Raw genomic sequence first — 60,948 nt, forward strand, 5'->3', positions numbered from 1 at the left:
GGTCAACCCTAAACAAAGTCAACGATACGGATTTTGAGGTATCCGACACGCGGATACGCGTGTCGTATCCGTATCCGTGTCGTATCCGTATCCGATACTTCAAAAAAAAAAATTTAAGGTATCCGTGCTACATAGCCAAAAAGTTGAAAGGTATCTTTGTGATCAAGTGACTGCTAGGGAATAGGGTCAGAAATACATCTAAAGGACTCTTGAACTTAAGAACATGAGAGGGAAGGCGATTGATTAAATATGTGGCGGTAAAAACAGCTTCACCCCAAAATTTTTTAGGTACATTAGATTGAAAGAGGAGAGAACGAGACATGTCAAGGATGTGGCGATTCTTTCTTTCAGCGACACCGTTCTGTTGTGGAGTATCCACACATGAACTCTGTTGCACGATACCGCGGGATTGAAAGAAAGGGCTGAGAGATGTGTTAAAAAATTCCCTAGCATTATCAGTTTTTACCACTTGTATATTTGTTTGAAATTGTGTTTGAATCATGGCATAAAAGTTTTTGAAGATCTCTATCGTTTCAGACTTATCTTTCATGAGGAAGGTCCAACTTAAACGAGTATGGTCATCAACAAGCAAAAGAAACCATCTAGCCCCAGTGATATTTGGAAGCCGATTTGGACCCCAAATGTCACCATGAATGAGGGAGAAGGGTGAGCTTGGTTTATATGGTACCGGAGAATATATGCCACGGGTGTGTTTGGAAAGTTGACAAATATCACAATGAAATAAGTTAGGATTTTTATTGATGAACAGAGAAGGATACAATATCTTTAGATATGAAAAATTTGGATGGCCAAGACGATAGTGCCACAACATGATTGCACTATCTTTATTAGACTGACTCCCTAAATGGCTTTCTAATTTATTGATAGACCAACACTGAGAATTGTCACAGGTTCTCAGTTTAGGTGTGATTTGTAGGAGATAGATGCCGGAACAAAGTCTAGCACTGCCAATCGTCCTCCCCGAGCTCATATCCTGAAACACACAACAATTCGAATGGAATGTGGTCACACATTTAAGGTCACAATTGAGTTTGCTCACAGAAATAAGATTACAGTCAATGTTGGGAACAAAAAACACAGATTGAAGGAGAATGGATTCAGAGATACGAATTTGGCCTTCTCCATGTACTCGGGTGCGTGTGCCATCTGCTATACGAACTGTTTGGTAGTTGGTGCATGGGGAATAAGTTGAAAATAGGGATCTGTCACCTGTCATATGATCCGAAGCTCCGGAGTCGACAATCCATGGAGTAGAGGATGACTGAGACACATGAAGGCCAACACCAGGGCTGTTGCTAGCACCAGTGGATTGATTTCCCACCTGAGAGAACATTTTCTGTAGGGCATCCATTTGATCTTTGGTGAAGGGAGTGGGTGTATGAGGAACAGGTTGTGAGACTGTGTTTGCACGTGCCTCTTGGTTCCTATTTGGCTTCCAATCAAGAGGCTTGCCATGAATTTTCCAACACGTTTCTTTTGTATGACCTGGCCTCTTGCAATGATCACACCAAGGTCGGCCTTTGGGATGATTGTTGCGGGAAGCAAGACCTGTGAGGTCAGCTGGTGTATCACCAGTAGAGATGAAGGCAGAGGCTTCGATGGTTAGTTGACTGTCTGATTGGCCAAGCATGACACGTTTACAGCTCTCTTCTCGACGGACTTCAGAGAATACTTCACGAAGGGCTGGTAAAGGTCTAGTCCCGAGGATACGTCCTCGCACATCATCAATAGTCTTGTTTAGACCCATAAGGAATTTGAATATGCGCTTGGTCTCAATAATTTGACGGAAGAAGACACTGTCTTCAGCACACTTCCAATGATATGGCTGGAAGAGATCTAGTTGTTGCCAATATCGGGTAAGAGTGGTGAAGTACAATGTGACAGATTGCTCACCTTGACGTAGATCTTGAAGAGTACTCTCAATGTGAAAAAGTTCAATAGCGTTTTCGCTGCTGGAGAAAGTATCACGAGCTGCATCCCAGATTTCCTTCGCTGTAGTGTACAACAGGAAGTTCTCGCCAATGTCTATGGTCATTGAGTTGATTAACCAAGACATGACAAGATTGTTTTCAGTACGCCAAGCTTTGAAAGTCGGGTCACTGTGGCTAGGCTGAACCGCAACACCAGTGAGGTAATCATCTCGCCCTCGTCCACTGATGAACATCATCATGGATTGAGACCATTGGAGATAGTTTTTATCAGTCAATTTGTGACTAGTGAGAACATTAGTTACAGAACTGTTTTCAGGAGGATTGGGAGAGGTTGAGGGAAATTGAACCGATCCCTTTGGAGATTTCTCGGATTGATCACTCATGGCTCTGATACCATGAAGTTTTGAGGAGAAAAAATCATACTTTATTGCTACCGAAAGGTGTACATAAATACACAAAAGATACAGCTAAAGACCTAACAAAAAGGAAAAGAAATAACAAGATCCCCAAAAAATAGGAACAACCAAAACAACCTAAGCTACAAGTAACAACCTATGCTACAACGAAAATCAAATCGTTATTTGTTTACTACTCAAACATACTATAAAGTAACTCCACATACCATGGTATTCTAATGGTGACAATGGAATCTAAACCTTACAAGTTTCGTAATTACAAAATAAAAATTGCTATTGTACATAAGGATGTAGTTGATGGTAACTGCATAATTTAAATCCTTATGAATGTATGGTAACTTAAATGTCAACAAACAAATACTACATTGCTGCCAGAAAGAAAAAAAAAGCAACATCCATATAAGACCAACAATTCCGTCCTAATGTTTACTCTAAACTGCACTTCACTAATTATAGAATTTGAGTGCTTGATAATACATAAAAAAATAACTGATGTTTTAAACATTAAAGACTCAACTCTTTGAAACAGCACCACTGAACCAACAATTCTAATAATTCGATTAGATTAAGGTAAGCAACAATTGTCACCAACTAATTCTACCCAAGATATCAATGAAGAAAAAAATAAAAAAGGCAATAGTAAAAAATATGAGAAAATATGATCATACAAATTCCATCGAATATATAATGGAAATCAACTAACTATTTAAGGTGTTCAGAATTATTAGACCATCATGGAGGAGATCAAATGGATATATAAGGTGATTATTCCGTAAAATAATTACTTAGCAATATTAAAGGCAAAATAAAATGAAAATTTTAAAAAGTAGCATATAGGAAGGCCGATAGTAAGGCTTCTATAATTCCATGTCACACAAGATATTAGGAGTTGCAATTTATTTTGAAAGGTGTGTGCACTTAATACACTAGTCTGCCAAGTTGTCCTCTCTTACTCCGCTTAAGAGACGTCATATGATTAATATTTGGTTAGTGCTGATATAAAATAACCAATGGTCACATTTAAGACATATATTAAGGTGAATTAAATGCTGTCAAGAATTATGAAATATGCCTTTGGCTTAACCTGATAAATGCAATGTTAGAATAATTCATTTTTTATAAACTGGAGTGGCCGACGCATCTAATAAACAGACCTTTAGGGTTGTTTCTCATTAGACTCCACTCCTACATCCTTTTAATTTGTAGTTTCGTCCCAATGGCGAGAAATATCGACATCAGAATTCTAGATTGAACATGTTCTCTTTTTCACGTCGAATGATTGTCCCGATATTTCCAGATAGAGATGAACTTCAAATCCTTGTGGTTATTATTTCTCAACCAAATATACATCTATAGATACAAATAGTGGGTAGTGTTACAAATAGTGGGTAGTGTACACAAACTTTAAAAGGTATGCTAATGTATGCCAATTTTACACCAAGTACTATGCATTTCTCCCGTTTCATATTTTCTCTTGGGCATCGGAGGATTTTTGCCGAAATATGGATGGTGACCCTAAAGCATCTTTTTGCATGACTTATTTTAGTGGCAACCTAGGTCATATATCTTCATTGGACCCAAATAGCGAACACTTTACCATCTCAAGAGAAATTAATTGAACTAGAAATTACAAGTAGCTAGAGGTTTCCAAAAAAGCTGAACGAACCATCCCATAGTACCACGGGTCATATTCAAGAGAGTAAAAGAACAAAAATATATATAACATACATCTCTCCAGAACAAAAAAAGAATATCAGACAAGTATTCAGTGGATTTTAGGGTAAAGATGAGATCGACAATGTCATACAACGAAAGATTTATACTCTAAAGCAACATGAACGACAAAAAGTTTGCAAAGGTGAATCACTCACGTTGAAAGTGTGTGTTTAAATAGCCGAAGATCCCATATCTCGAGAGAACAAGACATGAATCTTTTGTATACTAGGTAAATGCCAAGCAAAGAAGTTATTATACTGAAATCATGGAGAAGCAAGCATTTTACTAGCAAGGAAACAATCAAATCAAAATAAGAGAAGCAAACAGTTATCTATAATCTTACGCTCAACATTATGCTACAAAGCAGCAGCATCCACCTGCAAAGACGAGAGCACAATTAACCCTGTAATACTGAATTTAGAGCTTGAAAAGTTGCTTTCAGAATTGTATAAATACTTGAACATCCAATCATAATTACAAATAGAAGAACATTATACAATAATGGAAACAGGAAGAAACTGGTGTTAAGACAGCGTTAAGCTATCCTTAACCTTCAATTTAGGAGTCACCCATAACCAAAGTGAGGTAGTTTTTTTCTCTCCTAACTTAAGTGCATAATCAATGCCATATTAAAAACACATTCATTTTAAACACGCATTTATCAAAATGAGATTGAGATTTCGTGAGAGGGAATCTAACTGTACCTACTTTTTCCTACAATATGAAATGCAAAGTAGATGAATTATACATAACAATTCACCATAACAGGAAAGGAAGCATTTCAAAGATCTATCTACACCATGCCTTGATGGGAATTTTACACAAATGGATGCTTACAATTGAGGTGAGATTGCAAAATGTTGGCAAACTCCGCATAAGGCAGTTCCATATCACATGCCAATCTTTGCCAACCTGCAGAATTTTTACAAAAATAAAACCAAAATATGCACAAGGATTAAAAGAAAAAAGAATATCAAGCAGGTCCCGGCATTAGACATCCTACAAACGCGATACCTCATATAATGGTCCAGAATGTTCATGGAGTTTATTTTCATTATCCTTAGTAAGCCCCACACGCCAACCAAACACAAACAATTTAATCAGAGCCATTTTTCTTCAAAAAAGACGTTGATAGAAAGAGCCAGAAAAAAATTATTAATAAGAGTAAGAGATAGGGAATGGAAAGGGAGAGAAGTAGGAAGGTAAGATGTTCGCAATTATTGATGAGCAACTATCCAGTCCATCCACAATATATGATTGCTATTGGTCATGATAAAGAAAAGTGAACAAAGATAAGAGAATTGTGCCCCTGCAAGACCCTAACAAGAAAAAAAATAATTCCCTACTGGTACCAAAAGAATAAGTTCGAAATGAAGGCAAAAAGCAAAACAGACAGCTCTCCTCTCCCTCAACGAAGAGGTATAGATATTAACCAAATTAAAATATCAAGAAAATGTGAATGCATCTCCACTCTCCAGCACACAGGAAGGAGACAAATAGACTACAGGAGCACAAATGTTTTGTCACTGGAGGATGAAATATAAACCAGTCAATAAAGCTACAGGTAACAGTCAAGATTTCACAATAACATCAATGAATTTAACCTTCCAAAATTTGCAGATATGCTGTCAAACCAAAACAATAAGTGATCTTTACGGATGCGAGTATGCAGATGAGACAAACAAGTGCAGCATGCCTGCCACGAATATTAGCTCGTTTTAACTCAAGATGGTGGATAATAAGTAGCAACATGAATGCAAATGTGAACAATAGAAAAACAAATTTGGAAATTATTGTGTTGGATTTGCCATTGAATGTGTGATCCATGAACAAGGAAAAAACATGTATCACACCATCCACAAGGCCAAAGGATACTGTTAAGTATTGAGATATTTGATGTTTATACTTTTTTATCCACGCAAAAGAACAAGTTCTGTTGAAACCTACCATGGCTATTTGCCCTCCACGACTCTATCTTTTATCAGGACAACCACATGGCTCCCTCCGGGCTCGTTTTTCAGTAACTGGGCTTTTATACGTATTAGCGCACACCTGGAAAGTGAACATTGCCTTGTAACCTTTGACCATAAATATGGAAAACTGTTTTTCTCAAGATTGAAATAAAGAGGAATACTTCAAGTCATACCAAATACATGGAAGCAACTAAAAAGATCTCAAACTATTTCAAAAAGTAAAAGAATTAGAAATCAAATTTTGATTAATATTTACTTATGTTCTCTTAGTTTATTTACTTATGTTTTCTCAGTTGTCCTTCCCTCTCATTATGTTTTAAAAATTTTGCATCATATCACAGCTGAAAAGCCTTCAACAGTTTTATACCGTATTTATTTCTGCTCAATATGATATAAGTGGATTCTACATATTGAAGTCCAAAATTCTATTAAGTCCTTTTAGTTCATTTAAAAGCTTAAATTCATGTTAATTGTTGAATCAAAAAGGGGTCAGAACTCAATTTCTCATTTGATAGAATCTCACTTGGTATCGTCAATATTGAAATCAATTTGTAATTTGATTGAAGTTGTTTACTCCACCATTAATATCCCAAGATATCCTCTTACGAGCATGAAGTGGTGACAATTATATAAAATCAAGAAGAAAAAAAATTAAGTTGTGGCACGTCGTTTATGGCGACAACACTTATGACCAGACTTTTCACTTTTTTCTGTTGTTTTTCCCATCTTCCTATTATTCAAAATTTAACGGAGTAAGCTGCTACAATTTTAGCAACAATGGAACATAAAATAAGGTTGAAAATAACCACCAGAAGATAAAACCGAGCCCATAACCAATGAAATACAAAAGAGCCATATCGTGGCTGGTAAGCACACAACCACAAATATGTAATGGACTATCAACTTTAAAAGGCACGACAATTAAGTTGCTGCAATAAGTACCCGGCAAAAAAAAAGGGCAGCAAGCTCCCCACCTTGAACTGTGAGCTTGTCATAATCCCACATTTTTCATCCCTAATTGAGTCACTCATAATAAAAATAATAATAATAAAAAATAAATAAATAAAATACAAACAAGAACAGAGAAGTAGCATGTCAAAAACCCACCAAAAATTAAGCACGTTGTAATTCTAACCTGAATTGGTGCTGGAAGTACTCATTTGATCAAGCTCCTTGCTCATCACATCCAAAAGTTCTAGTAAAATAGAAGCGTCATCCACACCTCTAGTTAAACTTACTTGCAATTTTGCATAGCAAATAAGAGAATCCTACTGAAAGATAAGGAGAAATTTGAAGGCTGCGTCAACCCCTTTAGTGCAACATTTCAAAAAGATACTAATAACTAGATACAAAAGCAAAGGACTCCTTCACTTCAGCGCCATCTAGATTGTCTTCTTTTTCACTAAATTTAAGTGATGAAATGTTGGTGGTAATTCAACACAAGACCTTTCGAAGTGAGGAGGATAATGTTTTTACACATGATTGACAAGATGAAATGAGAACAGACCTTTACGGCAAGTTAAAGCCGGCCGACAAGCAACATCACTCTTGGAAGACTCTCTAAGATAAAGTCACAGATAGTTGCATACATCAAAATTCATTCAAATTAAAAAGGTATCTAAGATATTCACCACACGAAATTCTGCGAACAAACACAACATTATCAGATTGCTTTCATGTTCCATATGAGACAAAAACTTCAAACACTAACCTGAACACCCATCATCCTGGGCTCGTTGCACAATAATCCGAAGAGTCTTCGCAAAAATTGACTTCGGTAATCTCTTCTTGCTGGATGAGATCTCGGAAGATGCACGTTGCATTAAAATTTTGACAAGAAAAGGCCAAGTCTCAGATGCACAAAAAAGTAGTAAGCAACTGCACACCATCAATTCATCCAAAACAATAAAAATAAAACGAAATCTTTCAGATGGTTAAACATAGACGGTAATATATGCTTACAATGTGGAACTTCGTTAGGCTTAAGCACTGAAGTTTTATCAGACAAATATCTACAGAATCCAATGGATCTATCGGTTTCTAACCATGTATTCAACAACTTAACCCCTTCCTGTATTCATAAACCAAAAGATAAAAAACATTAATACACTACATGAGCAAAATATTATCCACGAAAAAATTATCTCAGAATATTAATCACTTGTAGAATTGAAGAGGCGGATATGAAATTCCCTAAACTTAATTACGGAAAAAGCCAATTATAAGTATTTCCAATAATTCTCGCAAAAGATTCGAAGTTCATAACACATGTAGCGAATGAGACTCCCTGCTTGAATAATTTAAAATCAAATAAAAGAAAGTAAATTACCTTTATGTTCATCTGACTGGCCCATTTCAGGGGGAAAATAAATTAATAAAACAAGGTAATGACAAACATCAAAAACTATCATCATGTACCGGTCAAACTTCACAAAATAATACAAAGAAAATGAATAAAAGTTTCCTTCATTTTTAAATAGATATGAAATATAAATTTTGACTGTAATAGAAATGATCACCATCCCAAGCTAAAGTCTAATGCTCTAGCGGCGGCCTCACGTTGGATAATCTCTTTGGAGAATGGAATTACCCATTGAGCTACCAGCGTAATTCCAATTTTACCTTTTTGTGACTCCTGCATGCATTTCATCAATTAATTAATTTTCAAAACAATAGGGAACATGATTCAGTATACATTTCGACAATAACTCTAAAGATCATGTGACGATAATACTACTTGGTATTTCTCTTTGTATTTCATTACGGCTGCGGCATGAGACAAAAGCTGGTGGTGTGCCACCAAGTACGGCTCCACCCCCGAATCTCCGGCGGTGCAATTCAGATTTTGCCAAGAAGAGCACCTTCCAGGAGCCATCTCACCTCTAACATAGCCACCGGTTACATATGTATAGGGTTCATTAAAGGTGATCCAATTTTTGACCCGATCACCACATCTCTGAAAACAAAGTTCTGTCCATATTGAAAACCGATATGCGGATGAATTCACAGTCATATAGATAGTGTATTAGCCAAGTTACTGGAGGTACACTCACTGGAGTAAACTCGTTTCCGCATGTGAAACCGATAATATGTAACTTCCAAAAGATAGCGAAGGATAACACCATACTCGTTTCCATCTTTGAGGACATCCCACACATGATTGAAAAGTGATTTAGCCACATGTAGAAGAAGATTTTTTTTGCCTGAAAAACAGAAGAAATCAAATGAAACAGAAAAAACTACATCAATGATAAATCTTACATTGATGACCTACGACTACAATTCTTTGATACAGAAACATGTGGATCCCCTCACCAATCTGGAGTTCTTAATAATCCTTCATTTTTAAATAGATACAAAAGGAATGGCAATGAGCTCTACATATTGTTCAATGCCTATTAAACAATAGGACTCAATGCCATCCTAAGATAAGAAATATGAATCGGAAATGTTTCAGCAAAACAAACGAACTGTGTGAAAGTATACAAGTATGAATTCTACTTATTGCTCGATCCTATTAAACAAAATCATGAAAATTATGTAAAAAGATGATTTCATATACAAGAAACTCAACTCGTTACCCTCCAAGAAACTATATCTTCTTGATTACTTCTCGAGCTTTGTCCTTGTCGGATGATAGCTTGGAGACGATCTCTTGAATATCTCTGGAAGTGAGTTTCAAGGACATTTTTAGCGTATCCAATATCACTCCTTCGGAGTAGAGCGCTAGGGTTTCTTTAGAGAGAAAAGGCGGGAGAATCAGGAGATGGATCGGGGAAGAAGAACCCCCTATTACGGGGTATTTGATAACTCCACAATGGGAGCGGAGGGGAGCGGGGCCAATTCAGATATGGAAACCGACAAAACGCGTTTTTTATTTTCCAGCCGTTAAACATTGCATTTGGTAACATTTGGGATATATTTAAAATATAAATTTTAGGTAATAATTTATTTTGCCCCGTTTTTAATTTATTTTACTAAAATAATTTTGTACAATATTTTATATTTGAAATAACTTGATAAACTTATTAATTATAATTTAATATCTCAAAATGCAAAATTTTTATTTTTATATTTTACATATTTTTAAAAGTGACAATTATATAAATTTATTAAATTAACAAAACAAGAAGAATAAAAAAACATGTGTCATTTAATTTGAGTAGGCTTCAGTTTTTTTTTAAATTTTTATTACTCTTTTTTTATTTAAAAAACTCGATCTTCTTTCTTTCATTTTTAATAATATATTCTTGCAGTTATGACAGTCGATTGATTTTCTATTTGACTTGTGTTTAGTCTTGAGTTTGAGTTTTGAGGATTTTTTAAAAAATTAATATTAATGAAAAACTATTTAATAAAATATTGTAAAAATGATATGTTTGTAAAAACAGTTCAATCCGTAGAAATTTATAGCGGATTCTAAATACTTTTTAAAAGAAAAATTAAAGAAAAAGAGCATGTCACGGATTCGCTATTTAACTCGTGTTTACTCTTGAGTTTGAGTTTTAGGCTTTTTTAAAAAAATAATATTAATTAAAAAACTATTAGTAAAATATTGTAAAAATGATATGTTTGTAAATATATTGTAATCCGTAGAAATTTATAGTGGATTCTAAATTTTTTAAAAAAATGAAGAAAAAGAGTCTGTCACGGATTCTAGGGAATCCGTCACTCTTCCTCTTTAAATTGCGCGCATTTTCTCCTTTTCATCTACCCAAAATGCTTCTTTTCTCCGGTTCATTCTCGCAAAATATTTCTTTCCTCCGATTCATTTGCGTAAAATTCTTCTTTTCTCCTTCGGCCTTGTATTAATATTATTTGTTGATTTTGTCATCCATTCCATTCGAAGAGGTGTGAGGAGGTAATGTTTAATTTCGTTGATAATATTATAATTATATATTAAAAAGTAATATTTTGTTTTGTGTAAATTTCCATTAATGTTTGTCATTTATTTCAGATATTAACATTATCCGTTGATTTTATTATAAATTTCGTATAACCACGTTTGAGAAGGTAATTTAAGCGATTTTTTATTATTTTATTTGTATTATTTATATGCTATTAATGTATTTATAATTTTGTTCACTAGCATTATACGAATAAGTATGATTTTGTTAAATAGTATATTTTTTATATTAATCATGATATAAATATAATAATGTGGATATTAAAAAAATAATAAATATAATTTTGTGCTTTTTGAAAATATTTCAAGGTTATTATTTTTGCGTAGTCGGAACACAACCGGAAACAAGAATTTCTTAACAGCCTTCAAGTATTTTGCGCAAAGAAATCGAGGAAATGCAAAGAAGTCGGAGGAATTGCACAAAGAAGTAAGAGGAACTGCACACAATTTAAATGATGGTAGTCATGGATTCCTAGAACCCATGACTGCATGTCACGGATTCAGAATCCATGACAATCTGGCACGGATTCTACGCCTCTGTTTCTTTATTTTTTTAAAAAAATATTAAGAATCATGTAAAATTTTCTATGGATTGCATTATTTTTACAAGACTCGCACTTTTGCAATATTTTGCTAAATAGTTTTTAAATTAATATTATTTTTTTTAAAAAAAGCCCTTGAGTTTTTAGGGTACGAGGATGGATCATGTGCTTTTTACTTTTTTTTTTTAAAATAACTTTTTGTTGTTTATTTTGACAATATATATTAATTCATAAAACTTACGTGAAACAGTCTTATAGGTCAATTGTGTGAGCTTGATCTACAACTCGATCTATTTCATTTAAAAAAAATTAATTTTTATAATACAAGTATTGTATTCCACATTTATTAGTATGAATCAGGTTAATACATCTCATGGAAATATATGTAATATCTTCTCAAGTGATACATAATGTTAATTTTTATCCTTAACTCTAAATCACATGCAATGGAGGATAGCTTGGCTCGTTGTTTAATTGTCTTGAGAATGGGAAAGCCAAAGTAAATTTCGTAAAAGTTGGGTTTTAAAAAATGGTAGAAAATGGATGGTTGTTATCCGAGTAAGTGCTTAATTATCTAAAATAAATTGATGTACATTATGTTATATATGTTACTTGTGGAATTTTATTATGAATACCCGTTACAATTCCATCCAAAGAAAAAAGTTTATTCAAATTGAAGATAATATAAGAATGTCTCCAATCATCTATGTCACGTGAAAGATTGAACGGATTTGCTATGTTATCGATTGAGAAAAAATATTTGAACATGTAGAGTATGAAAATTTTATCAATATTTGTGCGGCCAAAACTACAGTACATGTAATATTTAAGTGATTATTTAAACAAAATTGTAAACTTTATTTCCTTATATTAAACAAGTTTTGAATGTGTTCTATATTATTTGATTGTTTGATCTTTTAATTATATTCTCTTTTACACATGTCTTGTTTTACAAAAAAACGCATTAATAAAAAAAATCACATTTTTAGTCCATTTTTTCAATTTGTATCAAACCTATAAAATATCATATATATGACCAACTCAAAATTAGTTCCTTGCTCAATGGTGGCAAGATGTCAGCAACATGATTGGCTTCATGGTTACAATGACTAACTTTTGACTCGGAGTTTGTTTCATGACATTTTGAATTTCAGTGTAATATAAACAACGATTTGCAGAATAGTCTAATTTTATAAATATCTGTGATAATCAACATAACATGCCTTCATAAATATGGATAAGGTTGAATGAAAAGCATCAAATGAACATCCCCGACTTGCCACCATCGTTTAAAAATACGACGGTCGAAACGACTCGTGCTACTAAAATACCGCTAGGAAAAAAATATTTCAAGCTAATTTTGAAAATGCTCACACACATGCATGCGAATGAAAACAGTCCACCATACGTATTAAAAAGTTATTCAATTACTGAATAAAAATAACTGCAATTAAATAAATATTAAATATCATCAATATCACTATCACTATTCAAGAATTATACAGTATCACACCTTTTAGGAGGGATATTTAATCACACAAATAACTTAAATAGTGAGGGCTTTCAATCATAACAAGGGCCTCCATGCTAAATTAAAAATGAACCAAACATGAGATAAGAGATGATTATTTAATAATCATTCCCTTATCATGACTATCAAACATAGCCCAAGGGCAGTCCCAAAGTTGGGGTCTCAAGTATTTGATCAGAAGGTGGCAATTTATTTTTAAATTCAAATTTGAATAGGGTCCTGAACCCATATGCCCTCATTTAGCAAGCTGACAAATCTTTATTTTTCTTGATGTTTCAGAATATCTTTAAAATGTAATGCTTATATTTTTATCACATTAATCCAATCATAAATCAATACTCAAAGCACAAATTGCAGGTTGTCTAGCACCTCTACCTTCGAGCTTTCACGCTTTTGAGGAACAACAGAAGATTTTCTTTCCGTTACATGACACAGTCGAAGCTCATTTAGAGCATGCAAGAATATCTGAATTGATTTGATCGAGGCATTGGACTCGATAAATATATTTTCATGCACCTGTATAAAATGAGATAATAAATTACAAATCAACAAAGATCAAGATTTGTTTTTTGGTTATCTGCAATTATTCCTCTAATAGATCTTAATAAAATTATGAAACTGAACAAATTTATCTTCTTATGCAAATTATTGAACAAAAATTTGTCATGATATGCCGATATAATTTCCAATTACAAGAATAAGCAAGCAATCTCAATTCAAATTTCAAGGAGACCCTTGTGCTATAAGGAACAATCATGTCTTTTGTGGACACCTTCCCACAATAAAGCAAGCAGAAAAGAAATCTAGTGAATGTATTTTTCTCAAACACTGTTTGTATTAAGTTGTTGAGAACAAATGATACCATGATGTAAAGACCGGTGTGCATAAAACAGAGTAAGTAACCTTCAAAGAGATTAGTTTGCAAGATCCACATCTAAATCCATTCTCCCAGCAACATTGACAATGACATATGGAAACAGAAATTCTGCAACTTCTGATTTAACCAGCACAATGTCCAAACATTGTGCTGCCACAAGCCTACAAGCACTTCATCAAGAGCTGCCACGTCATCGTCGGGGACGGCGACGTCGGCACCCTCCGAGAGATCCACGTCATATCCGGGCTCCCCGCCGTGAGCAGCACCGAGCGTTTAGAGATCTTGGACGACGAGCGGCACGTCATCAGCTTCAGCGTCGTCAGTAAAGAAGAAACCTGTTTTTTTGTTGACACCATTGTGAAATGCAATCTTCAGTCCTTGGCGAATACTGCGGAGGCTTCAGCTAGGCGTAACGCTTCTCCGTGAATAAATAATTTAAATTTTCTCGATTTTTGCATAAAGCCATGCATCAGATAATTTCATCCACAAATCAAAATTATTGCCTGTGATGAAATTTGTATAATGTATATCAGGTTCATGTTTGGAAATGTGATTGTTTTTCCAATTTTTTTGAATCCAAACAATTTCACTAGCCTTTCAGGTTTTTTTTAAAAATTCTCTCTCTTTAATTAGATTGTTGAACGATCAATATCCATAGTATTCAATATCCTCGACCTCCAACAATAATTTCTACTGTAATTTCATAGATATGCAAAAATAAAAAAACAGAATGTTTGATTATATATATATATATATATATATATATATATATATATATATATATATATATATATATATATATATATATATATATATATATATATTGAAAGGTCCACATCTAAATCCATTCTCCCAGCAACATTGACAATGACATATGGAAACAGAAATTCTGCAACTTCTGATTTAACCAGCACAATGTCTTGACATAAACTGAAGCAACCAGTAATATAGATCAGCCGCATGATTGATTTACGGAAAATTCCAATGGAAAAAAATAGTAATGCAGGAATTGAGCAACTATCTCAAATACTAGTATAAAACCCTTAACATGAGATCGTTGCAATAACCTATAACTGCATATACAAGTGGACAGATACACGCTTCAAATGTTTTATCCAAAGTTGTCCACATTTGAATCCTCCATAGAAATTGATTCAGCTGAAAAATTAGGAAATAAAATCAGGATGTAAGTAAGAGAATATCTGTGTTGTCTGTCTAAGTGTATGCATGCCTTCATTAATTTCTTCGAGGTCATTCGAATTTCAGTTCATACATAAAATTGTTGAGACTACTTTTTATTAGTCGAATTGGTGGTCACATTTACTCTATTGCTAGTTGTTACTACTCACCAGTGTCATCATGAGATGTACACAGAAAAGGCATTGCCTTCCCAGCAGGCATAAATACAGACCTAGATAATCGGGGATCCATGTCACTTCCATATCCATTGCTATCGCTAAGGTTTCCTCTCTTTATCAGTTTATGTTCTATGAAATTTATATGGACCCAGGAAACTCCTAAATTTCCACCAGAAGTTTGTTACAAAGTTTCTGTAATGAATTTATTTAAAAAAAAAAACGAGTACAGCTGGTCAAAAGTATCACCCAGCAGCAAGATTTGCTTAATGTGCTAGCATATAGATGAAGGAAAAACACATGGCACATTACCACTAGTGATATTTTTGAAGGAGAAATCTCACGGGGAAAATATGAGCTAACAATCTTTCTCGGTAACAACTTACCTGTCAACTTTCTTTGTAGATTAGAAATAAGTCTCCGCACAAGCTCCAAATTAACACCTTTTGAGTGGACCTAGAATGATTATATAAATTGGAAAACATAATTAAATCTATTTATCACAAAAAATACACAAACAGCGAAATTGTTAAGTTTGGACGTATTGCGGTGGCAGCACGTGTCTACAACATTTGGAATGCACGCAATCGAGCTATTTTTGAAGAAGAAATGCCGTGTCCCAAGGATATCATTAGGAAATCAAGATCCTTATCCTTTGATATTTGCCAATTCACATGGATACAGACTCTCGATTATATTAATTATTTTTTCCTATGATGTATGTGGATATGATCATCTTTGCTTGTAGGTATGCCCCGTGTAGTTGGTGATGGCATCGTTGGTTCTATTGGTTCCATATTTGCCATCTCCTCGGGATGCATAGTGTATATGAACAAAACAATTTTTTAACTTATTTTAATGGATGTTATTCATTAAAAAAAAGAAGAGAAACTCGAAGCATTAAAAAACACACTTTTGGAGAAAATATTTATTAAAAATCAGATATCACCACAATTTCAGTCACTCAGGTATATTAGGCCGCTTGAACATTTGTCGATGACCGTCTCAAAAAAATACCGATGCTACCACTTTAGAAAATCTATAACATGTAATTAAGGAAAAAAACCAACCGCACTCACTTTGACTAAGAAGTTGTGTCAATTATACTCTTCACTAAATTCTTTAAGCCAAAGAAATATTACATTTACAGAGCAAAATAAAAGGAGAAATAAGATGTTGTGTTTATACCATATTTCACCATATTGTTTCAGCAGTAGAAATATTATGAAACAAAAAAATGTGAACTGGGAGAGTAAAGGACATACCCGCAAAGAAGTAATCTTGGAGGGACATAGTGAGGTCTCTTTACAACCTGTAAAGATTAAAAACACTCTCATAACAAAGTAAGATATGAATGAAGAACACAAACGGCTTGAACATTAAGGTCCAGTGGCAATAAACATGAGGAAGGTATCACTTGCTTACATTCAGTAAGTGAACCCTCGGTGAGTAGGTTTGACGTATTTTCTGGTGGAAATCTCGTATTTCATTAAATATATCGAAATCAGGGAATGCCACGAGTTCCTGATTGAAGATATTGACCAACAATAATGAGCAATTGCAATTAAAAGCTGTGAAAGTGATTGTGGTAAAGAAATAATTTACAGCATTAAAATTTTACGTATATATTCTGAAATCTATCATTGCAATCAAGGATACATAGATCATACTTTTATGTATTCAACCATAGATGAATCAGCACCAATGGTAAGTTTTTGGAGAAGTAATACAGCTCGGGATGATGTAGTTACGGATAGCTTCTTATTAGATCCACAAGGGATGCAACATGCGACCAACTCTGACACTAAAAAACTATCAAGTGAAACAACTAAGTCAGCATAAATCATAAAACATTATCAGCATAAATATAATATAAAACATTAAATGAACAAAAGAGATTAAAATATGTTGTTGCCTGAAGTAGTTCACCAAGCACTCTGATAGTTTCTCCTGATGGGTAATCTCTTGATATATTGAGCAGCGTAGAAATTATACAACAACATTGATCAAGTAAACAGTCGCAAGCAATGAATTGACCAATCAAATTCCGAAGGTAACTCTTCAGAAAAGTAACAGAAAATTAACACCAACCATTGCAAGATCACAAGATATAAGAATCCCCTGGAGAGTTCATGTAACTTGAAGATGTTTGTCGAAAAAGATTTTGGCGACTGAAACTGCGGTGTAAGGATGGGCTAAGCCAATGAAGTGAGCATATTTAGAAAAGCGGTCGACAACCACGAAAATTACAGTCTTCCCTTGTGAGGTAGGCAACCCTTCAATGAAATCCATTGAGATGTCGGCCCAAATGTGGTAAGGGATGGGCAGAGGTTGTAGGAGTCCGGCTGGCTTCATTGCTTCCGTTTTGTTGTGTTGGCATGTGGAACAATTGGACACTACTGCTTGAACTTGACGTTTCATCCCTGGCCAATAAAAATCTCGTCCTATGTGGTGGAGAGTGCGCTGGTAGCCTTCAAGACAGCCTTCATGTACCATTGCAATAATAGGAGCAGTTAATGGTGATCGTGGAGGAAGGTAGATTTTGGATTTAAACCATAAAATGTCGTTTTTAACTTCCCATGGTCCGAAAGCCTCTCCATCGTGAACCTCTCGAATTTTGCGTTGTACTTCTGGTGTATTAGAGTGCGCTTCTCTGATGGCTGCAAGAAAATCCCACTGTGGTTTCGAAATGGCCATCAAACAGCCCTCCTCCTCGCCTAGGCGTGAAAGTGCGTCCGCCACGACATTTGATTTTCCTGCCCGATATTCTACCTTAAAGTCATAACCCAATAATTTGCTTATCCCTTGTTGTTGTGGAGAGGTTGAAATACGTTGTTCGAGCAAAAATTCGAGACTATAATGATCCTTACGAACGATGAAGGAGTTTCCCCAAAAGTAAGAGTGCCAGAGACGCACGGCTTTGATTAGTCCAATGAGTTCCTTTTCACAGGCGGGTAGTTTCCTATGACGGAGGGCGACAATGGGGCGCCCTTGCGGTTGAAGTACAGCCCCTATTGATGTTTCTGATGCATCACACTCCACGATGAAAGGTATGGAAAAATCGGGAAAAGCAAGGACGGGTGTAGAAGTGAGCACTTTCTTCAATTTTCAAAGGCATGCAGGCTATCAGCTGTCCATGAAAAGCCTTGTTTTGCAGCATATTGGTTAAAGGGGCAGCAATAACTCCATAGTTTTGCACAAATTTGCGGTAGTACCCTGTTAGTCCGAGGAAGCCTCGGAGTGCCTTTAGAGTCGTGGGTTGTGGCCAGTGTTGAATGGCTGTTATTTTATTTTCATCCACACTCACCCCCTTCCTTGAAACCACATGTCCTAAGTAAGCAACCTATCTTTGAGCAATGTAACATTTGGATTTCTTAAGGAATAAGTGCTGTTGTTGCAGGATTGTGAAGACAGTACGAAGATGGAAATTGTGATCTTCCCAGGTTGCGCTGTAAACGAGGATGTCATCAAAGAAAACCAAAACAAATTTCCGTAAAATGCCACCGAAAATTGAATTCATTAAAGCTTGAAAAGTAGAAGGCGCATTAGTGAGGCCAAAAGGCATCACCATAAACTCTAAGTGGCCATGGTGGGTGCGAAAGGCCGTCATGTGGATGGTACCGGGGTCCATCAAAATTTGATGGTAGCCGAATCGCAAGTCTAATTTTGAGAAATATTCAGCGCCGTGTAATTCCTCCAATAATTCGTCGATCACCGGAATGGGGAACTTGTCCTCTACTGTTTTTGCATTCAAGGCACGATAGTCGATACAAAAGCACCAAGTGTCATCTGCTTTTTTGACAAACAATACTGATGAGGAGAAAGGGGATGAGCTAGGTCTAATAATCCCTCTTTGTAGCATCTCATCACATTGCTTCTCAATTTCATCTTTCTGCATATGAGGGTATCGATAAGGTCTAACAAGAATGGAGTTGGTACCTTGTTCCAGTAGGATTTTATGGCTGAATCCTCTTGAGGGTGGGAGTCCTTGAGGTTCCTCGAACAGGCTGTTGTAGGTTTCCAAAAGGTGTTGTAGCTGTGTAAGGGGTGCCTCCTCTGGTATAGTTGCCGAGAGGTTTCGGTATGACGGAATGTAGGATGAGTCTCCGTGCCACGTAACCAGCACGCCTTCTCCTACAAACTGTATCTGCATTTTTTCAAAATCCCACGTGATACTTCCTAAAGAGCGGAGCCAATTTACTCCCATGACAGCGCCAAATTCTCCTAGTATGAGGACGTAAAAATCGACATGGAATATATGATTTTCCAGTTGAGTCTGAACAGCCGAACACATCCCCGAACATGGTAGACTCTTCCCATTTGCGACGTTCACATATATGTCTCCTCTTTGCGATATTTCAAGGTTCAATTGTGAGATCAAATTGGAGTCTAAGAAACAGTGCGTGCTGTCGGAATCAATAAGAACACGGAGAGGTATCGAATGGATGTATCCTATTATTTGCATAGTCTGGGCGTTACTAATTCCCGTGATGGCGTGAAGATAGATGCCTGGATCGTCTGGATTAATCGTGTCAACTTCATCTTCTGGGTCGCTGTTCTCGACCACTTCTAGACGAAACAACTGTTTGCAACGATGTCCTGGAACGAACAGTTTATCACAGTTAAAGCACAACCCTCTTGAGCGCCGTTCCTCCATCTCTGATCTGCTCAATTGTCTCGTGATCGATGGTCGTGTGTTTGTTGGGATGGTACGTCTTTTTGGATAATTGGGTTCTTGTCGTAGGCTTCCCGTGCGTCTTTCGTACAAATGGGCCAGGCCCGTAGCAGTTGTTAAATCTTTTGGGTGGTGAATGTCTACCTCAATCGCGATGTGTTCTTGTAGGCCGCTAATGAAAATTTCCACTTCTTGCTCGCTTGTGAGGGAGGAAGCTCGTGCAGAAAGTTGTTCAAATTGACATTGGTATTCTCCCACCGTGCCTATTTGTCGCAATTTCGATCGTTCTCCCAGTTTGTTGGTGCGAATTGGAAGTCCAAACCTCACGTGGCAGTACTGTGCGAAAAAATCCCATGTAAGATCGGGTCGATCTCGCTCAAGTTTTTTAAGAACCACAGTTGAGCGTCTCCTTCAAGATGAAAAGACGCAAGCCCCACACGCTGATCTTCGGGTGTGCGTTGATGGGGGAAAAATGTTCACATCGGCTTATCCAACTAATGGGGTCGGTTGACCCGTCATATGTCCGGAAATCCATCCTAGAATATTTGGGAATGAATTGATTCAGGTTCCCCAACTCATTGGCTTTGCGCTGATCTCTTGTCTGTGAATCAGATGCTCCGCTGCTATCCTCGCTGTCCTTGCTGGTTTTTGACACTTGAGCAGCCAATTCTTCAAGCCTTTTGTGTAGATCTTGCTGGCTGCGTTCTTTTGTTCATCTTGTCTGCGTGCTTGGTCTTCTCTTTCGGATTTGAACAGGTTGAAGAGGGTCGTAAGTTGCTCTTGGATTGCTTGCAAATCGCCCATAACTACTGGCTCTGATACCAACTTGTTATGAGCACGAGTAAAGGATCGGGTTATGGGTCGGTGAAGAGATTGATCGTTTAACTCTGATATTTTGTTTGTGGCTTTTTCTAGCTTGTCTACCTACTTTTTTGGATGTTCGAGGCTAGTTTGAGAGAACCTCGCGATCTCAATATTAGCTATATTTTTTTGAGAAAAGCTGAATGTTTATTTCTTTCATCAGCAACCCTTTAAATACTATAAGCATTAAACTGGCATCCAAGAAAAACATGGAACGTAAAGGTATGAGACTAAGATACTTGTGGGTCGTTCTCTTTTTCCCTAAGATTGAACACGATTTCCCACGTCAACAATGATAAAATTGGGAAAAAACTTGAAATGATTGACAGGAAATTCAATTTCTGATTCACTAAAGAAACGGAAGACCCAGTTGTCAGACTACCGTCAATACCTAACCTATCTACATCAATCGACCGACCGTTCATATCCATCTCCACATCCAAAATCAATTTTTCCCTGCTATTTAGCGGCAAAGGATCATGAATGGAGTGGGTGTCTGATAAGTCGGGGAAGTCTGGCTTTGCTTGAGAATTCCTTCTGTACTCTGAACATCCTTCATATAGTTTTGCACTCAGAAGATTGAACAATTCCAAAATAAAATCAAGAACTTGCAATAGTTTTCTCTTGGCAATTGCTAAGAAAAGGCGAGCTAGTGAAACTTTTAAAAGAAGTCGCAGTCGAGTCAATGTTATTAATGGAGTTCCACTCCAAACATCCAGACAAACCATCATCGTAATATTTCTCCACAATTGAAATGGCATGATTTAGATATCCTAACAACGATTCACCCAGTTTAGAAAATATATGAGGAATTTCTCAGATCCTGAGAGTGAAAGAAAAAACGTGAAACACTCTGAGAATACAACAGAATATTGAAAACCATATCCATAAAAATTTATAGTCGTTTGAGAAAAATGAAGGAAATAATAAAATATGCAAACTAGTGCAAAAGAGAAACGCGTCAATAAATTTATAACAAAAACATTATATTTGACGAAACAAATGACTAAGATTAGATTGAAACAAAAAGCCTATAAATAGTTAGTGAAAGCCAAAAAAATAATTGAATGGATAAAATCGGCATCCCCAATCAAGTGATCGAGAAAATATGGATCATCTAATCAAACAAGAACAAGAGTGTGATAGGTAACCATGCAGGCAATGAACAATGTCACACCGTCATGTGCAGGTTTGTCTCAAGCCCCAATTACTTGGAGCTTATTAAAAGTTTACAGAAGAGCATACAACACAGTTCAAAAGCTTTTAAGTGAAGTCATGGGACATATAAAAGGACTACTGCCGCAACGGAGAATGGGAAGGATCAATGAAAGTGAATATTGACCTTGTTGAATACGAGCAGAACATGAAATTAGCTAAGAGAGCGCATGTGTAGATAACTTCTGAGAGTAGCATTTTGTCAATTTCTACTTCCTTTATGCATTCAAGAACGTGATTTTCCATTTCATGAAACAGCTGATCTCTTAGATTCAATGGCAATCGTACATTTTGGCAGTAATTGGAAAAATTCACCTACAAATTTATCATAACTGACAGTGAAAATCCATCAGTTATTAAAATTTCAAAAGTAACAAAAAATAGAAGTATGTGACACCGGCTTTGGACCAGAATCAATATCAATCTTCGCAAGAACTTCAACTGAGCATTCCAAAAAATCACTTGGACTTTCCTCTATCTACCACACATCGGATACAACTTTTTAAGATAAGCCATTATACGTGAGTCAAAAGGTTTATAAGGATGGATTTGCAAGAATAATACCTTGGCCAATTCCTCCACAAGCTCAGTAGCATAGAGCAATGGCAGAAGTCCTGAAGCGTCATACAGAAGAGGGGTAGAACCAATAGAAAGGGCAAATGCAGTTGCCGGCAGCAACACAACGAACCGCTCATTCAGTGTCGTGAATTCCTATGTAATTAGGAGGTCAATCAAAAATATTAAATAATGTCAACATCCTGCACCACCTATACATGTATAAAAGAAAAGCAAAGAAGTAAAGAGATACAAAAAAGGATGTAGTACTAGGGATTAGAAAATTGATGGACAGAATCGAATATGTTCATCATATATTGTCTCTCAATCTATACGTAGATGGGATTCATTTCTTTTGCAGATAGACTGGAATTTCAGAGAGAACCATTTGAAGATCGTAAAAAAATTCCTTGGTTATTAAAAGTTATGATCAATCTCATCAAATCACTTCAAAATATCAAAGCCACTGTACCAAGTTTGGAATGTACCTTCAAGTTAAGTATAGCTAAAACAGCTGGTAACACATTCTGCCGAAGGTCCAAAAGATATTGCAGATCACCCTGCAGCAAGAAAACGAATACATTTAAGATACGATCTGGATCCTTCCAATAAATTGAAAACACGTGAAAACACCCTTTTAAAATGTAATCCATTCAAATTGAATTCAAAAGCTAAAATAAAGAAAAGCTGTTAAGATGAAGGAAAATCTTTTTTGGATCCCAAGACTTTCATTCAAACTAACAAATTTGAAGGCTTAGATACATGAGGAAGAATAACTAACACAGTCATCCAGTATGACATATAGCAACGGGAAACAAGCACAAAATAACAAGCTTTGCATCTCAGGGAATGACGCAAAAATCAAATACACCATTTTATTTGCAGCTTATGATAATGGGATGGCAACCCTTTCCTTTCCACCGACTTTGTGAAATTATTAAAGCACCAATCAATTATTACCAAGTCTATAAACATGGCCATAAATATTAGAGTAAGAAATTCCAACTTCCAAAACTACAAATTTGGAACCGCAACAAGATGCCTACCTGTATGCTTCTCATGGTCATCATACTCTTGACTATATCAACAGTAGAGTGAGCACCATTAGATATTTTCCAACCACCATAACAGCTTTGAAATAACAAAAGAAATCAAAAGAAAAATACAACGTGAACTTTAATAGCCATGTTTCAACACAGTTGAGTTATTCTGTTTTGAGTTGTTGATGAGAAAAGACTCTCATATATGCTTCTACACAGCAGAGTTGTTATGTTTCGGGTTGGATATAAGAGAAGAAACTAAGAGAGAAATATCAAATACACACGTTTGAAAAGAACTCTTGCAGTTATTATAGGAATACAAAAATGAGAAGTATAATGATTCTTACCAGCAAGGTTCTCCAGGAGAAGTAGCATGAGCTGAAGCACAAAGCAAACCTGAAGTATATTTCCCAACATCAGGACACTAGATAGAATCATCGGAAAGAATTACGACAGCTAAAGCAAAATTATACTCTTGCATTCTGAACTCTGAATCAAAGATTAATGTTCATATTCTGAGAGAACATACAGCAAGTTACTTTGACATACACCAATAAAATATGGTGGAAAACTAATCTCAAACACAAATCTTTTGTAGGGTATCCATACACAACAATTTCAAGCCAGTGAATTGAATACTGGTTGTGCAAGGGTTTTATTTTCACCAAAACTACACTTAACTAGAATTTTCCCCTTAAAACAAAAAGTTTGCATGATAACACGAATATCTTATCACATAAAAGCATTCTAAAACTTGATCCCGGAAGAAAGGAAGTATTCGACTAAATTGCATTCGTGCATCAACCATCTCATGATAAGACTAGAAAAATCTACTTCTTTACAACCCCACAGTTTGCATTCTTATTTTAAAAAAGTCAGTGAAAAACACTTCCTCTGAAACATAAGCGAAAATCAAATCGTTATTAGTTTATCACTCAAACATACTATAAAGTAACTCCACATACCATGGTATTCTAATGGCGACAATGGAATCTAAACCTTACAAGTTTCGTAATTATAAAATAAAAATTGCTATTGTAGACAAGGATGCAGTTGATGGCAACTGCATAATTTAAATCCTTATGAATGTATAGTAACTTAAATGTCAACAAAGAAATACTACATTGCTGCTAGAAAGAAAAAAAAAAGCAACATACATATAAGACCAACAATTCCGTCCTAAAGTTTACTCTAAACTGGACTTCACTAATTATAGAATTTAAGTGCTTGATAATAATTAATACATAAAAAAAGAACTGATGTTTTAAACATTAAAGACTCAACTCTTTGAAACAGCACCATTGAATGAACAATTCTAATAATTTGATTGGATTAAGGTAAGCAACAATTGTCACCAACTAATTCTACCCAAGATATCAATGAAGAAAAAAATAAAAAAGGCAATAGTAAAAAATATGAGAAAATATGATCATACAAATTCCATCGAAGATATCATGGAAATCAAATAACTATATAAGGTGTTCAGAATTATTAGACCATCACGGAGGAGATCAAATGGATATATAAGGTGATTATTCCGTAAAATATTTACTTAGCAATATTAAAAGCAGAATAAAATGAAAATTTTAAAAAGTAGCATATATGAAGGCCGATAGTAAGGCTTCTATAATTCCATATCACACAAGATATTAGGAGTTGCAATTTATTTTGAAAGGTGTATGCACTTAATACACTAGTCTGCCAAGTTGTCCTCTCTTACTCTGCTTAAGAGACAACATATGATTAATATTTGGTTGGTGCTGATATAATATAACCAATGGTCACATTTAAGATATATATTAAGGTGAATTAAATGCTGTCAAGAATTATGAAATATGCCTTGGCTTGACATGATATATGCAATGTTATAATAATTCATTTTTTATAAGCTGGAGTGGCTGACGCAACTAATAAACAGACCTTTAGGGTTGTTTCTCATTGGACTCCACTCCTACAAACTTTTAATTTGTAGTTTCGTCCCAATGGCGAGAAATATCGACATCAGAATTCTAGGTTGAACATGTTCTCTTTTTCACGTCGAATGATTGTCCCGATATTTCCGGATAGAGATGAACTTCAAGTCCTAGAGAGTATTATTTCTCAACCAATTATACCTCTATAGCTACAAATAGTGGGTAGTGTACACAAACTTTAAAAGGTATGCTAATGTATGCCAATTTTACACCAAGTACTATGCATTCAAATATTCTCCCGTTTCATATTTTCTCTTGGGCATCGGAGGATTTTTGCCGGAATATGGCTGGTGACACTAAAGCATCTTTTTGCATTACATATTTTAGTGGCAACCTAGGTCATATATTCTTCGTTGGACCCAAATAGCGAACACTTTACCATCTCAAGAGAAATTAATTGAACTAGAAATTACAAGTAGCTAGAGGTTTCCAAAAAAGCTGAACGAACCATCTCACAGTACCACGGGTCATATTCAAAAGAGAGAAAGAACAAAAATATATATAACATGTATCTCTCCGGAACAAAGAAAGAATATCAAACAACTATTCAGTGGATTTTAGGGTAAAGATTAGATCGACAATGACATACAACGAAAGATTTATACTCTAAAGCAACATGAACGACAAAAAGTTTGCAAAGGTGAATGACTCACGTTGAAAGTGTGCGTTTAAATAGCCGAAGATCCCATATCAAGAGAGGAAAAAGATATGAATCTTTTGTATCCTTGGTAAATGCCAAGCAAAGAAGTTATTATACTGAAATCATGGAGAAGCAACCATTTTACTAGCAAAGAAACAATCAAAACAAAATAAGAGAAGCAAACAGTTATCTATAATCTTACGCTCAACATTATGTTACAAAGCAGCATAAAAGCAGCAGCATCCACCTGCAAAGACGAGAGCACAACTAACCCTGTAATACTGAATTTATAAATACGTGAACATCCAATCATAATTAAAAATAGAAGAACATTATACAATAATGGAAACAAGAAGAAACTGGTGTTAAGACAGCGTTAAGCTTTCCTTAACCTTCAATTTAGGAGTCACCCATAACAAAAGTGAGGTAGCTTTTTTTCGCTCCTAACTTAAGTGCATAATCAATGCCATATTAAAAACACGTTCATTTTAAACACGCATTTATCAAAATGAGATTGAGATTTCGTGAGAGGGAATCTAACTGTACCTACTTTTTCCCACAAAATGAAATGCAAAGTAGATGAATTATACTTAACAATTCACCATAAGAGGAAAGGAAGCATTTCAAAGATCTATCTACACCATGTCTTGATGGGAATTTTACACAAATGGATGCTTATAATTGAGGTGAGATTGCAAAATTTTGGCAAACTCCGCATAAGGCAGTTCCATATCACATGCCAACCTTTGCCAACCTGCAAAATTTTTACAAAAATAAAACCAAAATATGCAAAAGGATTAAAAGAAAAAAGAATATCAAGCAAGTCCCTGCATTAGACATCCTACAAACGCGATGCCTCATAAAATGGTCCAGAAAGTTCATGGAGTTTATCCTTATTAAGCCCCAGACGCCAACCAAACACAAACAATTTAATCAGAGTCATTTTTCTTCAAAAAGGACGTTGATAGAAAGAGCCAGTAGAAAATTATTAATAAGAGTAAGAGATAGGGAAAGGAAAGGGAGAGAAGTAGCAAGGTAAGATGTTCGCAATAATTGATGAGCAACAATCCAGTCCATCCACAATATATGATAGCTATTAGCCATGATAAAGAAAAGTGAACAAATAAACCTAGACTGCATCCTTCCCCACATATGATACAACCAAAGCTTGCATTAAAAACTATCCTTCTTAATTAGCATATGACTATAAATGACAAGTCCAAGGAACAAAATTATTTCAAGAAACCAGGAGGACACACTGAATAAAACTATATCTTTTCGTCCATACATATAATGTGATATACCTCATTCTAGGGAAAAGCTAGCTTCTGCAATGATTTCTCATTTGGAGCAGCAAAAAGCATCGATAAAGAAAGTCTAAGCAGACTCCTCAAATAAAATAAAAAACTGGTGAGAAGAATCTTAAGAAGACTCGTACAAAATTGGTCAGAAGTTAAAATGAATAACAAAGAATGCTGAGACAAGATTAAACTTAGGGTTCCATGCGGGATTACAAATAATGTGGAGTTTAAAATGTTTTCGCTGTCAGATTTGTTTAAGGATCGGAGTCTCATATTGTGTTAATATGATTCCAGTTCTTACTTTGTTATGCCTTCTAGTTTAAATCTTTTATTAAAATAAAATTGTTTCTTATCAGAGAAAAAGAAACCAGAAGGCATTTCTGCACATAAGAAATAAGTTATATCACATAAAAAGTAAGATATCATAGTGTTTGTTTAAGCATCAAATTATTACAGTTGCAAACCATATCACACTGATTTCTTAGGCTCAATTATACAGAGTGAAATGAAGTTTTTGCATGTAAAGGAACAACTTACTGCAACGTGCAGAACAGATCGTCATAAGAATGCTCTAAAGTTTCAGCGTTAATAATTCTGCAATCGAGAACAAGCGAATTCCGGAAATCAAAATTTGACTGCGGACTCCAGAAAGGGCAAATGTGATATCAGAAGTATGAAAAACAGAAACATTAGAAACAAGTCTGAATGGCGGTATCACTTGAGTAAGGCAACTGATGAATTAACATTTTGTACTGAAAAGCAAAAGGAAAAAGAGAACCTACAAAGCACATGACAAACCAACAAAGATAAGAGAATTGTGCCCCTGCAAGACCCTAACAAGAAAAAAAATAGTTCCCTACTGGTGCCAAAAGAATAAGTTTGAAATTAAGGCAAAAAGAAAAACAGACAACAGCTCTCCTCTCCCTCAACGAAGAGGTATAGATATTAACCAAATTAAAATATCAAGAAAATGTGAATGCATATCCAGCACACAGGAAGGAGACAAATAGACTACAGGAGCACAAATTTTTTGTCACCGGAGGATGAAATATAAACCAGTCAATAAAGCTACAGGTAACAGTCAAGATTTCACAATAAAATCAATAAGTGATCTTTACGGATGCGAGTAGAATAATTGCGGATGAGACAAACAATTGCAGCATGCCTGCCACGAATATTAGCTCGTTTTAACTCAAGATGGTGGATAATAAGTAGCAACATGAATGCAAATGTGAACAATAGATTCTCATTCTTTTGAACGTAAAAACAAATTTGGAATTATTGAAAAATATTGTGTCGGATATGCCATCGAATGTGTGATCCATGAACAAGGAAAAAACATGATATCACACCATCCACCAGCCCTAAGGATACTGTTAAGTATTGAGATATTTGATGTTTATATTTTTTTATCTACTCAAAAGAACAAGTTCTGTTGAAACCTACCGTGGCCATTTGCCCCCCATGACTCTCTCTTTTAACAGGACAACCACATGCTCCCTCCGAGCTCGTTTTTCAGTAACTGGGCTTTTATATGTATTAGCGCACACCTGGAAAGTGAACATTGCCTTGTAACCTTTGACCATAAATATGGAAATGTCCATTACCGTCTACACTGATTGATTTCTGGGTTATGATTGTTCATTGCGTCTTTTGGTCCTTATGGTTGGAGAGGAATAGAAGAATTTTTGAAGATGAAACCGACTCGATTGAACAAGTATGGGACAAAGTCAAATTCAGGATTGCAATATGGACGACGAGATTGAAAGAATTTAGTCATTTATGTATAAATGATTTAGTCCGAGATTGGAAGTTTGTAATGCCACGGCAATAGTGTCAAACTCGGTTCATTTAGGTTAAGTTAGTAAGGGAGTCAGCTCAACGAGGATTACTTATCCTCGTTTTATCGTTTTATTGTAACTAAAGCTTATTATTTTAATAAAATAGTTTTCTATCAAAAAAAATAAATAAATATGGAAAACTGTTTTTCTCAAGATTGAAATAAAGAGGAATGCTTCATGTCATACCAAATACACGGAAGCATCTCAAACTATTTCAAAAAGTAAAAGAATTAGAAATCAAATTTTGATTCATTAAAATCACACTTAATATTTACTTTTGTTCTCTCAGTTTATTCACTTATGTTCTCTCAGTTGTCCTTCCCTCTCACTATGTTTTAAAATGTTTGCATCATATCACAGCTGAAAAGTCTCAACAGTTTTATACCGTATTTATTTCTGCTCAATATGATATAAATGGAATTCTACATATTGAAGTACAAAATTCTATTAAGCCCTTTTGGTTCATTTAAAAGCTTAAATTCATGTTAATTGTTGAATCAAAAAGGGGTCAGAACTCAATTTTTCATTTGATAGAATCTCACTTGGTATCGTCAATATTGAAATCAATTTGTCATTTGATTGAAGTGGTTTACTCCACCATTAATATCCCAAGATATGCTCTTACGTGCATGAAGTGGTGACAATTATATAAAATCAAGAAGAAGAAAAATTAAGTTGTGGCACGTCGTTTATGGCGACAACACTTATGACCAGACTTTTCACTTTTTTCTGTTGTTTTTCCCATCTTCCTATTATTCAAAATTTAACGGAGTAAGCTGCTACAATTTTAGCAACAATGGAACATAAAATAAGGTTGAAAATAACCACCAGAAGATAAAACCGAGCCCATAACCAATGAAATACAAAAGAGCCATATCGTGGCTGGTAAGCACACAACCACAAATATGTAATGGACTATCAACTTTAAAAGGCACGACAATTAAGTTGCTGCAATAAGTACCCGGCAAAAAAAAAAGGGCAGCAAGCTCCGCCACCTTGAACTGTGAGCTTGTCATAATCCCACATTTTTTCACCCCTAATTGAGTCACTCAAAATAAAAATAATAATAATAATAAATAAATAAATAAAATACAAACAAGAACAGAGAAGTAGCATGTCAAAAACCCACCAAAAATTAAGCACGTTGTAATTCTAACCAGGGTGAATTGGTGCTGGAAGTACTCATTTGATCAAGCTCCTTGCTCATCACATCCAAAAGTTCTAGTAAAATAGAAGCGTCATCCACACCTCTAGTTAAACTTACTTGCCGTTTTGCATAGCAAATAAGAGAATCCTACTGAAAGATAAGGAGAAATTTGAAGGCTGCGTCAACCCCTTTAGTGCAACATTTCAAAAAGATACTAATAACTAGATACAAAAGCAAAGGACTCCTTCACTTCAGCGCCATCTAGATTGTCTTCTTTTTCACTAAATTTAAGTGATGAAATGTTGGTGGTAATTCAACACAAGACCTTTCGAAGTGAGGAGGATAATGTTTTTACACATGATTGACAAGATGAAATGAGAACAGACCTTTACGGCAAGTTAAAGCCGGCCGACAAGCAACATCACTCTTGGAAGACTCTCTAAGATAAAGTCACAGATAGTTGCATACATCAAAATTCATTCAAATTAAAAAGGTATCTAAGATATTCACCACACGAAATTCTGCGAACAAACACAACATTATCAGATTGCTTTCATGTTCCATATGAGACAAAAACTTCAAACACTAACCTGAACACCCATCATCCTGGGCTCGTTGCGCAATAATCCGAAGAGTCTTCGCAAAAATTGACTTCGGTAATCTCTTCTTGGTGGATGAGATCTCGGAAGATGCACGTTGCATTAAAATTTTGACAAGAAAAGGCCAAGTCTCAGATGCACAAAACAGTAGTAAGCAACTGCACACCATCAATTCATCCAAAACAATAAAAATAAAACGAAATCTTTCAGATGGTTAAACATAGATGGTAATATATGCTTACAATGTGGAACTTCGTTAGGCTTAAGCACTGAAGTTTTATCAGACAAATATCTACAGAATCCAATGGATCTATCGGTTTCTAACCATGTATTCAACAACTTAACCCCTTCCTGTATTCATAAACCAAAAGATAAAAAACATTAATACACTACATGAGCAAAATATTATCCACGAAAAAATTATCTCAGAATATTAATCACTTGTAGAATTGAAGAGGCGGATATGAAATTCCCTAAACTTAATTACGGAAAAAGCCAATTATAAGTATTTCCAATAATTCTCGCAAAAGATTCGAAGTTCATAACACATGTAGCGAATGAGACTCCCTGCTTGAATAATTTAAAATCAAATAAAAGAAAGTAAATTACCTTTATGTTTATCTGACTGGCCCATTTCAGGGGGAAAATAAATTAATAAAACAAGGTAATGACAAACATCAAAAACTATCATCATGTACCGGTCAAACTTCACCAAATAATACAAAGAAAATGAATAAAAGTTTCCTTCATTTTTAAATAGATATGAAATATAAATTTTGACTGTAATAGAAATGATCACCATCCCAAGCTAAAGTCTAATGCTCTAGCGGCGGCCTCACGTTGGATAATCTCTTTGGAGAATGGAATTACCCATTGAGCTACCAGCGTAATTCCAATTTTACTTTTTTGTGACTCCTGCATGCATTTCATCAATTAATTAATTTTCAAAACAATAGGGAACATGATTCAGTATACATTTCGACAATAACTCTAAAGATCATGTGACGATAATACTACTTGGTATTTCTCTTTGTATTTCATTACGGCTGCGGCATGAGACAAAAGCTGGTGGTGTGCCACCAAGTACGGCTCCACCCCCGAATCTCCGGCGGTGCAATTCAGATTTTGCCAAGAAGAGCACCTTCCAGGAGCCATCTCACCTCTAACATAGCCACCGGTTACATATGTATAGGGTTCATTAAAGGTGATCCAATTTTTGACCCGATCACCACATCTCTTAAAACAAAGTTCTGTCCATATTGAAAACCGATATGCGGATGAATTCACAGTCATATAGTTAGTGTATTAGCCAAGTTACTGGAGGTACACTCACCGGAGTAAACTCGTTTCCGTATGTGAAACCGATAATATGTAACTTCCAAAAGATAGCGAAGGATAACACCATACTCAGATTGGAAACTTGGAACGTCTTTGAGGACATCCCACACATGATTGAAAAGTGATTTAGGCACATGTAGAAGAAGATTTTTTTTGCCTGAAAAACAGAAGAAATCAAATGAAACAGAAAAAACTACATCAATGATAAATCTTACATTGATGACCTACGACTACAATTCTTTGATACAGAAACATGTGGATCCCCTCACCAATCTGCAGTTCTTAATAATCCTTCATTTTTAAATAGATACAAAAGGAATGGCAATGAGCTCTACATATTGTTCAATGCCTATTAAACAATAGGACTCAATGCCATCCTAAGATAAGAAATATGAATCGGAAATGTTTCAGCAAAACAAACGAACTGTGTGAAAGTATACAAGTATGAATTCTACTTATTGCTCGATCCTATTAAACAAAATCATTGAAAATTATGTAAAAAGATGATTTCATATACAAGAAACTCAACTCGTTACCCTCCAAGAAACTATATCTTCTTGATTACTTCTCGAGCTTTGTCCTTGTCGGATGATAGCTTGGAGACGATATCTTGAATATCTCTGGAAGTGAGTTTCAAGGCCATTTTTAGCGTATCCCATATCACTCCTTCGGAGTAGAGCGCTAGGGTTTCTTTAGAGAGAAAAGGCGGGAGAATCAGGAGATGGATCGGGGAAGAAGAACCCCCTATTACGGGGTATTTGATAACTCCACAATGGGAGCGGAGGGGAGCGGGGCCAATTCAGATATGGAAACCGACAAAACGCGTTTTTATTTTTCAGCCGTTAACATTTTTGGGGATATATTTAACATTTTTGGGGATATATTTAAAATATAAATAAATTTTAGGTAATAATTTATAAACATAGTTTGCCCCGTTTTTAATTTATTTTACTAAAATAATTTTGTACAATGTTTTATATTTGAAATAACTTGACAAACTTATTAATTATAATTTAATATCTCAAAATGTAAAATTTTTATTTTTATATTTTACATATTTTTAAAAGTGACAATTATATAAATTTATTAAATTAACAAAACAAGAAGAATAAAAAAACATGTGTCATTTAATTTGAGTAGGCTTCAGTTTTTTTTTAAATTTTTATTACTCTTTTTTTATTTAAAAAACTCGATCTTCTTTCTTTCATTTTTAATAATATATTCTTGCAGTTATGACAGTCGATTGATTTTCTATTTGACTTGTGTTTAGTCTTGAGTTTGAGTTTTGGGGATTTTTTAAAAAAATTAATATTAATGAAAAACTATTTAATAAAATATTGTAAAAATGATATGTTTGTAAACATAATGCAATCCGTAGAAATTTATAACGGATTCTAAATACTTTTTAAAAGAAAAATTAAAGAAAAAGATCATGTCACGGATTCCCTATTTGACTTGTGTTTAGTCTTAAGTTTTAGTTTTAGGCTTGTTTTAAAAAATAATGTTAATTAAAAAACAATTTGTCGTTTTTCCTCCTTATTTTGTTCGCCCCAGAAAATTTTCCTGAATTATGAAATTTATATGCTTTTTGGGGAAAATTTTGAAAATTAACACGATCAAATTGTTTGTTGTGTTATTTTTTTTTTGGAAAAATAATGCTCCCGACTGTCCCAACATTAGTTTACCTTCGAAAACTACAGAAAAAGGGCGGCAAAATTTAACTTATAAATTTTAAATATTTTTACTTCTCGCTATTAATTTATTGCTAAAAACTAACTAAAGATAATCAAAACTGTTTTGATCACAAACAATTGGGATCACAAGTCACAATATTTAATGAGTGTCACGGATCCTAATCTGTGAGACGGTTCAACCATACCCATATTCATAATAAAAAATAATACTTTTAGCATAAAAAATAATACTTTTTATTTAAAAAACTCGATCTTCTTTCTTTCATTTTTAATAATATATTCTTGCAGTTATGACAGTCGATTGATTTTCTATTTGACTTGTGTTTAGTCTTGAGTTTGAGTTTTGGGGATTTTTTAAAAAAATTAATATTAATGAAAAACTATTTAATAAAATATTGTAAAAATGATATGTTTGTAAAAATAATGCAATCCGTATAAATTTATAACGGATTCTAAATACTTTTTAAAAGAAAAATTAAAGAAAAAGATCATGTCACGGATTCCCTATTTGACTTGTGTTTAGTCTTAAGTTTGAGTTTTAGGCTTTTTAAAAAAATAATATTAATTAAAAAACTATTAGTAAAATATTGTAAAAATGATATGTTTGTAAAAATAGTGTAATCCGTAGAAATTTTGAGCGGATTTTAATTTTTTTAAAAAAAGTTAAAGAAAAAACAGCTGTCCCTATTTGACTTGTGTTTAGTCTTGAGTTTGAGTTTTGGAGCTTTTTTTAAAATTAATATTAATTAAAAAACCTATTTAGTAAAATATTGTAAAAATGAGATGTTTGTAAAAATATTGCAATCCATAGAAATTTATAGTGGATTCTAAATCCATGATAGCCTGTCACGATTCCCAATTTGACTTGTGTTTAGTCTTGAGTTTGAGTTTTGAGGCTTTTTAAAAAAGTAATATTAATTAAAAAATTAATTAAAAGTATGACTTGTATTATTTATATTGTATTTATATTTTTATTCAGTAGCATTATACGAATAAGTATAATTTTGTTAAATAGTATATTTTTAATATTAATCACATATAAATATAATAATGGGGATATAAAAAATAATGAATATAATTTTGTGCTTTTTGAAAATATTTCAAGGTTATTATTTTTGCGTAGTCGGAACACAACCGGAAACAAGAATTCCTTAACAGCCTTCCAGTATTTTCCGCAAAGAAGTCGAGGAAATGCAAAGAAGTCGGAGGAATTGCATAAAGAAGTCGAAGAATTGCGCACAATTTAAACGATGGTAGTCATGGATTCCTAGAACCCGTGAATGCGTGTCACGGATTCAGAATCAATGACAGTCTGTCACGGATTCTACGCCTCCGTTTCCTTTATTTTTTTTAAAAAAATTAAGAATCTTGTAAATATCTACAGATTGCATTATTTTTACAAGGCTCACACTTTTGCAAAATTTTGCTAAATAGTTTTAAAATTAATATTATTTTTTTAAAAAAAGCCCTTGAGTTTTGTAGGGTACGAGGATGGATCATATGCTTTTTACTTTTTTTCTTTAAAATAACTTTTTGTTGTTTATTTCGACAATATATATTAATTCACAAAACTTACGTGAAACGGTCTTATAGGTCACATAACTTTTTGCCCTATTTGACTTGTGTTTAGTCTTAAGTTTGAGTTTTAGGCTTTTTTTTAAAAAAATATTAATTAAAAAACTATTAGTAAAATATTGTAAAAATGACATGTTTGTAAAAATAGTGTAATCCGTAGAAATTTAGAGCGGATTCTAAATTTTTTAAAAAAAGTTAAAGAAAAAGCAGCTGTCACGGATTCCCTATTTGACTTGTGTTTATTTTTGAGTTTGAGTTTTGGAGCTTTTTTTAAAATTAATATTAATTAAAAAACTATTTAGTAAAATATTGTAAAAATGAGATGTTTGTAAAAATAGTGCAATCCATAGAAATTTATAGTGGATTCTAAATCCATGACAGCCTGTCATGGACTCTCAATTTGACTTGTGTTTAGTCTTGAGTTTGAGTTTTGAGGTTTTTTAAAAAGTAATATTAATTAAAAAAAACTATTTAGTAAAATATTGTAAAAATTAGATATTTGCAAAAATATGGCAATCCGTAGAAATTTATAGTGGATTCTAAATTTTTTTTAAAAAATGAAGAAAAAGAGTCTGTCACGGATTCTAGGGAATCCGTCACTCTTCCTCTTTAAATTGCGCGCATTTTCTCCGTTTCATCTGCCCAAAATGCTTCTTTACTCCGGTTCATTCTCGCAAAATATTTCTTTCCTCCGACTCATTTGCGTAAAATTCTTCTTTTCTCCTTCGGCCTTGTATTAATATTATTTGTTGATTTTGTCATCCATTCCATTCAAAGAGGTGTGAGGAGGTAATGTTTAATTTCGTTGATAATATTATAATTATATATTAAAAAGTAATATTTTGTTTTGTGTAAATTTCCATTAATGTTTGTCATTTATTTCAGATATTAACATTATCCGTTGATTTTATTATAAATTTCGTATAACCACGTTTGAGAAGGTAATTTAAGCGATTTTTTATTATTTTATTTGTATTATTTATATGGTATTAATGTATTTATAATTTTGTTCACTAGCATTATACGAATAAGTATGATTTTGTTAAATAGTATATTTTTTATATTAATCATGATATAAATATAATAATGTGGATATTAAAAAATAATAAATATAATTTTGTGCTTTTTGAAAATATTTCAAGGTTATTATTTTTACGTAGTCGGAACACAACCGAAAACAAGAATTTCTTAACAGCCTTCAAGTATTTTGCGCAAAGAAATCGAGGAAATGCAAAGAAGTCGGAGGAATTGCACAAAGAAGTAAGAGGAACTGCACACAATTTAAATGATGGGAGTCATGGATTCCTAGAAGCCATGACTGCATGTCACGGATTCAGAATCCATGACAATCTGGCACGGATTCTACGCCTCTGTTTCTTTATTTTTTTAAAAAAAATATTAAGAATCCTGTAAAATTTTCTATGGATTGCATTATTTTTACAAGACTCGCACTTTTGCAATATTTTGCTAAATAGTTTTTAAATTAATATTATTTTTTAAAAAAAAACCCTTGAGTTTTTAGGGTACGAGGATGGATCATGTGCTTTTTACTTTTTTTTAAAATAACTTTTTGTTGTTTACTTCGACAATATATATTAATTCACAAAACTTACGTGAAACGGTCTTATAGGTCAATTGTGTGAGCTTGATCTACAACTCGATCCATTTCATTTAAAAAATTTAATTTTTATAATAAAAGTATTTTATTCCACTTTAAGTATGAATCAGGTAATAATTTATAAACATAGTTTGCCCCGTTTTTAATTTATTTTACTAAAATAATTTTGTACAATGTTTTATATTTGAAATAACTTGATTTATTCATTATAATTTAATATCTCAAAATGCAAATTTGTTTTATATATTTTACATATTTTTAAAAGTGACAATTACATAAATTTATTAAATTAACAAAACAAGAAGAAGAAAAAAACATGTCTCATTTAATTTGAGTAGGCTTCCATTTGTTATAAAGTTTTTATTACTATTTTTTTATTTAGAAAACTCGATCTTCTTTATTTCATTTTTAATAATATATTCTTGCAGTTATGACAGTCGATTGATTTTTTATTTGACTTGTGTTTAGTCTTAAATTTGAGTTTTGGGCTTTTTTTAAAATTAATATTAATTAAAAACTATTTAATAAAATATTGTAAAAATTAGATATTTGAAAAAATAGTGCAATCCGTAGAAATTTATAACGGATTCTAAATTTTAAGAAAAAGCGGTTGTCACGGATTCCTTATTAAATAGTATATTTTTAATCCTAATCCTGATATAAATATAATAATAGGGATATTAAAAAAATAATAAAAATAACATGATTGGCTTCAGGGTTACAATGGCAAACTTTTGACTCGGATTTTGTTGCATAACATTTTGAATTTCAGTGTAATACAAACAATGATTTGCATAATAGTCTAATTTTATGAATAGCTGTGATAATCAACATAACATGCCTTCATAACATAGCGTAAGATGTAAAAATCAAATACACCATTTTATTCGCAGCTTATGATAACCCTTTCCTTTTCACCTACTTTGTGAAATTATTAAAGCACCAATCAATTATTACCAAGTCTATAAACATGGCCATAAATATTAGAGTAAGAAATTCCAACTTAGGATGCCTACCTGTATGCTTCTCACGGTCATCATGCTCTTGACTATATCAACAGAAGAGTGAGCACCATTTAGATATTTTCCAACCACCATAACAGCTTTGAAATAACAAAAGAAATCAAAAGAAAGATACAACGTGAACTTTAATAGTTACAAATAGTGGGTAGTGTTACAAATAGTGGGTAGTGTACACAAACTTTAAAAGGTATGCTAATGTATGCCAATTTTACACCAAGTACTATGCATTCAAATATTCTCCCGTTTCATATTTTATCTTGGGCATCGAAGGATTTTTGCCGAAATATGGCTGGTGACCCTAAAGCATCTTTTTGCATGACATATTTTAGTGGCAACCTAGGTCATATATTCTTCGTTGGACCCAAATAGCTAATTGAACTAAAAATTACAAGTAGCTAGAGGTTTCCAAAAAAGCTAGACGAACCATCTCACAGTACCACGGGTCATATTCAAGAGAGTAAATGAACAAAAATATATATAACATGTATCTGTCCGGAACAAAGAAAGAATATCATACAACTATTCAGTGGATTTTAGGGTAAAGATGAGATCGACAATGACATACAACGAAAGATTTATACTCTAAAGCAACATGAACGACAAAAAGTTTGCAAAGGTGAATCACTCACGTTGAAAATGTGCGTTTAAATAGCCGAAGATCCCATATCTCGAGAGGAACAAGATATGAATCTTTTGTATCCTGGGTAAATGCCAAGCAAAGAAGTTATTATACTGAAATCATGGAGAAGCAAGCATTTTACTAGCAAAGAAACAATCAAATCAAAATAAGAGAAGCAAACAATTATCAATAATCTTACGCTCAACATTATGCTACAAAGCAGCATCCACCTGCAAAGACGAGAGCACAACTAACCCTGTAATACTGTAATACCGAATTTAGAGCTTGAAAAATTTCTTTCAGAATTGTATAAACACTTGAACATCCAATCATAATTACAAATAGAAGAACATTATACAATATGAAATGCAAAGTAGATGAATTGTACTTAACAATTCACCATAAGAGGGAAGGAAGCATTTCAAAGACCTATCTACACCATGCCTTGATGGGAATTTTACACAAATGGATGCTTACAATAGAGGTGAGATTGCAAAATGTTGGCAAACTCCGCATAAGGCAGTTCCATATCACATGCCAACCTGCAGAATTTTTACAAAAATAAAACCAAAATATGCACAAGGATTAAAAGAAAAAAGAATATCAAGCAGGTCCCTGCATTAGACGTCCTACAAACGTGATACCTCATATAATGGTCCAGAAAGTTCATGGAGTTTATTTTCATTATCCTTAGTAAGCCCCAGACGCCAACCAAACACAAACAATTTAATCAGAGCCATTTTTCTTCAAAACGGACGTTGGTAGAAAGAGGCAGAAAAAATTTATTAATAAGAAAGGAAAGGGAGAGAAGTAGGAAGGTAAGATGTTCGCAATAATTGATGAGCAACAATCCAGTCCATCCACAATATATGATTGCTATTGGCCATGAAAAGAAAAGTGAACAAAGAAACCTAGACTACAGCCTTCCCCACGTATGATACAACCAAAGCTTGCATTAAAAACGATCCTTCTTAATTAGCATATGACTGACTATAAATGACAAGTCCAAGGAACAAAATTATTTCAAGAAACCAGGAGGACACACTGAATAAAACTACATCTTTTCCTTCATACATATAATGTGATATACCTCATTCAAGGGAAAAGCTAGCTTCTGCGATGATTTCTCATTTGGAGCAGCAAAAAACATCGATAAAGAAAGTCTAAGCAGACTCCTTCAAATAAAATAAAAAACTGGTGAGAAGAATCTTAAGAAGACTCATTCAAATGAAATACAAAATTGGTCAGAAGTTAAAATGAATAACAAAGAGTGCTGAGACAAGATTAAACTTAGGGTTCCATGCTGGATTACAAATAATGTGGAGTTTAAAATGTTTTCACTGTCAGATTTGTTTAGGGATTGGAGTCTCATATGGTGTTAATATGATTCCAGTTCTTACTTTGTTACGTGATGACCTCTGGTCTCTTTTTTGTAATTAAAATCTTTTATTAAAATAATATTGTTTCTTATCAGAAAAAAAGAAACTAGAAGGCGTTTCTGCACATAAGAAATAAGTTATATCACATAAAAAGTAAGATATCATAGTGTTTGTTTAAGCATCAAATTATTGAAGTTGCAAACCATATCACACTGATTTCTTAGGCTCAATTATACAGAGTGAAATGAAGTTTTTGCATGTAAAGGAACAACTTACTGGAACATCCAGAACAGATCGTCATAAGAATGCTCTAAAGTTGCAGCGTTAATAATTCTGCAATCGAGAACAAGCGAATTCCGGAAATCAAAATTTGACTGCGGACTCTAGAAAAGGCAAATGTGATCAGAAGTACGAAAAACAGAAACATTAGAAACCAAGTCTGAATGGCGGTATCACTTGAGTAAGGCAACTGATGAATTAACATTTGTACTGAAAAGCGAAAGGAAAAAGAGAACATACAAAGCACATGACCAAACCAACAAAGATAAGAGAATTGTGCCCCTGCAAGACCCTAACAAGAAAAAAAATAATTCCCTACTGGTACCAAAAGAATAAGTTCGAAATGAAGGCAAAAAGCAAAACAGACAACAGCTCTCCTCTCCCTCAACGAAGAGGTATAGATATTAACCAAATTAAAATATCTAGAAAATATGAATGCATCTCCAGCACACATGAAGGAGACAAATAGACTACAGGAGCACAAATTTTTTGTCACCGGAGGATGAAATATAACCAGTCAATAAAGCTACAGGTAACAGTCGAGATTTCACAATAAAATCAATGAATTTTAACTTTCAAAGTTTGCAGATATGCTGTCAAACCAAAACAATAAGTGATCTTTACGGATGCGAGTAGAATAATTGTGGATGAGACAAACAAGTGCAGCATGCCTGCCACGAATATTAGCTCGTTTTAACTCAAGATGGTGGATAATAAGTAGCAACATGAATGCAAATGTGAACAATAGAAAAACAAATTTGGAAATTATTGAAAAATATTGTGACGGATTTGCCATTGAATGCGTGATCCATGAACAAGGAAAAAATCCACCAGCCCAAAGGATACTGTTAAGTATTGAGATATTTGATGTTTATATTTTTTTATCTACGCAAAAGAACAAGTTCTGTTGAAACCTACCATGGCCATTAGCCCTCCACGGCTCTCTCTTTTATCAGGACAACCACATGCTCCCTCCGAGCTCTTTTTTCAGTAACTGGGCTTTTATATGTATTAGCGCACACCTGGAAAGTGAACATTGCCTTGTAACCTTTGACCATAAATATGGAAAACTTTTTTTCTCAAGATTGAAATAAAGAGGAATACTTCAAGTCATACCAAATACATGGAAGCAACTAAAAAGATCTCAAACTATTTCAAAAAGTAAAAGCATTAGAAATCAAATTTTGATTAATATTTACTTATGTTCTCTCAGTTTATTTACTTATGTTTTCTCAGTTGTCCTTCCCTCTCATTATGTTTTAAAAATTTTGCATCATATCACAGCTGAAAAGCCTTCAACAGTTTTATACCGTATTTATTTCTGCTCAATATGATATAAGTGGATTCTACATATTTAAGTCCAAAATTCTATTAAGCCCTTTTAGTTCATTTAAAAGCTTAAATTCATGTTAATTGTTGAATCAAAAAGGGGTCAGAACTCAATTTTTCATTTGATTTTTTATTAATTTTTTATTTTAATAGAAAATTTCGAATTTTAAATTTGATTTTTAATTATGAGTTATGCAAAATTAATATAATATTTAATAATAATAAAAGATGATAAATAAATATTGTTTAATTCTTAATAGTTAAATAACCTTGCAACAATTATGATTTTTAAATTTTTTAATATTTTCAATTAATATATAAATATAATATTTTTGTACAAAATTATATATTTATAATAATAAATAATATTCTTTTCATATATATATATATATATATATATATTTATTATCGTACCAGTTGAAAATCACAGTATCTAACACAATAAATATTACACAGGGGTTATGTGCTCTGGAGTCTGGAAGAATCGGACTCATTCCTAGTCCCTATACTGAGAGATCTCTCCGATCACTTCAAATTTTGGTAAAAAGAAGTTCACCACAATGTCGTCTTTGGGAACTTCAAAGGGAATTTTAGAAATAGCGAAATTCGCAGTATATGTCACTGTTCCGATTGGGCTAATGTATTTCTACGCCAACAACGCCAAGAATCTCCAGAAATTCATGGGAAAGGTAAGATTTTTTTGTTTTATTGCTTTTTAAAGATCTTTTTTCTTGCTTAATTGGAGAGTTCAATAAATTGTTGGAGGTAAGTGGGAACTTTTGTTTTCTGAAACGGGTTGTGAGGGTATTCGTTCTGGTTATTCAAGTTAATACTTTAAGGTGACCCATGTGTTATGTTATGGTTTTTTAGCTTCAGTTTGTGATTGGTATTTAAATTACCTCAGTTTCTACTCGTAGTGTACGAGATCATGAACAAAGTCATACCTGCTGTGTAGGTTGAAATTTCATGTAAGTTGATTTGACAAAATTCCATTTCATGTTCTTAAATAGAACTACGAGAGAAGGGATTTTTTTTTAATGCTGTTATTTGTTGGGACTTGAATCAGCCTTTTGAAAATTGTATCAGGTTCGTGAGGTTTATAAATAAGGGCCTAAAAATGCATAGAAGTTTTAGATTATAAAGTTTTAGGGGTGGGAATGGGGCAAAATTTGTTTCTTTTTTTAAAAAATATTACCATGGAAGTTGAGAGGATAGGCATCTGTGTTGCCTGCTGCAAGTTTACCTTTTTCAGTTTCTAGGTTCTTGGTGTTTCTTTGGGTATTGACTTGCATTGCTTGCAAAAGTGTGTGTATCGAGATAACAATAACTATTTCTCAAATGACAAATGTAACATATGAATTTTTGGTTATTATGGTATTGACAATGATAATGCAATTTGATGAAATGAGTATGATTAGTAGTTTGTTAGGAGTCCTTAATAGCGATATATGCATGTAATGTTTGTTATATTTGGAACGAATAGAGATAAGAATTATTAGTTTGTTTCTTTCTCTTGGCTCCTCTCCTGTCTCTTGGTTCTCCGTGTTCTTCCTCCCTTTTCCCCCCTTCTCTGCTATTTTTCTTCTTACTTGAATTCTTGGAGTCAAACACTACTCGAAGCAGCATATTCAAATTTTATCAGAATTGAACAAAAATTGTAGCTTTAGCATAAATGAGGCTACTTGCTCTATATTTAAAGAGCAAAACTGTCAGATGGTTCATGGTGGTTGAATTTCAGATAAAATATGACTAATGTTTTACTTGGCTTCTGAAAAGTTTGTAACAAATGTGGTAGGAAGATTTTTATGGTTTCTAGCATAAATGATTTAGCTTCCTCTGTATAAAGAGTACAAAATAGATTGAATACATGGAACATTTTTCATCCGATTGGGAAGAGTACTGGATAGAAATAGTTTGGTGCTTTTTAGCAAACCAAAAATAGCTTTCTGTATCTGGAAAACATGATGGTGTTGCCCACTATAACAATCTGAAGATAATCAAATATAGTTTTCAATTTGAGGAAATAATCTTCGTGCCACCTTTTTTGAGTTATTATTATTCTTTACCATGTAGTTTTGGTGAAGGTTATATTGTTGTATATATATAAGCAAAAGTGGGAGAAAGGTGTTTTGCATTTTTGCTATGAGTGTCAATAGGCCACAGAACCAACTCGGAGAAGTGTTTTTATCCATAAATGATGTAAAAATGTAAAACAATCCACATTTATGGTGATTTCTGAATTCATATGCAAAATCAAATGAGAAGTTAGTAGGGGAAGGCAAACAATTGTTTGCAGCGAATTTTTTTTATTCTACTTTAATTTGGCTAAACTCAGCCATTATCTCAACATATATAGCAGCTAAAGCTATACTGATTTGGTGTAGAATCCTGAAATTCGGTTTGTTTAAAAAACAATTATGCCGTGGCGGATTGAGACATTGTTGGCTAATACTTGTATATGTTTTTCGTGCATTGTTATTTTACGTGACACAAAATTGCTTGAACCTGGTTCTATTTTGGATAAAGCCTTTTTAAGATATTGATGTAAGGGAGTCAATTAAGTCAATGAAAAGTAATTCAGTAATCGAGCTCAAGTCCAGTATTTTCAAATAACTCAAGCTTGTTCGAGAATCAATCTAGTTTGAGTTTTGGCAGCATATTGTTGAAATATCCATTGGTTTTTATCAACTTAGTTACCAATACCCTCAATCATGTCAATTTTGGGTAAAATGATTATTTTAAAAGAGTATCTTGATTCTTGAGTTCAAGTTCTCGACAAGTACTCGAGCTTGACGTCAACTGAGCTCAGTTTAAACTGTCTTAGCCAGTGCTTCAATGTGTTTGCAGGCTTAATTTTGTCAAGCATGTAATGTAAGTCACATAATTATTTAGCATTTGTCTTGCTATGATTTTATTTTCTCATCTAGCTATATGAAGTTCAACACACATTATTCTTTGTTAAGCTTTCTAAATCATGTTGTTGATTTATTGTGAAGCGTCAATATGTCGTGTACCCTCCTGAAGCGCCACGGCCTCCATCACCGGAGGAAATGAGAGAAATGGCTCGAGAATTAGCAAGAAAAAGAGATCAGAAGTGATTATACACTTGACCAACGTGATGAGTGATCTTCAAGAATAAACCAAAACACATGAAGGGTACCATTTCATGTACGGGTATTGAATGTATACAATACCGTTTGTTCTTACTCTTGCTTGTTCATTTGTATGACAATGTTTCGGTAAGGATATGAACTCGTTTTATCTTACAAGCCTTTGTAAAGTTGGGAAGTTTTAATTAAATGTGTACATATCTTTCTTACCGGAAAAAACTTCGAATAACTCGTGCTCTGAATAACTCGAGCATGGTTAAATTTTATACATTCACTATCTTCATATGAAATGTAACTTTTGTGGGTGGCTTAGAATGTATTTAACACCAAAGTTTCAACAATTTTAAATGTGGGACGAGGTTAGAAATTCAATTTTAACAACATTAAATATTGTAATTATTGTAGGTATAATAGTATATCACGTAAATTAAATATAATTATTGTAATTATTGTAGATATAATATTGTATCAAGTAAATATAATTATTTTAATTAAATTAAGTATAGTTATTAAATATTGTAATTATTGTAGATATAATTCACCATTTATATATAAAAACATGACAAGTTTTTGTATAGGTTATAATATTAAATTTGGGAGTTTAAGAGAATTACATGCTATTTTTTTCACCATTTATATATAAAAACATAATATTTTTTTTCGTATATGAAAAAGTTTTTGCCGAAAGTGTTTTTTTTTTTTCTCAATCCAGTGCAATCAAAAAACAATTTCAAATATATGGTTGTGTTTAGATTTGATGAAGTATTTGAGGAGAGTATTTGAAATGATTTCATATTTGAATCCAATGTATTTGAAATCTTCAGCTTTCAATCCATAAATTCAAATGCATCGTAAAGTGAGATTGGATTGACTAGAGACCTAAAAATAATTATATATTTTTCACTTTACCCTTCATATTTATTTTGATAATGCCGATTTATGGTAATGTATTGATACCTTATTCACCCCTTCCCCACTTCTGCGACTGAGTAGGTTTTGTGTATTTTCAAGCAGGAGTATTGAATTCAACAATTTTTATAGTTTTAGAAGTTCAAGTCACCGATACTACTCTGATCTTAAATTTAAATACGTATGTTTTCTCACATCAACACTATCAATATTAATATTACTCGTGTGTTGAGATATCGACTCTTGGATACATAAAAGAGTAATATATAGATTATTTCACACTTTTCGTCCATTGATATAAAGCATGAATCCTAAACTGTATAGGTCACCATGTTAGCCCAAGAAACGAGAAGCGGAAGCCATTCTGGAAAGAAGGGAAAAAGTCAAGATACAAGAATACCAGAATAACAAGATAAAATGATAAAGATTTATGCTAAAATAAACATCATTTGAATTGAACCATTTAGGCATCTCCGATGAAACGTAAAAAACATTCAACTGCATAAAGATACATCAAGAGGACCGAGATGCGGATATTTTGAGACATTCGCTCTGACACCTTCGGAGGCAAACATCATTCCAATTAGGCACTTGGTGTTGGTTGATGCAGACAGTTCGAGCACAAGCATCGGAGCAAGCATCCAGCTCAGAAACACCACATACCGTGACACAAGTATCGGGGATTGGATCCTTGGAGAATGCTCCAACTTTATTCAGCATTCTCTTTGAAGTGCAAACTCTCTCACACACAAAAATGTCATCCGCGGTCTTCTCCCTGCCTCGAGCACTTTTGATTCTTTGCTCCTCAGCATGTTTTGCCTTCATTCTAAATGCTTGACCTGCAATCAAGACCGGAACAGCTGCTCCGACCAGGGACCACCATACCTCAACCATTGCTGCTAAGCTCTGTCGGCCCTTTCTTTGCTCCTTAATTCCCAATGAGGTTCTTGAATCAAAAGAAACGGATTATTTCCAGCTCTACAAGTTCCTGTCGAGGTCAAAGAGCATAGTATATCGAAAATGAATCATGACAGAAGCATTCCAAAGAGAAAGGGAGGGGGTGGGGTTGAGGTGAGACAATATTTACATCCTAGAAGCCGCGGAACACCAGCAAGAAATATAAAATCAAATTAAGCTTGCTGAAATATCATAACATCTCGTATTCTGGTAAATTGCTCAAAGAACAATCCAAAATGTATAGTAACTGCCTAATTGGGTAACGTAAAAACAAAACAAACTGTAGACACTTTAGAATCATGCTCGAGCTAACTTATGTACTACCACTACCAATCCTAAACATCTACTTCATCCACATGTATTATACATAAAAAAATCTCCAGGAATCTGTGAATCATTAGAATCTTGTCAGGGTTGGGCATGAGGCATTCATATTTTGAATTTGATCAATGGGAAGGAGTGGTTTAGCATCCTGATATCAAAATTCAAAACCTTACACGACTTCCAAATATTATTGGCACAAAAAAGAACAAAGAACCAATATGAATAAAAGATAGAATCCACAAATAAAATAGCACACCGTAAAAAAGCTTGGGAACTTTTTTCACGGCGTTCTCACAGAATCATGCATTTGGATCACGGAACCAGGTTCCTTCGATTTCGTCAAACATTTAGAAACATTGAAAATATCTAGGATTACTCATTGTATAAGAAATAAACTGAACACGTTTGTTAAAATGTGACAAATTGTTCATCATTGTCATGATTCGAATTTTCTCATTTAAATGGAGGTATACCTGCATAACTTTTCAATTTTGCTCTTAAATTACACAGTTTCGAGCATTTCATGGACTCCATACATCAAGAAAAAAAATCTTCAAGTTCACTGTTCAGTTAGGCACCCATACCAGCAGAAAAGAGAACCCAAATATAGTTGTATCCCTATATACTGCAAAGTCAAGATCACAATTTTCGCAAAACCCTACCTTACAAAATCTTCTGAGTTTAACAAAATAATAATTTTCAAGTTTCTTAGTTCATCGAGCTCTTCTTCAATAATATTATCAGAAACTCAAGGAAAAATTGAAACAAAAACCAAACTAGATTAAAGTAGAAAATGAACCAAAAAAAAGAAGCTTCTAAGCATCTCCGAATGCACAAGAAATCGCCAAAAACGTAGAAAGAAAGCATAAAGAAGTTAATGGCTGAAGCATATACCAAGGCTGGAGGAAAAGAGAGGAAAAAATGCGTACTTTTCTCGTAGCATGTACCGTTGCAACTGCGGAGGAGACGAGGGGGGACGCTGTTTGGTTATATTTCCTTTTCCTCTCCCTGGTTACCGAGATCATACCAAAAATCAATATCATCATTCAAACCCAATGCTATAATCGTAACAGAAAAACACAACAATTTTCACATATAATCGAAAGAACTCCACCAGCAAATTCATGCGCTCACAAACACAAATTTAATCCGAACATGTACCTACGAATTCAGATCCGATTCGCGCCCATGGCACTCAACCCAGAAAACCTCAGAACTTTTTTACGATTATCGCGTACGGCTCCGTGCGTACGATCGAGGAGAAATGCGAGAGAGGAATGAATTGATATGAATTAGGTTTGAGACAGTTTCGAGTTTTAAAAGGGTTCCCCACATATCCCACTTCCACTCCGTTCACGAGATTTGAGGTGTTCCACACGCGATTGAACACGCGCGTGAGAGTCTATTCATACCCGAAATTTAATTTCAATAACAATTCATTTTAGGTTTCAAAGTCATCTTAATTTATGCTTAATGAATGATACATGTGTTGAATGTTTGTATAATATTTTTTATCAATATATTTTATTATTTATTTGGTTTATATTTAAATGAGGATCAAAATATAATTATAAAAAATAGTGAGAAACTATTCTATAATTTTGATATATGAATTAAAAGAGAAAAGAAAGATAATTAAAAAGAGTAAAGTAGGAATTGAACCTACAACTTGAAGTTTAAGAACCAAAGTCTCTATTAACTAATAATTTACATGTGACTTGCATTAAAATTTTAACACTTTATTGATATATATAATTATTAAAACAGACCATAACACCAAAAGTTAGTTATTTTAAGGGTTTCATACTTAATAATATAGTATATATAATATAGATCATCGTGGACGTACATCAATGTCAATGACAAAAAGCAATACAAAATATTTATATCTTTTTGTGAAAATATATATTTTTATTTGATATTGCAATTAATATTTTAAAACACAAAATACATTAAAAGTATAGTAACAGATTATTTCCAGTTCTACAAGTTCCTATCGACAAAATGCATGCAATCTAGGGTTTTATTTTTTTTAAAGATTTATTTATTCACAAATAAAACGTAACAGAGGGGGACTAGACCAAGACCTCCGGAAAGGCTATACAGTCATGACATCAAACATAAATAACGACATACTACAACAGGATAACCCGAAATACAGCAGAACAAAAAGCAAACAAACTATAGATTGTCCCGGAATACATCAAGCAAAATAAAAACAAAAGGGTGGGCAAGGAGAACTCTGTAGTGAACGCCCACCACAAATCGCCCAAAAAGGCAGAAAAAACTAAATCAGCCTGGATCGAGAGGTCGCCCATAGGGTGAACTCGCCTGAGCTGCCTCCTGTCTGTAATACCTTCGCTGCTGAGAACACGTACGTCCCGGGAGCGGTAAAGATAAACACTCCGCCATAGAAGAATGCACCACACCTGTCATACTACCAACACTAGCCGAAGCAAACTCCAATGATTGCAATGGAGACGACATCGGGGTACCCACCACAGGATCCTGGACAGTAGAAGCAAGCTCAACCACCGGAATCGGAACATCCGCAGGTGCAGGAACAACTGTAATAGAAGAAGCCACTACATCAACTGTAGCTGTGGTCTGAGACGAACTAGCCCGAGCCGAAGCTGGCCGAAACGGAACCTGCCGCAACATGCCCTTCTACTACGAGCTTATTAAGAAGTGACTTGACCCTGTGGGTTCGGGGTTTCACAGTACCCGAAAACTCACCAGGACCAGAATCCGTAGGCAAATCCTGCAGGACCTCATAATAATTCTTCGTAGAAATAGGTCGATGGATATTTCCTCACAACAGGCCGACGACAGGGACGCTTAACAACCTGCTCTGGAAAATCAGTGTCACTGGTCAGGGCCATCTTAGAAGTAACACCCTGTGAAGGCATGCTAGGATCCTGAAGTGGTTATTCAGAAACAACACCCTTACCATGAGGACGTAAACCCTGGTGCTGCTGATCCGATGATGGAGGTGCATGAGCAGCCTGACGCTGAGGCCCCACTCCGCCTCTTCCTAAACGGCTTAACATTCCTAGAACAAAAATCAATCGAATATCCAAGCATCTTATAGTGAATACAAAAATGAGGTACCTTCTCATAAATGACCTCAACAACCTGACAATTATCACCCCATCCTACCCAAATCTTCCCTAGACGAGGCTGAAGAACATCCATCTCAATACAGACCTTAGCAAAAGAACATCTGGATCCATCAGCGGTAATCTCATCAACCTTAACTAGATTACATAGTATCTTTGCGATCGGATATAGACTCTTTTTATCATAAAGATGGAGGGGCAAATCAGGAAACCTAACCCAAACCGGAGCAACAGAAGAATCCTCCTCATATTTGAACTCTGGAGTCCATTTAGAAAACCGAATAACCATAAACCCACGAGGAAGAAATCTAACAGAGTGGGAGCCCAGCAAACCAGTACAAGAAAGAGCAGATAAAATATCTTTATTTAGGGTGAGACCTCGGTTCCCAGAAATGAGCCCTACCAAAGAAAATTTAAAAGGAGCGGAAAGTGAGGAAATAACCTGGTCTGGAAATAAAATACCGGGAATCCCGTCACAATCTGTCGGAGCGGGCACCTCATCCATCGAGTCAATAACATCAGCAAAACTTTGATGCTGCACAGTTGTAGAGGACCGTCTCAAAATATCCCGAAAAGATACCGCATGAGGTACAGAACACGGAGAAACCAACGGAACAACCGGAACGGATGAACGCATTGTAGAGGCTGACGAGTCAACACGTAGTACTGTAGCTGGTGACCAAGGTGGCCATACCCCGAGGCCGGCGAAGTGGAGGAGAGGCCGAAACCGGTGGTAAAACCAACAAACTCGGTGGAAATCGGCCGGAGAAAGGTGGAACTAGGATCGAAACTCGGTTGGGAGACTTGAATTTGGGCGTTTCCGATTGAGACATTATTTCCCGAAATTGATTGCACCATCTTATTACCCATAATCTGTTGAGGGCTCGGACGATATTTCAAAAACCTATCAAAACGAAATATTTTTCAGGAATGTGTTAGGGCTTGTTGGGCCTATTTTTAAGCTCAGTGGGCTCAAGACCCATTTTTTGTTTTTTAAAATGCAGTTAAAGGCCCATTAGAGTTTGATCTATTTAATTAATCCCTAAGCTACCCTAAACCTAACCCTAAGCATTATCAGCCATCCCTCCTGTGGCGCCCCAAACCCCGTCACGTAATCATACAACATGTGACGTCATATGCATAAAAAATTTCTTTTCGACGACGTAGTAATATAATGCATATACGACAAAATAGTGCAATCACCACACTATCTACATCAATGCAGCAGAAACAGTATAATAAATACACACATACAACTCAAATAAGACAATAAGTTATACTGTCTCTATCTACTATCAACTACAGGACTGTTTTACTAGACACACCTAGTCCTTCACCTCTATCATGTCTCACAGCATAGTCATGTAACTTGTCCAACAGAAACAACCCCCAAAGGGTGAGCATACACAACAATCATCATCGTAATACATAACAGTTCTATTAACAACAACATAAAATATAAATGTAATGATAACAGAAATACCCCTTTTGCTGTCTCTGGACAATCAAGCCAACAACAACCTCAACAACATCACAATGCAACAACAACATCGACGATACGTCGCACCCCAACTCTGGCGACAGCAATATCGTCGAACGAACAACAACATCGACGATACGTCTCACCCCAACACCGGCGACAACAATATTGTCGAACGAACAACATCAACATCAACGAGACGTCTCCCAACAACGATAGTCAACAATATCAACAATAATAAACAACAACAAATATAATATCAAATCATCCAATTCCGGTGATTTATCATCGTTCAACGCAATAATATTCATCAATACAAAACAATAACAACATATGCTCGTACGTCAACACGTACCTGATAATCGAGTATATATAAAATCTGGCTATTTCTTTGATCCCGAGGCTTGTGATGTATCTAAATAATTCAACGACAATATCAGATCATTGTCACCGTATCAACAAAATAATAACAGCCTCAACATATAACATCAAATAGCCCAACAACAATTAATTCAACAAAATATAAAACTCGATTATAAATTCGTATTGTTCAACAATTTAATATTCTCGTGTTTTTAATTCACAACACTACAATCAAATACACCCTAATTAATTAACTTCAAATAATAGGCTAATTTACAACATCCGTCAAATTACGAAAACTTTATATCAACGTGTAGCCTATACTTCGTAGACTCCGAATATATAATCAGAATTAATAACAACTAACAAACAACTCTCCAATCTCAATCCAACGATTAAAAATACCTAATTATAATAAATTAGGAGTAATTCAAAATAACACCGCTATAATCTTCTCTACTTCATTAAAATCATACATTATTCAACAATCTTCAATTTCAGTATTATTTAACAATTTAACAAATTTATTCCAGAAATCAACGAATTTCAAATATCACCAAAACTATAAAATTTATACCTCAAATCGAAGACCTCGTGTCAACGATCCCAAAACTGAAGTCAGTTCGTCGATTTGATAAACCGATAAGTCTCAAGATCAAAAAAAAAATTAAATGATATTTCCTCTCTTTGTCCCACCTCTCTGTCAATGAATTCCACCGAATCAATTCATTTTTTTAATATTTTATTATATTATATTAATAATATAATATTATATTATATTAATAATATAATATAATATAATAAATATAATATATAATATTTAACATTTTAACACCGCTATATCTCTTTGGACTAGTCAAACGATCAAATTTCTCAAAACTCAAAACATGAAACTTCTATATCTTTGAGTTTTCTACGTTATATCCAAATTTCAAATCATTTGGATTTCATATGACCAAATTATGTCATATTACACTCTTTAAAAATCATTAATTATTTAGTAATCTCACATTACTAAATCAACAAATTGCGATATTTATTTCAGGCATTACACCTCCCACTCTCCAGCCACCTCATTCACGTGAGGAACCTTCAGCAACTTCAAGCCTTTGAAATTTTTCAAGCAAGCCTTCTTCCCCGCTCTTCCGGTGCCTCCCCGACGTGCAAATCTCCTATTTTTCGAGCATAATTCATCAAGGCACGCACGTACTTTCGTTTTTTTCTTCATACATGCCATAATATCGCCGCTATACATATATGTTATTGCATGTGTTCTTTCGGCCAGCATGGGTAAGGGCTTGAGGCAAGTTTTGGTCACTATTTTCACATGTTGTGTACTCATGATTTCATGATTTTTTGCAAGGGGGATGTTGATTTGTGATGTCGAGGATGTGTTAAGGTCGAGAGGTAACATGTCAATAGGCTGGAGTTGATTTGTGGTGCTGTACGCTTGAAGCCGTAAGGGTAGGGTTGTTCTTGGTTCAGTTTTAGGGAGATCGAGTGAAGGGAGTGGAGCCAGCGGTGCAAGGGCCGATCGAAGGCTTAGATCAGACCATGATGGGCCTGAGACACGGTTGAGGAGGGCGCAAACGCTGCTGGAGCCACCCCTAAAGCCGATCGATTGTGGTCTAGGAGGGTTGGCTGCGGGTTGAGTTCTCTTGGGGATTAGCGATCGTGGGTGAGTTACGGCTTGCATGGGAGTGTAGCCGTGGGTTCAGCAGGTCCATAGAGAGCCTAGGGTGGTCTAAGTGAGGTTGGTTAGGGGCTCGTCCCGTTAGGTAAAGGCTAGGATCGAAAATATGGGAAGTTGTGTGTTTAGGGATTCGAGTGGTAGACTTGTAGATTTTCCAGCAACTTTCAGCAAGGGTTTGGGGGACTTGCGAGGTCTGAATTGAGGTTTTAGGGGCTGGTCGAGTAGATTTAAGATATGACTTGAGTTGGAAAAAATTTGGTTAAGATTCGGGTTGATTCTGATTGAAACCGAGACCCCGGTCCAAGTTTTAAAATGAATCGTTTAAGTTTTTGAACAAACTCTAGTTTACGTCTAAGAAACACTTTTTTAAAAAAAAAAATTGGGATGATTTAAGGAGTTTGGTAAGCTTCGGGTTGAAATAGAGGTTCAAGGGTAAAATGGTTATTTTGGGTTTCCAGGGGCAGAATGATCATTCTGCACACGAGTCAAGATTTTTTTCCTAGCAGCGCCCTGAGCACAATTTATCATTTTTTAAATATTTATGCAGCATGATCGTGATTTTTATGAATTTATGAATATACGTTGCATGCTTGGTTTTAAGAAAAGTTACGCATGTGCATGATTTTGATAAGTGATGAAAATGATGATATTTTGAAGGATGAGAATTGGTTATGTCTATCGAAGTATATGTAAATGCTTAAGACGTATATATAAATGATGATGATGAGGCCTAGGCACAGTGGATGGGTAACAATGTCACTGATGTCGGACAGCCGCCGGGTACCGCGGTTCTATGTGTGATGGATCAATCGTAAATGATGAATGATGTACGACAGTCACAACTAATGAACTGAATTCACCAAAGGAAATGGTGTATAATGGTAAACGATGATAATGATGAGTTGTTTTGAAATGTAACGATTTCATATGGCACGTCTACATTTACGCTTTTTAAATGCATGAAAAGTATGTTGATTACAGTATATTTTCACTACTGTGTGCTATGTATACGTAATTGTTATTTCTGGTACATGTGTATTGAGTCTTTAGAATCACTAGGCATGTGTGATCCAGGTGAGCATGTTTATGAGGGGACTGGAGGTGCCAAACTCTGAGTCGGTAAGACTGGATGTGCATGCACGGCCCGAGGACCACATTTCTTCTGCAAATGATGTTTTTATGAGTTTTGAGAGGGCATGAACATTTTTATACACACGCTGTTGATTTTTTGAATTTTTACTCGTTAGTGTTTAAGCATATTTTGTTGGATGAGCTTGGTCATTTTAAATTGCTTTAGTTTTACTGTCAAATATTTACGATTATTTTTAATTGATATATTTTTTAGTGGAGTGCATGCATGCAAAATATTTGAATGAGATTTTCTAATGTGAGCCTTCTAAATTTTTTTTTCCGCATTTTAAATAAACAGATGTTTCAGTTGGTATCAGAGCAAGGGTCCTGTATAGGGTTGTGCCACCGCCAGCTTCTGCCGCTCAGTCTTCAAGCCTCAAGTATGTAAGCTTTTATGTTTTAAATTATTTACTGCTGTCACCTGCAATGCCTTCATGATTTACGATTTGCGAGGATTTTCAGTGCATGTTTAACTGTTTTTATGATCTAAAGACTTATTATTTTGAAAAACTAAATTAATTGCATGATGGGTTACATTTATAAATTGGACTGTAATAAGATATGCCTCCCATACGTGCCCCTGCAACCAACCGTCAGGATGATATTCCTGGAGGCAGCATATTCCCTCCACCACCACCTATTGATGCAGCTATCCGAGTTCTAGAGGTATGGCTAGACTCTTGGAGCAGATACAGTAGGCTCCCGGGCCTCAGGTGTATGTATATGAGCAGTTCAGGCGACTTAACCTGAAGGAATTCAGGGGCACTACTGATCCATTCTTGGTAGAGGGATGTATTCGATCACTGGAGCTGCATTTCGAGTACCTTTAGATTAGATATGGAGACAAGGCAAGGTGATCCATCTATATGTTGAGAGATTATGCATCCCTTTGGTGGGAGGGGACCACACATGCAGTGGACTTGGCTACCCTCACCCGGGACATGTTCAAGGAGTTGTTCTATGGGAAATACTTTCCAGCTGCCGTCAGGGGCCACCTGACAAGGGAGTTTATGAGTCTCCGTCAGAGGGACTCATCTGTGGTGGAGTTTATCCGCAAGTTCGACAAGGGCTGCCATTTTGTGCCTATGATAGCTAGATATGCTGCCAAGAAGCTGAGACATTTCTTGGACGGACTGAGACACACCGTTCGCTGGGACGTCATGCTGATGAGGCTGACAGGTAATGATGAGGCCCCCGCCTGCGCTTTTCAGACCGAGCAGGCGCTGATGGACATAGACTTTGAGATGCAGAGGAACCGACATTAGATTCAGTCCAGCTCCCAGCCGCATAAGAAACAATACTCAGGGCCACCGAGGTAGGGGCAGCAAAAGTCCCAGGGAGAGGTTAGGAGGCCCCAGCAACAGAGACCTCCTCAGGCACCAGGGGCACCTAAGCCAAATGACAGACAACCATGCCCGCAGTGCAACAAGTTTCATGTCGACAAGTGTTTGTGGGGGACCTACATGTAATTCGTTTGCGGACAGGAGGGTCACAAAGAAGCAAACTGCCTCAAGAACACGTGCCCCACTAGAGATTATGTGATGCACGCCGAGGAAGCTAATACAGATCCGGATTCGATACTGATTACTGGTAACCTTTTTGTTTAAGATTTTAATTTATCGCATGATTGCATGAGATTTTATGCTTGTATGATGAATTAATTATTGGGATTGATAACTTAGAAGAATATGACACATGCTCTACCTAGTCGAGACTAAGAATGTACTTGTTTAATTGGAGAATTTTAGGAACCAATTGCATTAACCGATAATTTTGATGGAGTCACTTTGCATATTTTGAAAAGTTGGGGGCCAAAGTGTAATTTTCGAAACTTTAAAGGGCTAGTTGGCAATTTTTATTTTCTAGGGATTAATTTCAAGATTTTGAAGAATAATTGGGTTAATTCGTTGAATTTTGAGGATTTTGGGTTAATTGACGATAAGAAATTTCTTAAGCTTCAACACGATTAGATTTGATGGTATGTTTTGTCACAGGGAAAATATATGTTTCAGGTGTAGCCACGCACGCATTGCTAGATTCAGAGGCTACACATTCGTTTATATCTGAATCCCTTTTCAAGCGACTATGAATCATACAAGTAGGAGTCTTCTAACTATGGTTGTTTATGATTAATGTGAATAGCGCAAACCCAGTGTGGATGGGGTAGTTGTTTTAGCGCTTCTGACTCGTTTGGGTTTTTATATGTCAATATGACTGAGGTTATTGACAGTTAAATTAGATCATAATTAGTTAATTAGGAGTCTTCTAACTATGGTTTAAGTTTGATTGAGTTCGGGTTAAAACCGGGTTTTCGATCCAAATTTTTTAAAACAAATTATAGAAATTAATGCATGGGCTCGAGTTTACGTCTAGGAAATGGTTATGAATGTGTTTTGAGATGTTTTAAAAATGTATATGTTATTACGAGCATGAATTTTTATGAAGATACAGAAAATACGTTGCATGCTTGATTTCAAGGAAATTTACGTATATGGATGATTTTATAAGTGATGAATACAATGACATGTTTTTGAAGGATGAGAGTTGTTTGTGACTAACACGAACACGAACACGAACATGAATACAAACACGAATATGTAAGGCCAAGGCTCAGTGGATGGGTAATATTGTATCTGATGTCCCCACCGCCGGATTCCGCGATTATACTTAGGTGGATCCATCGACTAGAGCTGATACAAAGTCACAACTAATGATTTGAATTCAAATTAAGAAAATGAACACATATATGTTGATATGATGAGATATGGTATGGAGAAGTTTTTGTACATGCTATGTTTAAGTTCATACTTTTAAGATCATGAAATGTATTTTAATTACAGTACTTTTCATTGTTGCGTGTTATGTATATGTACTTGTTATAACGATTCAGGTGTGTTGAGTCTTTAGACTCACTAGGTGTGAATAATGCAGGTGAGCACGATGAGTTTGAGACTTGAGGCATAGAAACACTGAGTAGGTGGAGCTAGGAGTGCGCACGATGGCCCGAGGACTTTCATATTTCCGCACTATATGTTTATGGGGTCATGGATGAAAATTGTTTTTTTTAATGCATTTTATATCTTTTTATATGTTGATGATACGACATGCTTTGATTGATGCGTTTGAGTTCTTCTCAAACAGTAGTGTATGAATTTGATGATATTTAATATTTATTTAACTGCAGTTATTTTTATCCAGTAATTGAATAACTTTTTAATACGCATGGTGGACTGTTTTCATTCGCATGCATGTGTATGAGCATTTTCAAAATTAGCTTGAAATTTTTTTTCCTAGCAGTATTTTAGTAGCACGAGTCATTTCAACCGTCATATTTTTAAACGATGGTGGCAAGTCGGGGATGGACATTTGATGCTTTTCATTCTACCTTGTCCATAGTTATGAAGGCATGTTATGTTGATTATCATAGTTATTTATAAAATTAGACTATTCTGTAAATCATTGTTTATATTACACTGAAATTTAAAATGTTATGCAAATCATTGTTTATATTACACTGAAATTCAAAATGTTATGCAACAAACTCCGAGTCAAAAGTTTGTCATTTAAACCTGAAGCCAATCATGTTGCTGACATCTCCTAGTGACTGCCACCCTTGAACAAGGAACACTGAAATTCAAAATGTTATGCAACAAACTCCGAGTCAAAAGTTTGTCATTTAAACCTGAAGCCAATCATGTTGCTGACATCTCCTAGTGACTGCCACCCTTGAACAAGGAACTAATTTTGAGTTGGTCATATATGATATTTTATAGGTTTGATACAAATTGAAAAAATGGACTCATAAGACGATAAAATGTGATTTTTTTTATTAATGCGCTCATTTGTAAAACAATACATGTGTAAAAGAGAATATAATTAAAAGATCAAACAATCAAATAATATAACACATTCAAAACCAGTGTAATGTAATGAAATAAATTTTACAATTTTGTTTAAATAATCACTTAAATATTACATGTACTGCAGTTTGGCTGCACAAATTTTGACAAAACATTCATACTCAACATGTTCAAATATTTTTTCTCAATCGATAACATAGCAAATCTGTTCAATCTTTCACGTGGCATAGTTGATTGGAGACATTCTTATATTATCTTCAATTTAAAAACTATTTAGCAAAATATTGCAAAAGTGTGAGTCTGGTAAAAATAATGCAATATGTAGAAACTTTTACATGATTCTTAATTTTTTTGGCGTGGAATCCATGACAGATTGTCATGGGTTCTGAATCCGTGACATGCAGTCAGGGTTCTAGGAATCCGTGACTACCATAATTTAAATTGTTCGCAATTCCTCCGTCTTCTTTGTGCAATTCCTCCGACTTTTTTGTGCAAAATACTTGACGGCTGTTAAGAAATTCTTGTTTCCGATTGTGTTCCGACTACGCAAAAATAATAACCTTGAAATAGTTTCAAAAAGCACAAAATTATATTTATTATTTTTTAAATATCCCCATTATTATATTTATATGTGATTAATATTAAAAATATACTATTTAATAAAATTATATTATTCGTATAATGTTAGTGAACAAAATTATAAATACATTAATACAATATAAATAATACAAACAAAATATTAATAAATCGCTTAAATCACCTTCTCAAACGTGGTTATACGGAATTTATAATAAAATCAATGGACGATGTTAATATCTGAAATAAATGACAAACATTAACAGAAATTTACAGAAAACAAAATATTACTTCTTCATATATAATTACAATATTATCGACGAAATTAAACATTACCTCTTAACACCTCTTCGAATGAAATGGATGACAAAATCAACAAATAATATTAATGCAAGGCTGAAAGAGAAAAGAAGGATTTTACGCAAATGAATCGGAGGAAAGAAACATTTTGCGAGAATGAATCGGAGAAAGGAAGCATTTTGGACAGATGAAACGGAGAAAATGCGCCCAATTTAAAGAGGAAGAGTGACGGATTCCCTGGAATCCGTGACAGGCTCTTTTTCTTCAATTTTTTTTTTTTTTAAATTTAGAATCCGCTATAAATTTTCTACGGATTGCACTATTTTTACAAATATCTCATTTTTACAATATTTTACTAAATAGTTTTTATTTAATTAATAATAATTTTTAAAAAAGCCTCAAAATTCAAACTCAAGACTAAACAGAAGTCAAATTGGGAATCCGCTATAAATTTCTATGGATCGCACTATTTTTACAAACATCTCATTTTCATTTTGAGATATTAAATTGTATATGTCTATATAATTAATATGTTTTTAAAAATAAAAATTTGCAATTTGAGATATTAAATTGCATGTGTCTATATAATTAATAAGTTTATCAAGTTATTTCAAATATAAAACATTATACAAAATTATTTAAGTAAAATAAATTAAAAACGGTGTAAACCATGTTTTAAATTATTACATGGAGGTGTTGATAATTTAAGTAAAATAATCATTATTTAGATTGTTGATCTTTTTTTATCCCATTATTACTTTTTATGTCAAAAAATAGTATTTTTCTTTGTAAATATAGGCCAAGTCAACCTTTCTTACAAATATAGATATGTGAGACCGTCTCATATGTGACTTTTTACAATTTTGATCGTTTATGTTGTTGGAATCGTGACTTAGTGCCGGATCTTTTAATTTTTGGTAAGTTTTGGCATTTTTCATCGGGTTATTAACATGTCATTGCACGTGTAAGTGTTATGTCAACGCTATGTCAGTACCACATCAACGCTGTGTTGGAGACATAGTCAAAATTGGAAGGGGAATAAACAGAGATATCGAAATAACACTGAAATTTGGAAAAATAAATGAATAAAATAGAAAAAAGGACAAATATACATAAATTAAATTGCAATTGTTTATAATAATAAAAATTTCATAGAAA

The 60,948-nt window shown here is 34.4% G+C and overlaps 4 protein-coding genes across 13 annotated transcripts; 1 reads left to right on the top strand and 3 right to left on the bottom strand.

The window, feature by feature from the left end:
- Window positions 1–2,357: 2,357 nt before the first annotated feature.
- Window positions 2,358–9,794, bottom strand: LOC140827873 (cyanogenic beta-glucosidase-like). The gene is made up of 12 exons (XM_073190793.1): window positions 9,632–9,794; window positions 9,111–9,260; window positions 8,795–9,027; window positions 8,020–8,128; window positions 7,769–7,848; window positions 7,565–7,613; window positions 7,193–7,328; window positions 7,000–7,071; window positions 6,032–6,136; window positions 5,689–5,780; window positions 4,922–4,996; window positions 2,358–4,461 (listed from the first exon to the last, which is right to left on the bottom strand). Exons 2-7 carry the CDS (start codon window positions 9,130–9,132, stop codon window positions 7,282–7,284), a joined length of 540 nt encoding a protein of 179 aa, XP_073046894.1. The 5' UTR covers window positions 9,133–9,260; window positions 9,632–9,794; the 3' UTR covers window positions 2,358–4,461; window positions 4,922–4,996; window positions 5,689–5,780; window positions 6,032–6,136; window positions 7,000–7,071; window positions 7,193–7,281.
- A 21,439-nt stretch (window positions 9,795–31,233) lies between these two features.
- Window positions 31,234–33,284, bottom strand: LOC140827872 (beta-glucosidase 12-like). Of its 3 annotated transcripts, none has more exons than XM_073190791.1 (6): window positions 32,990–33,284; window positions 32,449–32,610; window positions 32,133–32,351; window positions 31,915–32,030; window positions 31,358–31,466; window positions 31,234–31,273 (listed from the first exon to the last, which is right to left on the bottom strand). In XM_073190791.1, exons 1-5 carry the CDS (start codon window positions 33,110–33,112, stop codon window positions 31,448–31,450), a joined length of 639 nt encoding a protein of 212 aa, XP_073046892.1. In that variant the 5' UTR covers window positions 33,113–33,284; the 3' UTR covers window positions 31,234–31,273; window positions 31,358–31,447. The 3 variants fall into 3 exon arrangements, with proteins under 3 accessions (XP_073046892.1, XP_073046893.1, XP_073046891.1); XM_073190792.1 differs by having other exon boundaries at window positions 31,955–32,030; window positions 32,133–32,365; window positions 32,983–33,284; XM_073190790.1 differs by having other exon boundaries at window positions 32,133–32,365; window positions 32,983–33,284.
- A 9,121-nt stretch (window positions 33,285–42,405) lies between these two features.
- On the top strand, window positions 42,406–45,346 carry LOC140827874 (uncharacterized). The gene is made up of 2 exons (XM_073190794.1): window positions 42,406–42,657; window positions 44,965–45,346. Exons 1-2 carry the CDS (start codon window positions 42,529–42,531, stop codon window positions 45,064–45,066), a joined length of 231 nt encoding a protein of 76 aa, XP_073046895.1. The 5' UTR covers window positions 42,406–42,528; the 3' UTR covers window positions 45,067–45,346.
- Window positions 45,347–46,235: 889 nt separating this feature from the next.
- Window positions 46,236–48,556, bottom strand: LOC140827875 (uncharacterized protein At5g64816). Of its 8 annotated transcripts, none has more exons than XM_073190795.1 (3): window positions 48,430–48,556; window positions 48,198–48,276; window positions 46,236–46,933 (listed from the first exon to the last, which is right to left on the bottom strand). In XM_073190795.1, exons 2-3 carry the CDS (start codon window positions 48,209–48,211, stop codon window positions 46,501–46,503), a joined length of 447 nt encoding a protein of 148 aa, XP_073046896.1. In that variant the 5' UTR covers window positions 48,212–48,276; window positions 48,430–48,556; the 3' UTR covers window positions 46,236–46,500. The 8 variants fall into 8 exon arrangements, with proteins under 8 accessions (XP_073046896.1, XP_073046902.1, XP_073046899.1 ...); XM_073190801.1 differs by having other exon boundaries at window positions 48,216–48,276; window positions 48,430–48,553; XM_073190798.1 differs by having other exon boundaries at window positions 46,236–46,975; window positions 48,216–48,276; window positions 48,430–48,551.
- Between the last annotated feature and the right edge of the window lie 12,392 nt (window positions 48,557–60,948).

The sequence above is a fragment of the Primulina eburnea genome, chromosome 3, assembly GCF_022965805.1.
Source record: "Primulina eburnea isolate SZY01 chromosome 3, ASM2296580v1, whole genome shotgun sequence".
Lineage (NCBI taxonomy): Eukaryota > Viridiplantae > Streptophyta > Magnoliopsida > Lamiales > Gesneriaceae > Primulina > Primulina eburnea.

Coding starts and splice junctions, on each gene's coding strand:
- LOC140827874 (XM_073190794.1), top strand. CDS start 42,529: ATGTCGTCTTTGGGAACTTCAAAGGGAATTTTAGAAATAGCGAAATTC. Junction 42,658..44,964: donor TCCAGAAATTCATGGGAAAG/GTAAGATTTTTT, acceptor TTTATTGTGAAG/CGTCAATATGTCGTGTACCC.
- LOC140827872 (XM_073190790.1), bottom strand. CDS start 33,112: ATGGGATACGCTAAAAATGGCCTTGAAACTCACTTCCAGAGATATTCA. Junction 32,611..32,982: donor AGTTTCTTGGAGGGTAACGA/GTTGAGTTTCTT, acceptor TCTGTTTTTCAG/GCAAAAAAAATCTTCTTCTA. Junction 32,031..32,132: donor AATACAAAGAGAAATACCAA/GTAGTATTATCG, acceptor AAATGCATGCAG/GAGTCACAAAAAAGTAAAAT.
- LOC140827873 (XM_073190793.1), bottom strand. CDS start 9,132: ATGCGGAAACGAGTTTACTCCA. Junction 8,129..8,794: donor AATACAAAGAGAAATACCAA/GTAGTATTATCG, acceptor TTATGAATACAG/GAAGGGGTTAAGTTGTTGAA. Junction 7,614..7,768: donor CCAGGATGATGGGTGTTCAG/GTTAGTGTTTGA, acceptor TATCTTAGAGAG/TCTTCCAAGAGTGATGTTGC.